The sequence below is a fragment of the Lygodium microphyllum genome, chromosome 8 (genome assembly GCF_053477565.2).
Source record: "Lygodium microphyllum isolate KBCC chromosome 8, Lygodium_microphyllum_v1.1.10, whole genome shotgun sequence".
Classification (NCBI taxonomy): Eukaryota; Viridiplantae; Streptophyta; class Polypodiopsida; order Schizaeales; family Lygodiaceae; genus Lygodium; species Lygodium microphyllum.
The window spans coordinates 63,978,781-64,050,869 of record NC_141142.1 but is presented as its reverse complement, the minus strand read 5'-3'; the positions used below and the strand labels follow the sequence as shown (position 1 = coordinate 64,050,869).

The window sequence follows — 72,089 nt, the reverse complement described above, 5'->3', positions numbered from 1 at the left end:
GCTTAATTTGACTCAGTTAGGATTTAATTGCAAATAAGTCAAATTATCGTTATGATCATATGTTGACTTAGAGTCAAGTAAACATGCTCTTTGGTCTCTATCCTAACAACTAGCTGCGATGAGTCCAAAACACCCTTGGAGATATCATTTTTAAAATATGATAGAACTCAAATACAATACAAGAAAACCCGAATGTCATATCCACAAGGAAGAACGACCATTCGCCACGTGACATTTGATGCTCGCAACTATTTAAGGATTGGAAAAAGGGCTTAGTTTACTCTTGACTTGCGAGAGGGCTTAGTTTACTCTTGACTTGCAAGTGGAATGAACAAAATGTCTTGTTATCTTGAGGGAATCAAACCCTAGGATAAACTTAGAAGCCCCGATAAAGTTCTAAGGTGGGAAAAGGGTTTGATATCCTAGTTTGAGTCATCTAAGACCTGTGACCTTAAGATAAGAACCCGGGACTAAAGGCTAGCAAATTAGGGGAGCTACCATCTAAAAACTATCAGATATAAATCCAATAGCGTAATTTCTTGCTCCTATCACATAGAAATGAGGACAAAACGAGGGTGCTCTCTAATCCTTAGAAGGTCATGGCAATTAACACCAAGGCAAGAAATACCCAAGAAGGGTGATTACTAAGCGTTCAAAAATAGGAACTCCACCTTAGCAGATGTCTTGAGCACTTGCCTCCATTGTTGTTTGTGCTTGTAAATCTAGAATCATTGTCAGGAATGTATGACCCAAGCTCACAAAATAAATTTGAATAATGAATCATGTTGAATTCATGGAGGGTGCACCAAGCCACCCCCAACTGGCTACCAACCCTATCCAAGGGGGTTCTAAATAACTGTGATGGGAACGTGGACCAAACCTACCATGAGAGGTCTCTCCATGGGTTAGTTTGAACATAGGAGGATGCTTGGATGCTAGGGGGGCTCTGGCTATAAATTTCCTACCTCTGGGTCCTAGTTAAACAATCTACGTAACTCGAGATGGATTCTTGAGGCCTTGTTGCTAGTGCAAGGGTGGAAACTTGGAAGAAATAAGACACATCCTCATGGACTGTGGGAATCATCCTTTTTGGACAAGATTTGTATCTCAGTTAAGATGCTAATATAAAGTTACTTCCAAGGAACCTGTCTGAAATGCTTTCTTGTCAATGCCATAAGTTACGTGAACGAATCCTATTCCTTTTATGTGATAGTAACTAATTAGATAACTAAAGAAATGAGAGGTATAATTAGGCTAGAACCCAATTCATGCCATTTTAGGGGACCAAAATGGGTGCCCTACGAGCAGAGAGGTTGAGTGGTGCATCCCTCTCATTTTCTATTCTAATTGAACCAAGTGTGGCATGGGTCTACTTTGACTTGGGTATCTCTGTGTAAAGTAGGATATCCACCCGACACTAGAATGCTTTCAGGAGATCTTGACCATTAGGAACCTAGATTTTAGGTCGATCCTAGTGGATTCGACCGCACTATTGCAAGACAGACTCGAGAAACCCTAGGCTACAAACCCTGTGACATTCCATGGGAGTGCCGGGCAGCATTGCTTAGATTTGTCTCCCGTTGGACCACTAAAAACATGCTTGGGTAGCCTATGGGTGTGTTATATCAAATGATGGTTCAACCATAACAACAATGGCCTCAAACAGTTCCTCCAATGGAGACTCAACAACAGTGGAACCCTATCCACTGGAATCAACAACCCTCGGTCTCAACAGGAGCTCTGAATCAAAACCAGAATAGTAGACCTGTGGATCAACCCAGCTAGTGTATGCAATAATGATAGAAGCTTCCCAAAACCCTACTACAAGTACTCCAAGAGGTGAAAATATGAAGGATTACCTATCCAACTCAGTCATCGCAAGCATCAAGAAAGAGCTTATGGATGTGATTACAGAATGGCTACAAATGTTGAAGGTGAATATCGCCAATATATCCACTCTTGCAGAAGGTTGGAGAGATGTGATGTGTTCTAATACATGGTGTGGAAAGTGACATCAAGTGGGACATTTAGCCATTGAGTGTACCTGAAAACCAACCATTCCAGGAGCTTGATGTTCATACTGTTTGAGGAAGAACCACATACAAGTTATTTGCTCTCTGAAAAGAGATGCATGAACGAAAGAAGAAAGATGAAGACGCAAGATTCAACTTGTTGGAATCCAAAATGACAATGCAAGACATTGGACCAAAGCCTAGATAGTTTGGTCCTAAGTTCAGTCCAAGGAGATTTCCCTCTAAGAGTTACAGAGGACGACAATCTGGCGGGTGGCCAGAGATCAAGGTGGAGTGTTACAGATGTGGAGAAAAGGGTTATATCTCACCAAACTGTCCAAACCCTAGAAGTTCTACGGAACACAAACCCTTATGCAATTGATGCAAATGAGAAGGTCACACTACAAAAGATTGTCCAAGTCCAGCTCTTGTGAAATCTACTCCTGATACCCAAAAAAATACCCAAGAACTTGCTTTCAATTTGGTGGAATTGGAAGTGGCTACAATAACGTGTGAAAAGAAAGGAGAACCCATAGTTCCAAAGGAGAACATTCTCTCTGCCAAAACAGTGAAGCTCAATCTTCCTAAGGAGAAACAGAGTAGTGCAGCGCAAAACAATGTAGTACAAAGCTCTATAGAGCCACAAAGAGCCATAAAGACCGTTATAGAGGCAGGATTAGAGGTCCGGGAGATAGAGGATGATGAAGTACCTCCTCATGGAGAAGAAGCGTAGATGTTGCTGTTCCTAGAAGAAAAACGGAAGATAAAAGTGGGCGTGGCCCCATTTCCTAGCTGATTGGAAAAGCCTGTGGATCCTATCAACAAAGAGTATGATTTGGTCAAAGACCTAGAAACTTTTAAACCAAGCTTAACATTTCGGTAGTTGTTGATGTCATCTCCTAGCTATCGAAAGAAATTCAAAGTCATACTGACAAGAAGAAGAGGCCTAACAATTGCTCCCTCCATGACAACCAAGTCCTACAAAGCCTCAAGACCAGTGAAAGAAGTAGAGGTGGCTAACGCCTTCCTGGATCCAGAAACCCCAAAGATAGGCATATGGATTGAAGGATTTTTTATTTTACACACTTTGATTGATGGTGGCTTATCAGTAAACATAATGATGGATGTGACAATGAAGGATCTAGGCTTGCAAGGAATGCAGCCTATGTAGTGGCTTATTAGATACACATTAACCCTTTATCACTTTTTCTCCCTTCCTTATATAGCATGTTGCTTGCTACGATATTCTCTCTACCCTAGTGCCATGCTAGATAGTCTTCACTACTCTTGTACATGTTGGTAGATCATTAATGCACCACTAATAGCTCCTAGCTTTAAAGGTTGCTGATTCTTGTCGCCGTTAAGAAAGATGTCTCCTATCTGATCTAGTGTGCTCAACTTCATCTCACTTTTGCGAGGAGAGGATATATGCCTAGTTTTGAAGAGTTGATGGCTTTGCTTCTTACATAAGAGATTAAGTTGGGCCTCAATGGACCTATTAATGGAAAAAATATAAATCAAGATAGTGTGTTTTATCATCAACAAGGCCATGCTAGCTCATCTAGAGCTAGCAAATCATCTTATGGTCAAGGAGACACCTTTGCACAAGGTTGTAGTACCTTTGGATGTGGTGATTTTATGTAGTATCTTTGGATCTGGTGATTTTATGCCTAGAGATAGGGGGAGATCCTACTCTAGAGGCACAGAATGCTCTAGTCCATAGAGAGATGGTGCACGTCATTATTATGGGTAGTTTGGTCACTTTGAGAGAGTGCGCTTTCATAAGAAAAATGCTATGTTTAGGGATCAAGGAACGACCCATTTTGGGCACTATGCAAGTGGATATAGAGGTGGTGGCTAGTTCTAGAGGTAAGAGTTTATCTCTTTACCGTGGAGCATGTACTTGGTAGTATGGCACACCCTCCTGGAGAAAATGACTAGTTTTCGGGTTCACATGCTACAAACCATATGACTTACCATGAAAAATGTTTTGATAGAAAGTATAAAATGCAAACTGAGGAGTATATGGCTTTAGGAGATGACACATTACATAAGTTAACTTATATTAGAAGTGTGCCTTTGATGACTAGAGATAGAGCTAAAAACAAGCTTGGGGATGTCTTATATGTGCTTACCATCACTAAACATTTTGGCTTCAATTGGTAAAATGGCTCATCAAAGATTACAAGTGAGGTTTAACAAGTATGGTTGTTTCATCGAGGAGTTTAGGAATGGAAGACCCAGCAAAACTTATTACTCATGATCAAAAGAAAATTAGGTTATTTGTTTTGGATACATGAACTCCCATCATTCAAATCTCTATGTATTCTGAGAGAGGAATGGACAAGATAAAGATGTAGAAAAAAGGCATAGATATATTGGACATGTGAATCTATAAAGTCTTAAATAGATGTACTCTAGACATATGGTTCATGAACTTCCACAGTTTGGGTATGCAAATTATGATAATGTATGTGAGGCTTGTCAATTTAGCAAAGCAATCTAATCTCCCATTTCCAAAGATGGAGAGAGTGAGAAGCTATCCTTTAGAAATGACACATTTTGATATTTGGGGTCCATGTCAGAATGTATTTTTTAGTGGGAAATGCAAGTTCTATATCACTTTCATTGATGAGTTTAGAAGGATGACATGGGCGTATTTTTTACAACATAAAAATGAATCATTTGAAGAGTTTTTGGAGTTTAATACTATGGTAGAAAAGAAATTTGGGGGCTATATAAAATTATTGAGATCAAATAATGGTGGAGAATATATGTCAAATGAGTTCTCTTACTATTTGAGAGACCATGGGATCAAAAGATAGGTCACTTATAGATATACACCACAATAGGATGGTGTGGCAAAAAGGAAGAATATGATTGTTGTGGAAGTAGTAAGATCAATGATGAATTAGATGCACATGCCCTTGACCTATTGGACTAAGGCAATGCATACTGTATTCACTATCATGAATAGGATGCCTACAACTTTGACGCATCGTATGTCTCTATATGAAGATGCATGGCAGGATACCTACAATTGCATATCTCACGGTGTCTGGTTGTGTATGTTATGTACATGCCCGTAATGATTTGAGGAAGAAGAGGGAACCAAAAGCTATTAAATGCATTTTTTTTGGGTATCTAGATGAGAAGAAGGGCTATAATTGTTATGATATTGTCACTAAAGAGGTTCACATAAGTGCAGAGATGTGAGATTCAAAGAGTATGAGTCTTAGTATCGACCAAAAGCTATAGTTGACATGGATGTCTATGAGAGCAGTGATAATGATGGGTCTATAAAGAAAATTGTAGCAAACAATGGTAAAAGAAATCACCATGTTGAGGATATGTCTAGACCTAAGAACTATGAAGAAAGCAATGACAGTTATAGTCCATGGAGTGATAGGTTGAGGAGCGCACAAAAGAGGGTAGAAATTGCACAAGGGAAGAAGCCTATGGGTGAAAGTTTTGAGGATGAGTCTATGGATGATGAGTTTGGCATACCACATGTAAGAATTCGAAGGATAAAGAGTGCAAGAAAGTATTTTTCATCATATGCAAGAATGGTTGAGACAGCATCTAGTACACCACAATTGAGGAGATCTAATAGAGTGAGGAATCTAGTGGATAGATTGGCATATAATGGTTTCATGAGGATGCATTATGCATGCATGGTATTGTATATCCAACATATTGAGCCCACTTGTTTTGAAGAGGTAGTTGTGAACAAAGATTGAAAGAATGCTATGGATGAAGAGATGGATGCACTGATAAAGAATAAAACATGGGACCAAGAGATGGATGCATTGATCAAGAATAAAACATGGGACCTGGTCATGGTTGCCTTATGGCAAGAGGAAAATTGACCGCAAGTGGGTATGAAAAGTCAAGTGTAAATTTGAGTTCATTGGAGAGATATAAGGTAAGGTTAGTTGCAAAATATTATTCTCAAACATATAGTTTGGATTATAAGGAGGCATTTAGTTTAGTGGCTACTATGACTATAGTGAGATTGACTTCTATTTATGGCTAGAAATTATACCAAATCGGATATGAAGAATGCTTTCTTGAATGATACATTGGAAGAAGAGGTATATATGGATCATCCAAACGGGTATGTTTACCATAAATATTTGTATTATGTGTGCAAATTGAGGAAGGCATTGTATGAATTGAAGCAAGCACCAAGAGCTTGGTGTGAGAGGATAAATCAATTCCTATGCAACATGGGATTTCAGCAAAGCACGACTGATTATTCACTTTATGTCAAATATATAGGAGATGAAATGGTTGTTACGGTAATCTGCATTGATGATCTCATGATTACAAGTACTCTAGAGAAAGATATTGTTGAAGTAAAGCATGGGCTACACAAGGACTTTGACATCAAGGACCTTGGCTTATTGAGGTACTTTCTTGTCATTGAGGTGATTGATACTCCACATGGAGTTTGGCTAGTGCATAGGTAATACTCATTAGAGATGCTAGAGAAGTATGAAATGATAGGATATAAGCTAGTGAATACACCTTTGGATCAAAAAATTTGGATGGTGGATGATGGTTAATATGTGGAAGATGTCATTATATTTAGGAAGATGGTTGGTAGCCTAATTTACCCAACCATTACTAGACCTAACTTGAGCTACTCAACGGGAGTCTATAGTCAATTTATGCAAAACCATGCAAGTCACATTTGGATGTAGTGAGGAGAGTGTTGAGATATGTGAAGAAGACAATTAGTTTTGCTTTGTTCTATGAGAAAGGGATCATGTAACATGCCTGCTGCTGTCCAAGCACGTTTTAGTGGTCCATCAAGAAATGAATCTAAGCATCGCTACTCGACACTCCCATGGAATGTTACGAGGTTTATCGCCGCCTAGGGTTTCCCAAGTCCACCTCGCAAATGAAACGTTTGCAGTCAAACCCACTAGGATGACCTGAAATCTGGGTTCCTAGTAATCAAGGTCTCTTGATAGCATTTTAGTGTCGGGTCCTGGACATCCTACTTTACGCAGAGATACCCAAGACAAATCAAATCCATGCCGCACTTGGTTCAAAGAGAATGGAAAACAAGAAGGATGCACTGATCAACCTCTATGCCCATAGGGCATAGTCCCATTCTAGTCCCCTAAAACGGCATGAATTAGGGTTCTAACCTAGCACTGCCTAAAGGTGAATGATGGTAAAACCTTGTTAGAAGCCTCACAGTTCTCTGGGACCACCCTGCCGTAGGACACACCTATCGGGGGTTCCACCCACCCGCTTCCATTGATAGCTTAGTTTTCTAATAAGGTCCTACCACAATTACGTGTAACATTTAAAACCAGCTTCCTTAACTAAGCCTTTAGGGAACAAGGTTCATTTGTGTAATTTACAGCACATACACAAAAACAAAGTAAGCATGACAAACAAGTTCCTTAACTTATCTTCAAGTTAATCTTTGTCTCCTGCCCATACAAGAGAAATTATATATTCCCTTCTTTCCAAAAAATTACATGGTCCAAATCACATGGCACCATAAATTCCATCTAGTATCTAGAATAGGATCTTCCAATGCCCTAAACATTGGGCTCATGGAAGTCTACAACTCCATTTCGGACTAGGCAAGGGGTGTCCAGAGCTCCACGAACCCCAAGCGACCTAGGAGTGAAACACAACTTCCATGGTTGGCCTTTTCACCACTTGACCTTCGGCATGTGAATCGAACAGTGCCCTCTTGGGTTGAAATGCGGTGTGACCTTGGAGATGATCCACCCACGCAAAATATCCTTCCTTTATTAATCCAATTAAGAATCAAGCACAATCTAGGCAATCATCCTAATATCATCTTCCAAGAAAACATTCCTTTAACTCCCCATGGCAACTTGTCATCAGTGACCCCTGCCACAAGCACTTGGAATAATCATCCAAATCACATCCCAACAATTGGTTTAATGCAAAAGCATTTAGGACGTTGTTTGATCAATCAAAAAAAACAAATGTATTCTCTCCCAAACATCGTAGGAATAATTGCGATAACATTTCCATCGCGTATTTGCTCTCCCTCTTGGGATCTAAGTGATTCTGTGCAAAATTTACTTAATGCTTTGGCTAAGACACGTGCCAAGGTCTCATACAACTATGCAAGAATGTGAATTCTATTGAGTACTTATATTGATCGATAACCTAACCTTCTTCTTAGCAAGTATGAAAGCATTGGTCTTTCCTTTGCCTTGGGTTTCCCTAAGCCCTTGAGCTCTCTACTTGCCTTTGAGGCCCGGAGTTGTTTGTATCTAGCCCAATCCCCAAATTTGGATTGATAAACGTAGTGGTTATTATCAGGCAGATCCCAAGGCATCTTATTCTTTAATCCTAATGAGCATTATTTATACTAGTTAAGCACAACATCAAGATTCCCAATCTATCAGCATGAGCTATTACCAAGAGCTTGGGAAAAGGTCTAGAGCCTTGAAAACGATTCTCTTCTAGACTAAGCTACTTGCCATGCAATCCTTCAAGCATGCAAGTTGCAAAATATGCTTTGAAAGTGAGGAAAGTGCACCTACTATTGCAAGGATGGGAAGTCAACAGTGCGTGAAGCTATATATATTGTTTATGAATTCATCGCATAGCATCTAAATACAATTAACTCCTCTCGATACACGTATATGGGGAATTCAATCCTTTGAATACTTGTGATGCAGTTTATCCTTTTTAATGTCCTGTTCTTGTATGGCATAATAAGGACTAATGCATCTCATGCGCAAATCAAAGCAAGCATTTATCAATTTGGAAATACGTAACTTACAACCAGTGATGTCCTTGCTTGAGGCTCTCGTTGTAGGATTTCCATCTACATGTGATATCTTTTGCTTTGGGGCCATTCCCGATCTTCATCTTCCTTGGACAGGAATTGCACAAGCCTTCCGCGCCTTTTTTTATATTAGCGAGCCCAATTTGGGAAGAGAATTAAACTATGGTGGGGAATAATTTCATAGAAAAGGGGAGTAGGTGTGTGTGGCCACCCTCTAAGGAGGGTAAAGGCAAGGAGATCCTTCTCTCGGGTTCTCTCTCTCTCTCTCTCTCTCTCTCTCTCTCTCTCTCTCTCTCTCTCTCTCTCTCTCTCTCTCTCTCTCTCTCTCTCTCTCTCTCTCTCTCTCTCTCTCTCTCTCTCTCTCTCTCTCTCTCTCTCTCTCTCTCTCTCTCTCTCTCTCTCTCTCTCTCTCTCTCTCTCTCTCTCTCTCTCTCTCTCTCTCTCTCTCTCTCTCTCTCTCTCTCTCTCTCTCTCTCTCTCTCTCTCTCTCTCTCTCTCTCTCTCTCTCTCTCTCTCTCTCTCTCTCAGCAGTAGCAAAGGGGGGAAAGGAGGTGGTATCCTTCCTGTTTTTTACGATGGGGGGTTTATAGGGAGGAGCGTGGTGTTATTATCGGGGGGAGGGGGGAAGGTAGCACACATGTGCTCCTCCCCCCATCGGCTTCATCGATGTTGTCCTATCCATTATTAACATCATCCACCTCATCATCTTTGACTACTTCTCCCCGTCATGTTTCCCTTGCGCCACATCGATTGTCGTCTTCTCCTTCCTTTTTGTCATGATCCTCATTCACTTCATTCCCCCCCCCCCCCGACCACCTATTGGCCATGACATGGGGGTTAATAAAAAAATTTTGAATTATCCTAAAAGGGGGGGTAAACAACGAACGGAACGTTATAGATTAAGCATACATTATTTGGTTATATAGATGCAAACTAGGCTAGAAGTATCACGGATAGGAGATCCACTAGTGGCTATGCATTCTCATTTGGTCTAATCATGGTAAGTTGGAGTAGCAAGAAGCAACCTATAGTTGTTCTATCTAGCACAAACGTAGAGTATAGAGGTATTGCATTAGCAGTATGTGAGCAAGTATAGTTAATATTGTTACTATGTGATATGGAGATTGAGATAAATGGTGGAGTTATCATGTATTGTGATACATAAGCAACTTTATATTAGCAAAGAACCTAGTCTACCATGGATGGATGAAGCATATCAAAGTGCACTACCACTTCATCAAAGAGAAGGTTATGGATGGAGAGAGAGACTTAGTACATGTCAAAACCAACCGACCAAGTTGTGGATATCATTAGCAGAGCATCAACTAAGGATAAATTTGAGTTCCTTAAGAGTGCACTTGGAGTATATTATTTGCAAGCTCATTTGAGCTTGAGGGTAAGTGTTGATAAATAAAGCATATAATAAGTCATATCCTATGTATGCACAAATAAAGTAGAGATTGTGTATGAAGAGTCCTAAAAGGTTGAAAGGTATCTATCACCGAGGATACTTGTGTGGTGCATTAGTGGAGAATGAAGAAGGAAGAAGAATGAAGGTGAAGATGAATAAAAACTCTTAAGCCTTCATATCTCATGCCATTTTACTTTCTGTTGCACATCCTTTTTTCTATTCTTGTAAGGTGGCATCAATGTCCCCTCCTATTCCGCAACTATGAAACATGCAAGCAACTTTGTAGTCCATGTATCCTTAGTCTCGAAAATTGAACCAAAATTTTGGGCAACACACACTAAATTTGATGGGATTTTTGGATACATTCCTATTATTTCAAGAGCCTTGATCACTTAATGAGTGACTACTTGTCATATAGTCTCTTGCACACAAATAGATCCATTTGTAGTGAACACAAAAAGTATACCCTCAACAATGAAGGATGCTTATTGTGCATCCACAATCCACAATGCACCTCCTAAATTCTCAAACCCTCTATGGCCTACATCATGCTAGAAAGAACATGATAAGGCATGATAGAGCACGAAAAGAAATGGAGGCTTCACCCTCTTGTCACACTAATTGCATAGTGGGGAGGTTTGCTTGAGATATTGTGTTAAACACACACTATACATAGAAGAGAAAGCTCACTCAAGAATAGAAGAAGAGAAATGGAGGCCAAAAATATTTTCTTGTTATTTCTTTTTCTTCTTTCACACACTTTTTAATGTACACAAAGTAGAGACAAGGTATAATATAAAGGAACATGGCCTACTAAGTCAAACAATGTATAACAGACAGACTATACTAATCGATTGGCGCTATAACTATGCCAGTTGTAGATAGTGTAACAAATCAAATATAATAAGTGATAAGTCAATGGACATATAACAAACATCATAACCATCCACATCTAACCAAGTGTCCATCATCAATGTCTATACATGTTGAGCTTCCATCTCAATACTTCCTCTCAAATTTAACTACATCTTTGCAACTCCAAGTAAGCTTCAATACTTTCAAAGCTTCTCTCCACCAATGCCTTTGTGTGAAGATTATAATCACTACTTCCATAGAATAGAGGGCAATTAGAACTGACACAGGTAGACACTAACATCACACTCGATAATCACGGGGTGTAAAGCTAGACATAGTCATAACAATGAGGTCAAATACCAAGTGTACTCAAAAGATCAACCCAAATTATATTATTGAAATAAGAATAATACATAAATTAGAGAAAAAATGCGGTATCAACACAAGACTTTGGCAACGACTAGTGCAAGATCATAGAATTATAATGAGTATAAGACAATTGCAATTTTTAAGACAATGGCAGTACTACTGCTAGATATGGTGATTGTGGACAATATAAGATTGACTCTACTGATAGAGAGCACTGAGGATGTCAGTTAAGAGAGATTGGCCAAAGGGACTCTTGAAGGGTCTAACAATGGATCATGAGAGCCATTTGATCCTTGAACTCCTAGACTATGCACGGGGCACAATCCTTGATCACTTTTGATCCCTTCCTTATATAGTCCATTTCCTATTGCAACATTCTCTTTGCCCATGTGTTGTGCTAGATAGTCTTTACTACTCCTACACCCATCAGCTCATTAACGAGCCACTGGTGGCTCCTAACTTTTAGGCCATAGACCTGGTGTCATCTCTTAAGGGGGAGTGCTTATTTGAACTAGATTAGGCAGGCCTAGAGTTTGGTGATACTGATTAACTTGATGCTATTGGAGATGGGAGTGGAGGGGTCTTCACAGAGTGGATCAATAGGATTAGAACCTTCACTTACTTGATCCTTGCTTGGGTCATCAGGGTTTGAAGATTCCTCTTCTTGATACAGGGATAGTTCCTTCTTGTCTCTCACTGATGGGGCACTTCAGCAACACTTCAAGATAGGGCATGGGTCTACCTAAGAATGAAAAATGCCTACCTTCTTTATTTCTTGGGCTACTTTTACCCACTGATCCTCTAGGGTGTGTTGCAAAAGAAGGTCGAATTCCATCTTCCAATCCCTATCTAGGTCTAGAATTTCCTATTTAAGCACATGGATCCTCTCCTCTACTTCAACATTCCACTACTCCATGCTCCTGTTGAGATATCGAGCTCCACTCGTGATACGCCAGGGTGACCGTTGTGCATTTATGTCACCGACTTGTCAGTTGTAGATGCGGTTGGTACACCGCCCATGAATAATAGCTACATGATAGCTATCCTTAACTACTCTAGTTCGTGGCTCAGTTAGTATGCCACCTTAGTTAGTTGAGTTTGGTTTGAGACCCATATAGAGGGTTCTTCTATTTTCTTTGTACTAGAGTTCTTTTGGCTTACACAACTAAGAAGAGGAAAACTATTTTCAGCCTCCACCCTTGTGTGTCTTCCCCCATTGTGCAAGCAAGAAAGCTTCAAGTGAGACTCCTTCCTTCTCTCCCACAATCTTGACATGGTATCAGAGCCTTGTTCGTGGTAAGGAGCTCAAGAAAGCAAGCCAAGCTCGCGGTGTTCTGGTAAGAGGAGCAGTGTTGCTTTCATTTTCTGTTTTGGGAGCAGATCTCTGCAGGTAGCACAGCCGGAAAGTGCAGGAGTGCATTGTCTCAGGTTGAGACGCCCTTCGTGGTGAAGCAAGAGGGCACTATATGCTGCGGGAAAGATCTTTAGCTCTTGGCGACCCTATTTTTTTGATTTGAGGCCATTTCGGGGCCTGTTTTGGAGGCGGAAGTTTTCTGCACGCACTCAGGAAAAGGCTCAATTTTATGCTGTGCAGCCACTGTTCTACAGGTCGGTGAAAAATTACTGTAGAAATTGCATCGTATGCTTGTGCGCAGAGACATTGGGAGTTTCAGAATCATCCTTGGTTCCTGTTTATGCAAAATCGTCACTAGGAAGTGACTGTGTGGTCAAATACCACTTTCGCCAGTTTTGCAAATTTGCCCTTTGTGAGGGTGAAGCTGTGTTTTTTGCAGTGACAGAATTTTTTGCAGTATTCTGTAATGGCGTCTGATTCTCTTTCACAGATTGTCACTGAAAAGCTTGACAAGAACAACTTCCAGGCATGGAAGTTTAGAATGACGAATTTCCTTATGGGAAAAGGATATTGGGAATTTATTGCAGGAAATGAAGAAGAACCAGTTCTTCCTGATGTTCCCAATCAACAGCAAATGCAGGCATTCAAGGCATGGCATGAGAGAGCCAGGAAAGTTATGTACTGGCTGTCTATCAGCATTTCAGACTCTATGATTGTGCATATTCAGGATGCAAGTACGCCAAAGGAGGCATGGGATACTCTGTCAAAGATGTATAGCACAAATACGCAAGCCAGGAAAATGCAGCTCAAGCAAGAGTTGCATAATGTGCAAAGAGAAAATATGAGCATCAATGACTACCACATGAAGGTGAAGAAGATTGCAGATGCACTTGCTTCCATTGGGTCGCCAGTGGAAGATGATGATTTAGTTTCTGTGACCTTGAATGGTCTAGGAAAGGATTATGCACAGTTTCGGACATGCATTTCAGTTCGTGAACGATTTTTTGATTTTGAGGAGTTGATTGCTCTTCTAATTTCTGAGGAGCAGAGAAATGGTGGTGCATCTTCTTCAGGAGGAACTTCAAAAGAAGCTGTCTTCTACTCAAATGCTGGAAGAGGTAGATGCAGAGGTAGAGGAGGCCGATTTGGAGGCCGTGGTAGAAATCAGAATATGCAGCAAACTCAAGAAAACCAGTCCTATGGAGGAGGACGTGGTAACTCTAGAGGCAGGGGGAGCCAAAGAGGTCGTGGTGGATGGCAGAGAGGCCAAAATGCAAACAGTAATGTTGAATGCTACTACTGTGGTAAAATGGGTCATATGGCTAAAGACTGCTATAAAAAGCAGAATGACATCATGAATGGAAAACTGCAACAAGGGAATTATGCATCTTCTAGTAGACAGGGTGATGACAGAAATGAGCATTTGTTCATGGTGCAGCACATGAACAATTCTGTGACAAGTGCAGAAGAAAGCAACGATGTATGGTATGTTGACTCAGGTGCATCAAACCACATGACAGGTCATGCAGAATGGATGGAGGATGCAAGGAAAATGGAAAAACCAGGATTTGTGGAGACTGGTGATGATACTGCACATCCTATTGTGCAGATTGGAAAAATTCCCTTGTCTATGCAGGATGGGAAAAAGAAATACCTGTCCGATGTATTTCATGTCCCGAATATCACCAAGAATCTGGTTTCTGTCGGTCAAATGGTTGAGCAGGGCTTGCAGGTCAGATTTAATCCTCATGGATGCTTTGTTGAGGATATGAAAAATAAAGGTCGCTTGATAGCAAAAGGAAAGAAGAAGGGAAGAATGTTTGCGTTGGATGCAGACATGTCTGAATTGAGTGCAGCAATGTTTGCACATGGGACCGGTGTAGTTGCAGATATTGATATCTGGCATAAACGCATTGGTCATGTTAATGTACAGCGACTTAAATCAATGCAGGCCCAAAATATTGTTGCAGGATTGCCAAAATTCAAGGTTGCAGAAATGCATAAGGTATGTGAAGCCTGTCAGTTTGGAAAACAGGCAAGGAAACCATTTCCTAGACATGTTCAAGAGAGTGAGAAGCCATTGGAATTAATCCACTCTGATGTGTGGACTACTAAAGCTGCATCTCTTGGAGGCTGTCATTATTTTGTCAGTTTTATTGATGACTATAGCAGAAAAGTTTGGGTGTATTTTATGAAAAAGAAAAGTGAAGTTTTTGGGCATTTCAAAACTCTTAAAGCTATGGTTGAAAAAGAAACAGGCCTGCAAGTAAAATGCCTAAGGTCAGATGGAGGGGGAGAGTACCTCTCAAATGAGTTTGCAAGGTTCCTGCAGGAGCATGGCATAAAGCAGCAATATTCATGCAGTCATACCCCACAGCAAAATGGAATTGCAGAAAGAATAAACAGACATATTGGAGAGGTGTCTCGTGCCATGCTCAATGAAAAAGACCTGCCAGATTTTTATTGGGCTGAAGCAGTTGCTACAGCAGTCTACATAATGAACAGGACTCCCACTGCAGCAATACATGGAATGACTCCAGAGGAGAGGTATACTGGTAGGAAACCAGATATTTCTCATTTGAAAATTTTTGGTTGCATTGCCTATGTACATGTGCCAGATGAGCTGAGATCCAAGTTGGATCCAAAAGCTGAGAAGTGCATCTTTATTGGTTACTCTCTGCAGCAAAAAGGGTATAGATGCTATAACCCTTCTACTCGTAAGTTTACAGTGAGCAGAGATGTTGTTTTTGATGAGATGAGTAGCTGGTATAAACCGGTAAATGTGATTGATGATGTAGATGCACAAAATGGTAATGCTGCACAAAATTCACAGCAGCAGTCACAAAATATTAGTGGACCTGGAGCATCTTCTAGCAGTGGTTCACATTCTTCGCCATGGACAGGCAGATTGAGATCAGGAGAATCTTCTCAAAGCAGTGCAGATGGTGGTGTGCAGGTATCACGAAAAGGAAAAGAGAAGGTTGATCAGCCCATGTTTGATGTGAATGCAGGTCACTCTTATGTGGATGGTGAATCCAGTGGCTCAGAACAGAGCATTGATGATGAGTTGGGTATTCCTTCTATTGTTACACCTGGAGTAAGGAAGACCAGGGATGTTTTGAGAGCACCTGGGAGTGAACCTACTTTGCGCAGGTCTACGAGAGCTAGGTATCCTGTGGATAGGCTGAAATATGATGGATTTACAGCCATTCACTATGCATATATGGTCAAAGTGATACATGAACCAGAACCCACATCTTTTGAGCAAGCCATGGGAAAAGAAAAATGGGAGAAAGCCATGGATGAATAAATGGATGCCTTGGAAGCAAATGCTACATGGGAATTGGTACCTTTGCCTAAAGGTAAGAATGCAATTGGCTGTAAGTGGGTTTATAAGGTGAAGCACAATGCTGATGGTTCTGTGAACAGATACAAGGCAAGATTAGTAGTCAAGGGGTATGCACAAACATATGGCATTGACTATGAAGAAACATTCAGTCCGGTTGCAAGGATGGCAACCGTAAGAGCAGTCATTGCTATGGCTGCATCAAAGGATGGTCTTTACATCAGATGGATGTAAAGAATGCCTTCTTGCATGGTGATTTGCAAGAAGAGGTCTATATGGAGCAGCCACCAGGTTATGTGCATGATGTTCATCCTCAGTTTGTTTGCAGGTTGAAGAAAGCCTTGTATGGCTTGAAGCAAGCACCTAGAGCATGGTCTGACAAGATAGGACAGTATCTTGTCACTATTGGCTTTTAGATTTCCAAGGCAGATTTCTCACTTTATGTGAGAAAAACAGAGAAAGGTATTATGCTACTTGTCATTTATGTTGATGATTTGATTATGACAGGTGACAGTGATGAAGATATCCTTCATGTGAAAATGCTATTGAAGCAGAAGTTTGAGATGAAGGATTTGGGAGAGCTGCGTTATTTCTTGGGCATTGAGGTGATTAGATCACCAAGTGGGATACAGCTCTTGCAGAGGCAGTATGGATTGGACATGCTGTCCAAATATGGGATGACAGGCTGTAAGCCTATTTCAGTTCCTTTGGAGCAGAATGTGAAGCTGAGCGCAGATGCAGGTGAGCTTCTGGAAGACCCTACTATGTACAGACGCATAGTAGGAAGCTTGATTTATATGACTATTACCAGGCCAGATTTGAGCTATGCTATTGGATTGGTAAGTCAGTTTATGCAGGCTCCAAGGAAATCGCATTTGGATGCGGCTAGACGCATACTCAGGTATGTGAAGTCCACATTGCAGTATGGACTATTTTATGAGACTGGGGTTCAGATACAGTTGCATGGATACACTGATGCTGATTGGGCTGGTAGTATTTCTGATAGACGATCTACCAGTGGATATGTGTTCTCTTTTGGGAGTGCTGCAGTCACTTGGAGCAGTAAGAAACAGCCTACAGTTGCCTTGTCGAGCACAGAGGCTGAGTACAGGGGTGCAGCAATGGCTGCATGTGAGGTAGCTTGGTTGCATAAGCTACTTTATGATATGCATCAGTCTACAGATGGACCAGTTGTCATTTATTGTGACAACATGAGTAGTATACACTTGGCAAATAACCCAGTCTATCATGCTAGAACAAAGCACATTGAGGTGCATTATCACTATGTGCGGGAGAGGGTTTTACTAGGTCTTATTGATCTAGTTTATGTCAGCACAGAGGATCAAGTAGCTGACATATTCACGAAGGCATTGGGCGCAGAGAAGCTGCGCAAGTTCAGAGACCTGCTTGGTGTGCAGGAATTGGGATTGAGCTCGAGGGGGAGTGTTGAGATATCGAGCTCCACTCGTGATACGCCAGGGTGACTGTTGTGCATTTTTGTCACCGACTTGTCAGTTGTAGATGCGGTTGGTACACCGCCCATGAATAATAGCTACATGATAGCTATCCTTAACTACTCTAGTTCGTGGCTCAGTTAGTATGCCACCTTAGTTAGTTGAGTTTGGTTTGAGACCCATATAGAGGGTTCTTCTATTTTCTTTGTACTAGAGTTCTTTTGGCTTACACAACTAAGAAGAGGAAAACTATTTTCAGCCTCCACCCTTGTGTGTCTTCCCCCATTGTGCAAGCAAGAAAGCTTCAAGCGAGACTCCTTCCTTCTCTCCCACAATCTTGACAGCTCCAACATGAGCTACCATTTTAGATCAATGGAACTAGTGCTGGTAGAGAAGTCAAAGAAGTTTGTAGTATCGAGGGATTGTAGTGATGCCTCTTCCATACTCAAGGGTTTTCCCAGCTTCTCCATGGCAGTTGTTTTCCTTTACCACTGGGCAAGGGACACTCAGTCACATTTTCTTATCCCCTAGGAAGTTGGTCTTCAAGGATCTAAGGTGTGGGCAGTCTGGTTCGAGGAAAAGACAACAAGTTTAAACTTGGCCATGGCTTGATACCGGGAATGGGAGGGAGGAGAGATAGCATGTGGAATGTTGACATGATGTGGTGGAAGGGGTAGAGTCATGGTGGGGCTAGGGGATGGTCTCATCATCATAATTTAGCTCATCTTATTTATTGAGGAGAGGTGCAAGCTAGGAGGAGGGGTTGGTCATGGTGGCCTAGAGCTCTCATCAGAGCTTCTCCCATCTATTGAGTCACTTCGCTTCATAGTCATGCTAGAGATCTTGAATTATCTCTAGAGAGAGTGTGGTCATGCCATCAGGGTTCTTTTCTCAGAAATGATATGGCCCAATAAATTTCCACCTCAAACAACAAATACACATTAACCCTTGATCACTTTTTCTCCCTTCCTTATATAGCATGTTTCTTGCTATTATATTCTCTCTGCCACCTAGTGCCATGCTAGATAGTCTTTATTATTGTACCTATTGGTAGCTCATTAATGCACCACTAATATCTCCTAGCTTTAAATTTTGCTAATTGATGTCACCTTTAACAAAGATGTCTCCAATCTGATCTTGTGTGCTCAATTTGATCTCACTTGCAAGTACCTTCTCTCTCAAAAAGTCATATTGCACTTCCATCTATTTTATCATGGCATGGAATATAGGGTTCCTAAAAAATTTTATGCTACTCATGTTGTCATAATAAATAACAATTGGACCATCTACTTTCACATACAAATCATCCAATAACTTTTGCAACCACAACACCTCACATGCTATGATCACAGTACCTCTGTACTTAGCCTCTGTACTCGTTCGATAAAGTAATTGTAGATTGCTTTTTATTGCTCCATATAACTACTACACTACCAAGGGAAAATATGAATGTATTGGTAGATTTTCTATCAAATCTAAACACATATGTATCCTTACTTTCCTTATCAAAAAAACCATAATAATTGCAAGTTATAAGACAATGGCAATACTAATGCCAAATATGGTGATTGTGGACAATACAAGATTGGCTTTGCTGATAGAGAGCACTGAGGATGTCAGTTAAGAGAGATTGGCCAAAGGGATTTGTGAAGGGTCTAACAATGGATCATGAGAGTCGTTTGATCCTTGAACTCCTAGACTATGCATGGGCCACAATACTTGATCACTTTTGCTCCCTTCCTTATATAGCATGTTTCCTATTGCAACATTCTCTTTGCCCGTGTGTTGTGCTAGATAGTCTTCACTACTTCTACACCCATCAACTCATTAATGAACCACTGGAGGCTCCTAACTTTGAGGGCATAGACATGGTGCCATCACTTAAGGGGGAGGGCTTCTTTGAACTAGATTAGGCGGGCATAGAGTTTGGTGATACTCGTTAACTTGATGATACTGGAGTTGGGAGTGGAGGGGTCTTCAGAGAGTGGATCAATAGGATTAGGATCACCAGTTCCTTGATCCTTGCTTGGGTCATTAGGGTTTGAAGATTCCTCTTCTTGATATAGGGATGGTTCCTTCTTGTCTCTCATTGAGGGGGCACTTTAGTGACATGACACTTCAAGATAGGGCATGGGTCTACCTGAGAATGAAAAATTTCTACCTTCTTTATTTCTTGGGCTACTCTTACCCACTAATCCTCTAGGGTGTGTTGTAAAAGAAGGTCAAATTCCATCTTCCAACCCCAATTTAGGTCTAGAATTGCCTATTCAAGCACATGGATCTGCTCCTATACTTCAACATTCCATTGCTCCAGCACTTGGCAATGCTCCAACATGAGATACCATTTCAAATCAATGGAACTAGTGCTGGCAAAGAAGTCAAAGAATTTTATAGTATAGGGGGATTGTGGTGATGCCTCTTCCTTACTCAAGGGTCTTCCCAGCTTCTCCATGGCAACTTGTTTTCCTTTACCAATGGGCAAGGGACACTCAGTCACATTTTCTTATCGCCTAGGAAGTTGGTCTTCAAGGATTTGAGGTGTGGGCATTCTACTTAGAGGCAAAGGCAACAAGTTTGAACTTGGCCATGGCTTGATACCAGGAATGGGAGGGAGGAGAGATAGCATGTGCAATGTCGACATGTTGTGGTGGAAGGGGTAGAGTCGTAGTGGGCTAGGGGATGGTCTCATCATCATAGTTTAGCTCATCTAATTTATCACGGAGAGGCGCAGACTAGGAGGAGGGGTTGGTCATGGTTCCTAGAGCTCTCATCTGAGCTTCTCCCATCTATTGAGCCACTCTACTTCATAGTCATGCTAGAATTCTTAGATGATCTCTAGGGAGAGTGTGGTCCTACCATCAAGGTTCTTTGCTCAGAAATGATATGGCCCAATAAATTGCCACCTCGAACAACAAATACACATTAACCCTTGATCACTTTTTCTCCCTTCCTTATATAGCATGTTTCTTGCTATGATATTCTCTCTACCCTAGTGCCATGCTACATTGTCTTCACTACTATTGTACCTGTTGGTAGCTCATTAATGCACCACTGATAGCTCCTAGCTTTAAAGGTTGTTGATTGATGTCGCCTTTAACAAGGATGTCTCCTATCTGATCTTGTGTGCTCAACTCGATCTCACTTGCAAGTACCTTCTCTCTCAAAAAGTCATATTGCACTTCCATCTATTTTATCATGGCATGGAATATAGAGTTCCTAGCAAATTTTATGCTACTCATGTTGTCATAATAAATGACAATCGGACCGTCTACTTGCACATAGAAATCATCCAATAACTTTTGCAACCACAACATCTCACATGCTATGATCACAGTACTTCTGTACTTAGCCTCTGTATTCGTTTGATAAAGCAATTGTAGATTACTTTTTATTGCTCCATATAACTACTACACTACCAATGGAAAATATAAATGTGTTGGTAGATCTTCTATCAAATCTAAACACATATGTATCCTTACTTGCCTTATAAAAAAGACCATAATACAAATTGGACTTCATATACCTTAATTGTCAAGAATCGCGTGGTGGAGGGGGTTGCTCAAGATGCTGCACCGAACACACACAGAATGCACAAGGAGAAGCTCACTCAAGAGACAAGAAGAGAGATGGAGGCCAAAACGTTTTCTTGCTGGTTTCTTCTTCTTCTTCCACACACTTTACAATGTACACGAAGTATAGATAAGATACAACATAAAAGGAAAGTGGCCTACTAAGTCAAACAATGCATAACCGACTACACTAGTCGATTGGCGCTATAACTATGCCAGATGTAAATAGGTGTAACAACCTGAATATAATAAGTAATGAGTCAGTGGCCATGTGAGAGTCATAATGACCACCGACGTGCTAAGTGTAGATGTGTGGACCCATCTAACCAGGCGGTCCATCATCAATGTCCGCATGTGTTGAGCTTGTCATCTCAACACTCCCCCTCAAGCTCAACTGCATCTCTGCAACTCCAAGTAAGCTTCGAAACTTTTGAAGCTTCTCTGTACCCAATGCCTTTGTGAAGATGTCAGCTATCTGATCCTTTGTGCTGACATACACCAAGTCAATCTCACATGCTAGTACCTTCTCTCTCACAAAGTGATAGTGTACCTCAATATGTTTTGTCCTAGCATGGAACACAGGGTTCCTAGCCAACTGTATACTGCTCATGTTGTCACAATAAATGACAACTGGGCCTTCCACCTGCACATCCAAATCAGCCAATAGTTTTTGCAGCCATACTACCTCACGTGCTACAAGAGCAGCACCTCTATACTCAGCCTCTGTACTCGACAAAGTAACTGTAGATTGCTTTTTGCTGCTCCATGAAACTGCTGCACTACCAAGAGAGAACATGTATCCACTGGTAGATCTTCTATCAGACATACTACCAGCCCAATCTACATCTGTGTATCCAAACACTTGTACATCTGTATCTGCCTCATAGAAAAGTCCATAATGTAATGTGGACTTCACATATCTCAATATGCATCTGACTGCATCCAAGTGTGGCTTTCTAGGTACTTGCATAAACTAACTCACAAGACCAACAGCGTAGCTCAAGTCTGGCCTTGTAATGGTCATGTAGATCAAACTCCCCACTATCCTCCTGAACATAGTACGGTCTTCTATCTCATCCCCAACATCAGCACTCAACTTTACATTCTACTCCAACGGAACTGAAAGTGGTTTGCATGCTGTCATACCATACTTGGACAACATATCCAAGCCATACTGTCTTTGGGACAGCCATATACCATCATCACATCTGATCACCTCAATGCCAAGGAAGCACCTTAGCTCACCTAAATCCTTCATCTCAAACTTATTCTTCAAAAAATCCTCGACTTCTGCAATCCCACTATCACTATCACCTGTAATAATCAAGTCATCCACATAGATGACTATGATGACCAAACCTGCATCTCCCTTTCTCACATAAAGTGAGTGATCAGCATCAGAAACATAAAAACCAATATTGACAAGATACTCTCTAATCTTGTCTGACCATGCTTTAGGTGCTTGCTTGAGCCCATAGAGTGCCTTCTTCAACCTGCACACATACGTGGGATGCTCTAAATCTTCATAGCCTGCTGGCTGATCCATATACACTTCTTCCTGCAAATCACCATGCAGGAAGGCATTCTTTACATCCATTTGCTGCAACCTCCAACCTTTGGCTGCTGCCAAAGCAATCACGCATCTGACAGTTGCCATCCTAGCAACTGGACTGAAGGTTTCATCATAATCTATGCCATATGTTTGGGCATAGCCTTTTGCAACCAGCCTAGCTTTGTACCTGCTAATAGAACCATCTGCATTGTGCTTAATCTTATAAACCCATTTACATCCAATAGCTTTCTTTCCCTTTGGCAATGATACTAGATCCCAAGTCTTATTGGCCTCTAATGCAGCCATCTCCTCATCCATTACTGCATCTCAATGAGCATGACCAACAGCCTCCTCAAAACATGTGGGCTCAACATCCTCAACTAGTTTCACCATATAAGCATAATGGTGAGCTGCATAACCTTCAAAACCAAATCTTTTAACAGGGTATCTCACCCTGCTAGACCTGCGTACCACTGGATCACTCAATGGAGTCTTTGCATTAACACGTGCTCTCTGCACACCTAGAGTCCTCACTGCAGGAATGCCAAGCTCATCATCCAAGCTCTCTGAGCCACTGGAGTCTCCATCAAGAACTGCATCAATGCCTTCTGACACTTTATTCTTTCCTTTGTCTTTACCTGTAGTGCTACTAGATGCACCTGAAGATGTAGAGGTACTCCTTAGTCTCCCAGACCAAGGACTACTAGATGATGTCTCTGGTCCACTAAGAGTCCGTGATTCTTGCTTTTCAGCCTGCACATGAGTATCATGATCATCATCAACATCCAATGCATCACCACTAGATGCATACCAACTGCTCATTTCATCAAAGATGACATCCCTGCTCACTCTGAACTTACATGTGACAGGGTTGTAATAGCGATACCCTTTCTGCTCTAAAGAGTATCCAATAAAGACACACTTTTCAGCCTTTGGATCCAGTTTCTTCCGCAACCCATCTGGCACATGAACATACGTAATGCAGCCAAATACTTTCAAGTGTGAAACATCAGGCTTCTTACATGTAAAACATTCTTCGGGGGTCATACCATGAACTGCAGTTGTGGGAGTTCTGTTCATAATATAAACAGCAGTATGAATAGCCTCAGACCAAAAATGCTTAGGCATATTCTTTTCAGCCATCAAGGCGCGTGCAACTTCTGCAATATGCCTGTTTTTCCTTTCTGCAACCCCATTTTGTTGTGGGGTATACCTGCATGTGAATTGTCTCTTTATCCCATGAGACCTCAGAAAATCACTGAACTCATTGGAGAGGTACTCTCCCCCTCCATCTGACCTCAAGCACTTTACTTTCAAGCATGTTTCTCTTTCAACTGCAGTCTTGAAAGTTCTAAAGTGCTCAAAAGCTTCACTCTTTTCCTTCATAAATTATACCCACAGCTTCCTAGAACAATCATCAATGAATGTGACAAAGTATGAGCTACCTCCAAGAGATACATTTTGTGTAGGCCCCCAAATGTCTGTATGCACAACATCAAGGATATTTTTGCTTACATCTCTGTCATGTGAAAAGGGTTGTCTTGCCTGCTTACCAAACTGACATGCTTCACATACCTTCTGAAATTCTGCAACTTTAAATGTAGGCAAACCTGTAACCAACCCTTTGGACTGCATTAATTTCAGCCTTTGTACATTTGCATGTCCAATGCGTTTGTGCCAAATTTCAATATCTGCAACAACACCTTTTCCTTTGGCATACATAGCAGCATTCATAGTAGGAATTCTAGCATCTAGAGTGAACATACGTCCAACTCTACTTCCCTTTGCTACCAACCTGCACTTGTCATTGAAGTCTTCTACAAAGCAGCCCTTTGCATTAAATCTGACTTTCAGCCCTTGCTCTACCATTTGACCGACTGACACCAAGTTCTTTGTAATAGATGGCATATGTAATACATCTGAAAGACTCTTTGTCTTACCATCATGCAAGGACAAGGGAACTTTTCCAATGTGTGAAATTGGGTGGCATGAGTCATCGCCCGTCTGCACATAACTTGCATTTTGTAAATCCTACATCTCTCCAAACCATTCTGCATGGCTGGTCATATGATTGGATGCACCTGAATCAACATACCAAACATCTTCATGTGTTCCCTTTCCTGTAACAGCATTCAGCATATGCTGCATAACGAACAAACGTTCATTTTTGTCTTCATTCTGTCGTGAAGACGATGCATAGTTTCCTTATTGCAACTTACCACTGCGGATATCATCTTTCTTAGCATAACATTGGGTTGTAATATGACCTGTTTTGCCACAGTAGTGGCACACAATACCAGAGTTGTTAGAACCTCTGTTCTGCCATCCACCTCTTCCTCTAAAGCTCCCCCTACCTCTAAAGTTACCACAACCTCCTGAAACCTGCATATCGCCAAATTGTTGATTCAATCTATTTTGCTGGTTGTCACTACCACGTCCTGTACCACGGCCTCTTGAAGAGAACCTGCCACGTCCCCTTCCTGAACTGGAGTAGAAAGCTTGGACCTGTTCACCACTTCTTTCATATGTCTCACTCTGCATGTTGATCTCTTCAGTGATCATAAGGGAGACCAACTCATCGAAATCTAGAAATGGCTTTCTGACATATACAGAAGTTACAAAAGACTTCTAAGCCTTTTCATTGTTAAGTCCACCCAAGGTAGACGACACCAAATCATCATCATCGGGCATTGCATCAATCGCTGCCAATGCATCTGCAATGCTTCTTACCTTCAGTGCATACTCATTGATAGACATCTTCCCTTTCTTTAATGTATTCAACTCTTGCTTGAGTTGAATCTTTCGTGCCTTTGTATTTACAGAAAACATACTTTCAAGTATGGTCCAAGCTACATATGAATTCTCTGCATTTCTAATGTGTCCCAGCATATTATTGTCAATTACTGTAGACAACCAATACATTACCTTTTTATCCTTTGCATTCCATTCCTTCCGTGCCTTTGTCTCTTCTGCAGTTGGAGGATCACTCATCTCCGGTTCCTTTTCTTCACCTGAAACAAACTCGTAGAGGCCTTTTCCAATAAGGAAGTTCGTGACACGGAACTTCCATGAAGGGTAGTTGTTCTTGTCGAGCTTCTCAATGATAGGGCTTCCACTATTCTCTGCCATTATCACAAAATTAATACCAACAGCAAGTAAATCTTCTGCAACCCTGGACTTGTAGTGCACAGCAATACACCAGACAGCCTTTTTAACTGTCTGCTCAACAATACATACAATCTGCAACCTTTTTGCAGATAAACCTTGTGTTTACTCACTGATAAACACCTTTGAACTTACAAATCTGAAATCTGTAACCTACGCACCCACTTTCGGTCAATACAGTCGAAGTCACAGCGTACCCTGAAACTGCTGTCCACAACCTTGCGGCTCTAAAACGGGCCCTGAAATGGCCTCAGATGCCCAAAATAACTGCGGGAAAGCCCTAAAGGGTTATCTGCAGAATACACAGTGCTCTTCGCGCACACCAAATCTCACTGCAATCTGAGATTTTTGCTTTGCCCTACTTCCAGTGCCTCCACAGGCACTATCCAAGAGAAAGAGTTGAAGGATGGGAGAGCTTCTTACCCGTGGCTTGCTTGCTCGAACCTTGCTTCTTCTCCTTTGCTTCAACCTTTGAAATCAGCCTCTCTCAATGGCGCGGCTCTGATACCATGTCAAGAATCACGTGGTGGAGGGGGTTGCTCAAGATGCTGCACCGAACACACACAGAATGCACAAGGAGAAGCTCACTCAAGAGACAAGAAGAGAGATGGAGGCCAAAACGTTTTCTTGCTGGTTTCTTATTCTTCTTCCACACACTTTACAATGTACACGAAGTATAGATAAGATACAACATAAAAGGAAAGTGGCCTACTAAGTCAAACAATGCATAACCGACTACACTAGTCGACTGGCGCTATAACTATGCCAGCTGTAAATAGGTGTAACAACCTGAATATAATAAGTAATGAGTCAATGGCCATATGAGAGCCATAATGACCACCAACGTGCTAAGTGTAGATGTGTGGACCCATCTAACCAGGCGGTCCATCATCAATGTCCGCATGTGTTGAGCTTGTCATCTCAACATTAATATGCATCTAATTGCATCCAAATGAGGCTTTCTAGAGGCATCTATATAAATTGATTGCTAAGGCCAATAGCATAGCTCAATTTTGTCCTTATGATAGTCATGTAAATCAAACTTCCTACTATTCTATTGAATATAGTAGGTTCTTCTATCTTATTACCAACATCAGCACTCAAATACCACATTTTGTTCCAACAGCACTGAAAGAGGCTTATATATTGTCATATCATACTTAGACAATATATCCAAGCTATATTGCCTTTGGGATAGCCATATACCATCAGCACATTTGATCACCTCAATATCAAGAAAGTACATTAGCTGACCCAAATTGTAATATCTCTGCACAATAAAAGTTAGTTGGTTAGTTTAAAAGTTAGTTAGTCAATTAATAAGTTAGTAAGATTACTAACTAAAGACTAACTAAGGTAAAAACTAACTAACATTAATTATTAATATTTTTTATTTAATTTAAAATATTTTATTTAGAAAAATCAAGAGTCGTAAATTTGATATTTTTCTCGAATTGGCAAGAACCGTAGTCACCCTTCACGTAAATTACAACATGAACGAGACTTATGAGTTATATTAATCACTAGGTTAATGTGTATAGTTTGGATGGTCCAAAAATATTAAAATTTGGGCAAAGCTAGTATATTTTAGATATTTTAGATATTATCCTAAAAAAACGATATGGAACTGGATGTCATTTAAAAGAAAAGACGAGTGATATTTTAGTTAGTTTGAAGATTTTATAAAAAGAAAAATAAAGAAAAGTGACTGGCGAAATCGCGCGCGCCGTGATCGCAGTTTACAGGCAGTAGACAGCACTTCGAACAGAGAAAAGAATAAGGAGTGAAGTAAAAGCTTTCTAAACAAGTGTCTTGGAATTTTACCCCCCTTTCGGAGCCAATGGAACCATTAGATTTATGATCTGAGCATCAGATCACTGATCTTTCCAAGATCCCCCTCCATAAAGAGCTCTACTTCTCAACCACAAGCCCTCTTCTCTAATTCACTATAAATATGAGGCATGGGAGAGGCATATGGTAGCATAAGGAGACCCCGAGAGGCTGTGAGAGAGAGGTAGAGAGGAGGATACTCCTCCAAGAGATTGTGAGGAAGAGCTTGAAAGAGAGCTTGAGAGAGAGAAAGAGAGAGAGAGAGAGAGAGAAGAGTCACCCCGAGAGGCTGCAAGGAAGAGAATTAGCTCAATTCCTTCTATCTCGAGCCTTGACTTAACCATCTTCTCTTACGCTCTCCCATCTTGAATCTACTCCACCTTCTTAATCTCTTGAGTCTACCTGCGGACGATGTCCTCCAAGCAAGGAATGTCGCGTGCGGATGACAATCTTGCAACCAACAACAAGGCTTCGGGCAAAGGCATCACTATCAATCCAACTGCGGTTCTGGTCGTAAGTAATGTATTTTCAAATTGATTGATGCTTGCTTTGATTCTCGTATGAGATACGTTAGGCCCCATACTATTGCACGAGTATAGGTAATGGGAAAGGATAAATTTCATCTCACCTATTCAGAAGATGGAGTTTGCGAAGTGCATATAACAAGGATAGATAATTGCATCCAGTTACATATGACGTATTTGCTAGTAGAGCAATTACAAGGACGAATCAGTCAAGCGTTATGAATGGCATAGTCGTCAAAAGAACGACATTAAAAGATTGGGCATGCAAGTGCTAGATTAAAGTATAGTCAAGGGTTATAACTAGCATGATTGCTAAGAGAATATGACATTAAGAATCATGAATAGAGAAGTACTAGTTTAAAGTTTAGATACTTCAAAAGTACTTAGCTTAAGAGCCCAAATATTAAGAAGAATTATATTCTAGCTCAAGGCAAGGCATGTTAAAGTCTAATTACTTGAGATAATCTCACACTTATCTTATCAAGTATTTATATGTTATGCCTATGACATGTTTGATATATGAGGATAATTTTCTAGTTGCCTCATGACTTGACTCAGAGGTAGTACAAGAAATTGATCATAAGGGTTAAAGCTCGGATGTCTTGAGATCCGTTGGGTAACGATGACTTTTGCCAATCCAAATTCAAGGTTGGGTTATCGATCAAGGTAAGTGACCTATAGAACTTACATCATGAATAGTGTTTGAACCCTTAACATATACCCTAGCCGAAGGAAGAAAGTGTTAAGAATATTTTTGCATAATATTACTCTTAGATCCCAAGGGAAAGAGCAATTATGCAATGGAAAATATTATTTCATTTATTCTTGCATTGTTTGGAAAGAATGCAATTGGTTTTGTTGATTGATCAAACAATATCCTAAATGCTTTTACATTCAACTGGTTGTTAGTTATTGTTTGGATGATTATTCCAAGTGCTTGTGATTTATGGTAAATGCATGGCAAGGGTCTGTGATGACAAGACGCCATGGAAATAAAGGAATGTTTTCTTGAAAAATGATATTAGGCTGAATGCCTTGTTTGTGCTTGATTCTTAAAGGATTTAATTAAGGAAGGATATATTGTACGGGTGGATCACCTCCATGGTCGCACCGCATAGTAACCCGAGAGGGCACTGCTCGATTCATGGGCCGAAGGTCGAGTGGTGAAAAGGCCAACCACGGGAATGATGTTTCGCTCCTAGACAGCTTATGGGTCAGTTGGAGCTCTGGACACCCCTTGCTAGGTCAAGAATGGAGTTGAAGACCTCCGTGGCCCCCAACATCTGGGCATGTTGGGAGATCCTATTCTAGATAAAGGATTGAGTTTTGGTGCCATGTGAATTGGACCAGTTACTTCTGCAGGGCAGAAGGGATACTTCTGTTGGACAAAAGCGAAACATAATTTCTCCTGTATGGGCGGGAGACAAAGATTAACTTGAAGATAAGTTAAGGAACTTGTTTGATCTTGTTTGTCAATAGATTGCTTTGCTCTGTTTTCGTGTCTGTGCTATAATTTACGCGAACGAATCTTATTCCCTAAAAGGCTTAATTAATGAAGCTGATTTTAAGTGTCACATATAAATGTGGTAGGACCTAATTAGAAAACTAAAGCTATTAAGGGAAGCGGGTGGGCGGAACCCCCGACGGGTCCGTCCTATGGCAAGGTGGTCCCAGAGAATTGGGAGGCTTTTCACAAGTTTTTATCATCATTCGACCTTAGATATTGATAGGTTAGAACCCGATTCATGCTGTTTTAGGGGACCGGAATGGGACTATGCCTTATGGGCAGAGAGGTTGAGCAACACATCCCTCTCGTTTCCCATTCTCTTTGAACCAAGTGCGGCATAGATCTGCTTCGGGTTGGGTATCTCTGCGTAAAGTAGGATGTCCAAAATCCGATGCTAGAATGTTAATAGGAGACCTTGACAACTAGGAACCCGAATTTCACGTCGATCCTAGTGGGTTCGGTCGTGAACGTTCTGTTGCGAGGCGGATTCGGAAAACCCTAGGTGACAAAACTCGAAACATTCCTTGGGAGTGCCGGGCAGCGACGCTTAGATTTGTTTCTCGATAGACCGCTAAAAGAGTGCCTAGAACGCCAATGGGCAGGCACCTCACACAAATCCATCATCTCAAACTTCTTCTTCAAAAGGTCATTGACTTCAACAATCCAACTATCACTATCATGTGTAATAATCAAGCGATCCACATGGATGACAACAAACCTACATCTCCCTTTCTCACATAAAGCGAGCAATCAATATAAGAAATATAAAAGCTAATATTGACAAGAAACTCTCCAATCTTGTCAAACCATACTCTAGGTGCTTTCTTCAATCCATAGAGTACCTTCTTTAACCTGCACACATATGTGGGATGCTCCAAATCCTCATAGCCTACTGGTTGCTCCATAGACATCTCTTCTTGCAATTCAGTATGCAAGAAGTTATTCTTTACATCTATTTGCTACTACAAACTCCAACCTTTGGCTATTGCCAAAGTAACCACATATCTAATAATTTACATCCTAACAATTGGACCAAATGTTTCTTCATAATCTATGCCATTTATTTAAGCATAGCCTTTTGCAACCAACATAAAACCCCTTGCATTATGCTTAATTTTGTAGACTCACTAATGTCCAATAGCTTTCTTGACCTTAGGCAATGGTACTAGATCCCAAGTCTTATTGGCCTTTAATGTAGCCATCTCCTCGTCCATTGTTGCATCCTAATAAGCATGACTAATAACATCCATTAAACAAGTGGCTCAACATTCTCCATATAAGCATAATGGTGAGTTGTATGACCTTCAAAACCAAATCTCTTAATAAGGTACCTAATGCTTTCTTCTTCCCTTTATCTTTACTTTCAACATTAACATATGCACCTGAAGATGTGGGACTACTTCTTAGTCTCCCAAATAGATGTAGTACTATATGATGTTGCTAGTCCACTAAGGCTCCATGATTCTTTCCTTTTTTGCCACATATAACTATCACGATCATCATCATCATCCAATACATTACCAGATGCATATCAATTGCTCATCTCATCAGAAATAACATCCTACTCACTCTAAACTCACCTAAGACAAGACTATAACATCACTACTCTTTTTGCTCTAAAGAGTATCCAATGAAAATTCATTTTTACTATTTAGATCAAGATTTACATCTCATTTGGCACATGAACATATACAATACAACCAAATACTTTCGAATGTGACACACCAAACTTCTTTCCTATAAAATATTCTTCATGGGTGATTCCATAAACTGTAGATGTGGGAGTTCTATTCAAAATATTCTTTGCAACCACCATCAATGCCCATGCAACTTCTAGAATATACCTATTTTTTCTTTTTGCAACCCCATTTGGCTGTGGGGTATATCTACAAATAAACTCTCTTTATCCCATGAGACTTCAAGAAGTCACTAAACTCTTCAGAGAATTACTCTCCCCTTTCATCTAACCTCAAGAACTTAACTTTCAAGGCTAGTTCTATTCCAATAATAGCTTTGAAAGTTTTGAAGGGCTCCAACACATGGCTCTTTTCATTCATGAAATATAACCATAGCTTTCTTGAACAATCATCAATAAACATGATAAAATATTTGATATCACTAAGAGCTATATTCTATGTAGGCCCCAAACATCTATATGCACAAGATCAAGTATATTCCAACTCACATCTCTATCATGCAATAAATGTTGTCTTGCCTCCTTACCAAACTGAAATGCTTCACACACTTTATGAATTTTGCAACTCTAAAAGTAGGCAATCATGTAACCAACCCTTTGCACTACATTAAATTTAGCATTTTTGTATTTGCATATCCAATACATTGGTGCCATATTTCAATGTTTACAACCACTCCTTTGCCTTTAGCATACATAGTAGTATTCATAGTAGAAATTCAACCATCTAGAGTAAAGATGCAGCCAACTCTACTTCCTTTTGCAACCCACCTGCACTTATAATTAAAATCTTCCACAAAATGACGTTTTATACTAAATCAAACTTGTACTCTTGCTCTATTATCTAACCAACAAATGCTAAATTCTTTGTGATAGATGATACATGTAATGCATTTGATAGACTCCTTGTCTAACCATCATGTAAGGATAAGGAAACTTTTCCAATGTGTGAAATTGAGTGGCATAAATAATCACCTGTCTCTACACATAATCTAGATTTTATAAATCCTACATCTCTCCAAGCCATTCAAAATAGCTCGTTATATGATTAGATATACTTGAATTAGCATACTATACATAATCATGTATTGCCTCCTTTGTAACAACATTCACCGCATACTACATAACAAATAGATGCTCATTTTTTTCTTCATTTTGTTGTGAAGATGATAGACAATCTTCTTGCTGCAATTTACTACTACAAATATAATCCTTCTTAGCATAAAAAATGGTCGTCATATAATTTGCTTTGCCACAATAATGACAAGCAATACCAAAATTTCTAGAACCTCTGTTCTACTATCCATCTCTTTCTCTAGAGCTCCCCTTGCTTCTAAAGTTGCCACAGCCTCCTGAGACCTATATATCACCAAAATGTTCATTTAACCTATTTTGCTAGTTATCACCAGCATGTCATATACCATGACCTCTTAAAGAGAACATACCACATTCCCTTCCTGAATTGGAGTGGAATGCTTGGACCTATTTACCACTTTTTAAAAATGATTCACCCTGCATGTTGATATTTTTAGTGATCATGAGAGAGACCAACTCATCAAAATTTAGAAATGGATTCCATACATACACAAAAGTAATAAATATTTTTCCAAGTCTTTTCATTATTTTGACCACCCAAAGTAGATAATACCAAATTATCTTCAAATACAGCATCAATCATTGCCAAAGCATCTACAATGCTCCTTACTTTCAAAACATACCCATTGACAAACAATTTTCCTTTCTTCAAAGTATTCATCTCTTTCTTAAGTTGAATCTTCTATACCTTTTTATTCACAAAAAATATATTTTCAAATGTGGTCCATGTTGCATGCAAACTTTATGTATTTTTTATATGTCCCAACATAGTATTATCAAATGACTGTAGACAGGAAATACATCACCTTTTTTTATTTTGCATTCCATTCTTTCCACTCCTTTAATTTATTTACAGTCATAGGGTCACTCAGCTCTAGCTTATTTTTGTCACCTGAAACAAACTTGAAGAGGAATTTTCTAATAAGGAAGTTTGACATATGAAACTTATATTGATGGGTAGTTATTCTTGTCCAACTTCTCATGATGGAGTTTCCACTATTCTCTACCATCATTACAAAATTGATACAAAACAACAACCAAGTCTTTTGAAACCTTTCACAACAAGTATACAACAATACACTAAGAAGTCTTTTTCATTGATTACCCAATAATATATATAATATGTAATCTATTTGCAAATAAAAATTGTGTGTGCTTTCTGAGAAACACCTCAAAACATACAAATTCAAAGTCTATAACAACTTGTATATCCACTTTCAGTCGGCACAACTAAAATTGAAGTATATTCTAAAACTATTATCTACAACCTTGTGGGTCTAAAATAGAACCCGATACAATCCCAAATGGCTAAAAAAGTAGTGGTAAAGCCCTTAAGCACTTATTTGCAGAATATTTTATGCTCTAGTCACACGCCAATTCTCACAGCAATCTAAGATTTTTGCTTGGCCCTACTTTTGGTGCCTCCATAGACACTATCCAAGACAAAGAGTGGGAGAATGGGAGCGCTTCTTATCGGTCGCTTCTTTGCACGAATCTTTAATTTTCTTCTTCACCTTAGCCTCCAAAACTAGCCTCTATAAAAAATGTAGCTCTAATCCCATGTCACTAATCCTATGATAGGGGAATTCGCTTTATCTTTTGCACCAAACACATACCATACATACGAGGAAGCTCATCAAAGACAAAAGAAGAGAGGTGAAGGCCAAAAATATTTTCTTTTTGATATTTTTTTCTTCTTTCACACACTTTTCAATGTGTACAAAGTATAGATAAGATATAACTTAAAGAAAAGTGGCCTATTAAGTCAAACAATGCATAATGGACTAAACTAATCGACTGGTGCTATGACTATGCTAACTATAGATAGATATAACAAACCAATATAATAAGTGATAAGTTAGTAACTATGTAAAAGCCATATTAACTACGATGTGTTTAGTGTAGACATGTGGATCCATTTAACCAATCGGTCCATCATCAATGTCCACACATGTTGAACTTGTCATCTCAACACCTATTGGTCCCTCACCCTCACTCTCACTCTCTTGCTCTCAAACTCACTCACTCACTGTGTGTGTGTGTGTGTGTGTGTGTGTGTGTGTGTGTGTGTGTGTGTGTGTGTGTGTGTGTGTGTGTGTGTGTGTGTGTGTGTGTGTGTGTGTGTGTGTGTGTGTGTGAAGTTAAGAAGATAAGAACCAAAAGTTTGCACACACAAGAATAGCCTTTTTCTTTCTTTTTCAACCCTTTTATACAAAAAGTAGGGCTAGGGTTTCCCTAATACCCTTGGATATCTTGATTCTCTTTTGGAACAAAGACCAATCTTCTCCCCTTGCATGTATTTATATCCATATTTCTATGCAAAGTGCTACTAATTTTAATAACAACTTGCATAGGTGGGAGCTCCATTCTCATTTACAACAAAGGATTTCTTTTTCCAAAGCATAATAATTTTAAAAATTTTGAGGCTTCCATGATTTTATCTTTCCTCATGTCTTTATATCTTCAAATTGGTTAATAACAAATGTAAATTGATAGTCACCATTGAGACTAAGAGCATTCCACTTCTCTTCTATGTTCTCTTGAACTCTAAAGAGAGTGGCATTGAGATTCTTTTGGAATAAACACTCAAGTTTTAACCATTTGCAATGTTGTCTAAATTGATAAGTGAATCCATCTACATTTAGCAAATGCATGCATAATGATGATTTTCATTTCTAGAGAGGTGTGACATGAGCCTACTTAGATCATCCCTACGTCTCAATCTGACTCAAACCTAAAACAACAATGTTGTTGGCTGCTACTATGAAATAACTAATCTTGCAAGAAGTCACCTATTAGCTTCACCATTTAGTGGAAGTAGAAACCCAAAATCTCCTCCCAACCCTCTTCATAGTGCAAGCTAAGGAAATAGAATTGAAGACATGCTCATTGATGGCAGTAGTCCTATTGTAACCCATGCACAATAGCTCAATGGATTCTAAAGGGTCTTCTCAAAGTGCAAGGGTATTATGGTAGCTGTGGTATGCTCTAGCTATGAAAATCATACACGGATGTACATATGTCTTGTAACATGCCTGCCTATCAGCTGTCCAAGCATGTTTTAGTGGTCCATCAAGAAACGAATCTAAGTGTCACTGCTCGACACTCCCATGGAATGTTATGTGATTTGTCACATAGGGTTTCCCAAGTCTGCCTCGCAATGGATTGTTTGCGGCCAAACCCACTAGGATCGACCTGAAATTTGGGTTTCTTATGGTCAAGGTCTCCTGACAGTATTCTAGCATCGGGTCTTGGACATCCTACTTTATGCAAAGATACCCAAGCCAAAGCAGTTCCAAGCCGCACTTGGTTCAAAGAGAATGGGAAACGAGACGAATGTGCCGCTCAACCTCTTTGACCTTAGGGCATAGTCCCATTCCAGTCCCCTAAAATGGCATGAATCAGGTTCTAACTTAACAATACTTAAAGTCAAATGGCAATAAAACCTTGTGAGAAACCTCACAGTTCTATGGGACCACCCTGCCGTAGGATAGACCTATGGGGGGTTTCACCTACCCGCTTCCCTCAATAGGCGTTCTTTAGCTATTTAATTAGGTCCTATCAAATTTATGTGTGACATTCAAAATCAACTTCCTTAATTAAGCCTTTAGGAAATAGGGTTCATTTGCGTAATTTACAGCATAGACACTAAAACTGAGCAAGCAATCTTTTTGACAAACAAGTTCCTTAACTTATCTTCAAGTTAATCTTTGTCTCCTGCTCATATAGGAGAAATTATGTATCCCTTCTGTCCAGTAGAAGTACCCGATCTACATCACATGGCACCATAATTTCCATCCTTTATCTAAAATAGGATCTTCCAACACCCTAGACGTTGGGCTCACCACAGTCTACAACTCCGTTCCGGACTCGGTAAGGGGTATCCAGAGCTCCACTGGCCCCATGTGACCTAGGAGTGAGACACAACTTCCATGGTTGGCCTTTTCACCATTCGACCTTCGACCTATGAATCGAGCAGTGCCTACTTGGGGTAATCCGCAGTGCGATCTTGGAGATGATCCACCCATGCAAATATCCTTCCTTAATTATCTAATTAAGAATCAAGCATAATCAAGGCAATCAACTGAATATCATCTTCCAAGGAAACATTCCTTTATTTCCCATGGCAATTTGTTATCATAGACCCCTACCATACATTTACCATCAAACACAAGCACTTGGAATAAACATCCAAAACACACCCCACAATCAGTTTAATGCAAAAGCATTTAGGACGTTATTTGATCAATCCACAAAACAATGGTATCCTTTTTCCAAACGTTGCAAGAATAGTCGTGATAACCTTCCATCGCATGTTTACACTCCCCCTTGGGATCAGGAGTGGTTTTACATAAAATTTACTTAACACACCCTTCTTCCAACTAAGGCATATGTTAAGGTTTCAAACACTGAGTGTGACGTGAATTCTATTATTCACTTTTATTGATCGATAACCCAGCCTTCTTCCCAACAAATATAAAACATTGGTCTTCCCTTCGACTTAGGGTTTCCTAATCCCTAGAGTTCTTGCCTGGACATGTTGCTAGCCCAATTCCTAAATACATGGTCATTATCGGATGGCTCTCAAGGCATCGTAATTTTAATCTTAATTGATTGTTGTTTGTACTAGTTACCCACAACTTCAAGATCCCAATGAATTTATTGTTCATGGCATTAGCGAGACTTTAATGCAAGCTCAATTTGTGTATCACCAATGCATGTTTCATACAGTCTTTCCTGTGCATGCATCATCTATGTGCATAATCCTTAAGTAACCTTATATGTTCTTTATGCCACGTATAACTTTGTCTCATAGTTCTGGGATACAATATATTTTGAGTACATGTGTTTGTGCGAACCTCAATGTGCCATATGCATAAATCTATACGAGGTTATCTAAGGTTGTGGAAAGAATTAACATATGATCAACTATGAGTTCCTTAACCATCGAAAAATAAATTCAAGCTACTTGTTGAAATGAATTTATATGCATACCTATGCCTCAATGAATAGCAGAGATGGCAATTTGTACTTGGATTTTTGGATATGAATTATCCATACCTGACATTGTATTTGTATTTGTAGAAACGCCTTGGCCGGTGGCTCCATTGTTGGATGCGAGATTACTGCTGATGCATGCCTCTCTTCGTTTGGGGGCCATTCTTTCGGCTTATAAATCACTCTTTTCTCTCGTCGGGGAGATGGTGTGCCGAGGTGATTTTCCTTGAAAGGATTAGACTCACTGGGAGACGGTTTTAAACTTGTAGGAAAACGAAGAGAAAAACAACACATGCGGTCACTCTCTAAGGAGGGGAAGAGGGGAAAATCTCCAAGAACCTTCCCCCCCCCCCCCTCTCTCTCTCTCTCTCTCTCTCTCTCTCTCTCTCTCTCTCTCTCTCTCTCTCTCTCTCTCTCTCTCTCTCTCTCTCTCTCTCTCCCCCTCCTTCTTCTCTTCTTCTTCTCCTCTTTCTTTCCCTCTCTCTTCTTCTCCCTCTCTCTCTCCCTCTTCTTCTTCTTCTCTTCTCTCCCTCCCTCTTTCTTATTCTCCCTCTTCTCTTCTTCTTCTCCTCTCTCTCTCCCTCTCTCCTCTTATCCCTCTTCTCTTCTTCTTCTTCTCTCTCTTCCCCTCTCTCTCAATGGTAGCAAGGGGGTAAGGAGATGGTATCTTCTTCCTTTGCTTAAGGGGGGGTGTTTTATAGGGGGAAGAGGTAATTATTGGGGGTAGAAAAAATGATAGTTGGGGTCCTGGAAGAGATGTGGTGGTGGTGGCTTTTCCTACCCACCACGTGTCACTTTGCATGGCAGTAGGCTGCAAACTCATCGAGGAGGTTAAGGAGGTGTGGTAGGCCTGCGGCCTCCCTGTCAAGAATCGCATGGTGGGGGGACTTGCTTGAGCTGCTGCACCAAACACACACTGTATACACGAGAGGAAGCTCACTCAAGAACACAAGAAGAGAGATGGAGGCCAAAACGTTTTCTTGCTGGTTTTTTCTTCTTCTTTCACACACTATACAATGTACACAAAGTATAGATAAGATACAACATAAAGGAAAGTGGCCTTCTAAGTCAAACAGTGCATAACCGACTACACTAATCGACTGGCACTATGTCTTTGCCAGCTGTAGGTAGGTGTAACAAACTAAATATAATAAGTGATAAGTCAGTGGCCATGTGAGTATCATAATGACCACCAATGTGCTAAGTGTAGACATGCGGACCCATCTAGCCTGGTGGTCCATCATGAATGTCCGCACGTGTTGAGCTTGCCATCTCAACACTCCCCCTCAAGCTCAACTCTATCTCTGCAACTCCAAGTAAGCTTTGAAACTTTTGAAGCTTCTCTACAACCAATGCCTTTGTTAAAATGTCAGCTATCTGATCCTGTGTGCTCACATATACCAAGTCAATCTCTCCTGCAAGTACCTTCTCTCTCACAAAGTGGTAGTGCACCTCAATGTGTTTTGTCCTAACATGGAACACTAGATTCCTAGCTAGCTGTATGTTGCTCATGTTGTCATAATGAATGACAACTGGACCATATCCTTGCACGTCCAAATCACCTAATAACTTATGTAGCCATACCACCTCACATGCTGCCATAGCAGCACCTCTATACTCAGCCTCTGTACTTGATAAACCAACTGTAGGTTGCTTTTTGCAGCTCCATGTAACTGCTGCACTACCAAGGAAAAACATGAATCCACTCGTAGATCTTCTGTTCGACATGCTACCAGCCCAATCTACATCTATGTATCCAAAGACTTGCATGTCCTTACCTACCTCATAAAAAAGTCCATAATGTAAAGTGGACTTCACATACCTCAATATACATCTAACTGCATCCAAATGAGGCTTTCTAGGCATCTACATAAACTGACTGACAAGGCCAACAACATAGCTCAAGTATGGCCTTGTGATAGTCATGTAAATCAAACTCCCTACTATCCTCCTAAATATAGTAGGGTCTTTTATCTCATCCCCAACGTCAGCACTCAACTTCACATTTTGCTCTAATGGTACTGAAAGAGGTTTACATGCTGTCATACCATACTTGGATAACATATTCAAGCCATACTGCCTTTGGGATATCCATATGCCATCATCACATCTGATCACCTCAATACCAAGAAAGTATCCCAGCTCACCCAAATCTTTCATCTCAAACTTCTTCTTCAAGAAGTCCTTAACTTCAGCAATCCCAGTGTCACTGTCACCTGTAATAATCAAGTCATCCACATAGATGACTATGATGACCAAACCTGCATCTCCCTTTCTCACATAAAGTGAGTGATCAGCATCAGAAATACAAAATCCAATACAAGATATTCTCCAATCTTGTCAGACCATGCTCTAGGTGTTTGCTTCAGCCCATAGAGTGCCTTCTTTAACCTGCACACATATGTGGGATGCTCTAAATCCTCATAACCTATTGGCTGCTCTATATACACTTCTTCTTGCAATTCACCATGCAAGAAGGCATTCTTAACATCCATTTGCTACAAACTCCAACCTTTGGCTGCTGCCAAGGCAATCACACGCCTAACAGTTGCCATCCTAGAAACTAGATTGAATGTCTCTTCATAATCTATACCATATGTTTGAGCATAGCCTTTTGCAACCAGCCTAGCCTTATACTTGCTAAAACTGAACCGTCTGCATTATGCTTGATTTTGTAAACCCACTTACAACCAATAGCTTTCTTACCCTTAGGTAAGGGTACTAAATCCCAAGTCTTATTGACTTCTAATGTAGCCATCTCCTCATCCATTGCCGCATCCCAATCAGCATGACCAACAACATCCTCAAAAAAAGTGGGCTCAACATCCTCAACTAGTTTCACCATATAAGCATAATGGTGAGCTGCATAACCTTCAAAACCAAATCTTTTAATAGGGTATCTGACCCTACTAGATCTGCGTACCACCGGATCACTCAATGGAGCCTTTACATTACTATGAGCTCTCTGTACACCTAGTGTCCTGGACTGAAGGAATGCCAAGCTCATCATCCAAACTCTCCGAACCACTAGAATCTCCATTAAATCCCAAATGACTGGTAGATGCATCATTACCATCCATCGCTTTCTTCTTTCCTTTGTCCTTCCTTGCAACACTTATAGATCCACCTGAAGATGTGGGGCTACTCCTTAGTCTCCCAGACCAAGGGCTCACTGTAGGTGTAGTACCAGATGATGTTTCTAGTCCATAAGACTCCGTGATTCTTGTTTATCTTTCTGCACATAGATGTCCTGAACATTATCATCATCCAATACATCACCAACAGGTGTATACCAACTTCCCATCTCATCAAAGATAACATCCCTGCTCACTCTGAACCCACCTGTGAGACAGGGTTATAACAACAATACCCTTTTTGCTCTAAAGAGTATCCAATAAAAACACATTTTTCTGCCTTTGGATCAATCTTCTTCCGTAGCTTATTTGGCACATGAACATATGAAACACAGCCAAATATCTTCAAGTGCGATACATCAGGCTTCTTGCCAGTAAAGCATTCTTCAGGAGTCATCCCATGAATTACAGCTGGGAGTTCTGCTCATAATGTAAACAACAGTATGGACGACCTTAGACCAAAAATGTTTGGGCATATTCTTTTCAGCCATTAATGCCCGTGCAACTTCTGCAATATGACTGTTTTTTCTTTCTGCAACACAATTTTGCTGTGGGTATACCTGCAAGTAAATTGCCTCTTTATCCCATGAGTCCTCAAGAAGCCACTAAACTCATTAGAGAGGTACTCTCCCCCTCCATCTGATCTCAAGCATTTTACTTTTAAGCATGTTTCTGTTTCAATAGCTTCCTTAAAAGATTTAAAGTGCTCAAACACATCACTTTTTTCCTTCATGAAGTATACCCATAACTTCCTTGAATAGTCATCAATAAATGTGACAAAGTATTTGCTGCCACCAAGAGATACATTCTGTGTAGGCCCCCAAACATCTGTATGCACTACATCAAGTATTTTTCTACTCACTTCTCTGTCATGTGAGAAGGGTTGTCTTGCCTGCTTACCAAACTGGCATGCTTCACAGACTTTATGCAATTCTACAACTCTAAAAGAAGGCAACCCTATAACCAATCCTCTGGACTGCATTAATTTCAGCCTTTGCACATTTGCATGTCCAATACGTTTATGCCATATTTCAATATCTGCAACTACTGCTTTTTCTTTAGCATATATAGCAACATCCATTGCAGGAATTCCAGCATCTAAGGTGAACATTCGGCCAACTCTACTTCCTTTTGCGACCAATCTGCACTTATCATTAAAGTCTTCTACAAAACAACCTTTTGCATTGAATCAGACCTGCAACCCCTGCTCTACCATTTGGCCAACAAACACTAGATTCTTTGTAATTGAAGGCACATGTAATACATCTGTCACACTCTTTGTCTGGCCATCATACAAGGACAAGAGAACCTTTCCAATGTGTAAAATTGGGTGGCATGAATCATCACCCGTCTGCACATAACTTAGATTTTGTAAGTCATGCATCTCTCCAAACTATTCAACATGACTAGTCATATGATTAGATGCACTTGAATTGATATACCATACATCATCATGTGTCCCCTTTCTTGTAACTGCATTCATCATATGCTGCATAACAAACAGACGCTCATTTTTTTCTTCATTCTATCGTGAAGGCAATGCATAGTTTCCTTGCTACAATTTACCACTACGAATATCATCCTTCTTAGCATAGGAATTAGCTACAATGTGTCTTGTTTTGCCACAATAATGGAAAATAATAGCAGAATTTCTAGAGCCTCTGTTCTGCCATCCACCTCTTTCTCTAGAGCTCCCCCTGCCTCTAAAGTTTCCTCTGCCTCCAAAAACCTGTATTTCACCAAAATGTTGATTGAACTTTGTTTTGCTAGTTATCGCCAGCACGTCCCATACCACGGCCTCTCGAAGAGGATCTACCATGTCCCCTTCCAAAACTCGAGTAAAATGTGTGGACCTGTTCACCATTTCTTTCAGACGAATCAGCCTGCATATTGATCTCTTGAGTAATCATGAGAGAGATCAGCTCATCAAAATCTGGAAATGGCTTCCATATATATACTGAAGTAGCAAATGATTTCCATGCCTTCTCATTGTTAAGGCCACTCAGAGTGGATGAAACCAAACCATCATCATCCGGCATTTCATCAATCACTGCTAAAGCATCTGCAATGCTCCTTACCTTCAACACGTACTCATTGATAGACATTTTTCCTTTCTTCAAGGCATTCAACTCTTGCTTGAGTTAAATCTTTCGTGCCTTTGTATTTACTAAAAACATGCTCTCAAAAATTGTCCAAGCTGCATGTGAAGTTTCTACATTCCTGATACGTCCCAACATAGTATTATCAATGACTGTAGATAGCCAGTACATCACCTTTTTGTCTTTTGCATTCCACTCTTTCCATGCTTTTAACTCATCTACAGTCAGGGATACCCAGCTCTAGCTCCTTTTCTTCACCTGAAACAAACTCATAAAGGCCCTTTCCAATGAGGAAGTTCATCACACAAAACTTCCATGAAGGGTAGTTGTTTTTATCGAGCTTCTCAATAATGGGATTTCCACTGTTCTCTATCATTATCACAAACAAGGGTACAACACAACAAGCTAGTCTTCTGCAATCTTTCATAACACGTGCACAGCAATATACCAAGCAACCTTTTTCACCGATTGCTCATAGTACATGTAATTTGCAACCTATTTGTAGATAAACCTTATGTTTGCTTCCTGCAAACACCTCAAAAATTACAGATTCGCAATCTGTAACCTGTGCACCCACTTTCGGTCAATACAGCCGAAATCACAGTGTAACCTGAAACTGTTGTCCACAACCTTGCGGCTCTAAAATAGGAACTGAAACGGCCTTAGACGCCCTAAATAACTGCGGCAAAGCCCTAAAGGGCTATTTACAAAATATACAGTGATCTTCTCGCACACCAAATCGCACAGTAATCTGAGATTTTTGCTCTACCCTGCTTCCGGTGCCTCCACAGGCACTATCCAAGAGAGAGAGTGGAAGAATGGGAGAGCTTCTTACCCCTTGCTTGCTTGCTCGAACTTTGCTTCTTCTCCTTCACTTTAGCCTTCAAAATTAGCCTCTCTCAGTGGTGCGGCTCTAATACCATGTCAAGATTTGCGTGGTGGGGGGACTTACTTGAGTTGCATCAAGCACACACTGTATACACGAGAGGAAGCTCACTAAAGAACACAAGAAGAGAGATGGAGGCCAAAACGTTTTCTTGCTAGTTTTTTCTTCTTCTTCCACACACTATACAATGTACACAAAGTATAGATAAGATACAACATAAAGGAAAGTGGCCTTCTAAGTCAAAGAGTGCATAAACAACTACACTAATCGACTAGCGCTGTCTTTGCCAGCTGTAGATAGGTGTAACAAACTAAATATATTCAATGGCCATGTAAGTATCATAATGACCTCCAACGTGCTAAGTGTAGACATGTGGACCCATCTAGCTCTCTCTCTCTCTCTCTCTCTCTCTCTCTCTCTCTCTCTCTCTCTCTCTCTCTCTCTCTCTCTCTCTCTCTCTCATTCTTCTTCTCCTCCTTTTTCTCTCTTCTTCTTTTTCTTCTTCTTCTTCTCTTCTTCTCCTCTCTCTCTCTTCTTCTTCTTCTTCTTCTTCTTCTCCTATTCTCCTCTCTCTCTCTCTCTCCCTCTTCTTCTTCTTCTCTTCTTCTCCTTCTCTCTCTCCTCTTCTTCTTCTTTTTCTTTTCTTCGTCGTCTTCTCTCTTCTTCTTCTTCTTCTCTCCTTCCCTTCTTCTCCTAGTCTCTCTCCCTCTTCTTCTTCTTCTCCTCTTCTCCTCTCTCTCTCTCTCTTTCCCTCTTTATCTTCTTCTCCTTCTCTCTCTCCCTCTTCTTCTTCTTCTTCTTCTTCTTCTTCTTCTTCTTCTTCTTCTTCTTCTTCACTGAGCACCTGGGGGGAGGGAGGGGGTTGGGGCAGTGTGGGGGCAGGGGGGTTTTTCTGATCATGGCCACGGGGGGGCGGCGCCTGTTGAAACTAGGTGGGGGTGGGTCTTGTGACGATGGGGGGGGCGCTTCCTATCAGCTGCTGAGGGAGGGGGGGACTGCCCTTTTAAAGAGGGGGAGGAGGTCTTCCACATGGCAACTCAAGGTCCCCTTCCTAGTCAAATGTGTCCTAGAAATATTGATGTGTATGTAAAATATTACACGGCGCAGTGAACAGAATCTGAGAAAGAGATAGAGAGTACACAACAGATAAGAGGAGAATCAGTAAATTCTTTAGCTCCAAACAACTGGTCTATCCACCCGTGCACTTTGAGTGTGTGAAGCTTAGATGGCGATCTAGACAGAAGATAGGTGAAGAGCTTAAGGCTAGCTGGAACAACAACTCTGACTAGGTGAAAGATGAGCCATCGATGGATGTGAAGGGGTTTAGCTTTTATAGCTTGCAAAGGCCGTGAGGTTGGCTTGACTGACCTACCATATAAGCCTCCACTAGTCGGCCAAGGAATATTCCAAGGAATATTTCCTTTACCATCAGGCCGGGGAAGCTGCCCCCAGACCCCCGCCAGGGGGGCCACTCGCCCCCCTGGGACCCCCCAGCCAGGGGCCGCTTCTACGGCCCTCGGACCCCACAATAGGGGCCCCTTTTAACTCCCTTACCCTGCAACTCGATGCAATGCGCCTCGAGTTGCTACCAGCTTAACCACTCCATCTAACCCAAAGATTAGACCCACAACGGTCATCTTTTTGCCATCCAGTCACATAGACCTCATCTAATATACAAGTCAGGACTCAACCAATGTATGGGCTCACATTTGGCTTCTCCTCATAATGGGGGCCTTACAACTTTGAGCACCATGGATCATTGGTAGCACCTAATGAGGGTGGGGCATTGATCATATCTAACACCCCCCCTCAATGTCCACCCATAGATGGAACTATCTCCTCGGCCCAATGTCGAGTCTCTGAAGATGAACTTGAAGCAGATCCTTTGTAAGTGCTTTGGCGAAGATATCTGCTCCATTCTCCTCTGTTGGACAGTAGACCAGTTCCACTATCCCATCCTCCATCAAATCACGCACATAGTGATACTGGATCTCTATATGTTTGGTGTGTATATGAAACACTGGATTTTTGGCAATGGTGATGCAACTCTGATTGTCACATCTCAGCACAGTTGGTTCTTCATCCTGCACTCCCATATGCCATAGAATCCTTCTCAACCATATTGCTTCACATGCAGCAAAACAAGCTGCCTTGTACTCTGCTTCAGTAGAAGACAATGCCACTATTGGCTGCTTCTTATTAATCCAAGAGAAAATCCCTGAACCCAAAGAGAAACAATAACCAGAAACTGACTTCCTAGAATCACTGTCTCCTACCCAATCTGAGTCATAGTTCCCCACAAGAGAAGTTCTGAAACTATATGTGATACCATAGTCAAGAGTTTTCTTCAAGTATCTGAGCACCCGCGTCCCAGCCTTCCAATGACTCTCATGAGGTTTGTTTGAGAACCTGCTCAAAACACCAACAGCAAAACTGATATCTGGTCTGATGTTACACAAGTAGATTAGAGACTGCCGACCAACCTCCTATACCTCCCAATGTCTGCTAGTGCTGATGTATCCTCGACGGATAACTTTGCATTCACCTCCATAGGTGTAGCTATCTCCTTGCACTCGGTCATGCCAAATGCCTTCAAGATCTCCCATGCATACTTCTTCTGAGAGATGAAGATCTTTCCTGGCTCTTGCCAGACTTCAATCCCCAAACAATAGTGCAGCAAGCCCAAGTCTGTCATTTCAAAATCAAAACTCAAAGCCTTTCGAGTTTGATTGATCATATCTTCATAGTCACCTATAATAAGAAGGTCATCCACATATAGGACAATCACTACAGACTTTTTACCATCCCTGTAAACATTCAAGTTAGCATCTAAGGCACATCTTTTGAAGTTTAGGTTTAAAAAGAACTTATCTATCCAGTACCATGCTCTGGGGGCTTGTTTCAGCCCATACAATGCCTTCTTCAGCTTACACACTTTGTTCTCAAAGTGGGGGGCCTCAAACCCTGGTGGCTGAGCCACGTACACCTCCTCCTTGAGGTTACCATTTAAGAACGTTGACTTAACATCCATTTGGTACACTGGCCACTTCTTGTGGGCAGCCACTGCAAGTACCATGCAAATAGTGGTCATTCTGGCAGTTGGGGCAAATGACTCTTGAAAATCAAACCCTTCAACTTGTGAAAATCCTTGGGCAACCAGTCTAGCTTTGTACTTTTCTAAGGTACCATCAGCCTTGTACTTTACCTTCCAGATCCACTTGGTGCCAATAACCTTTCACTTTGTTGTTCGATCCACTAGCTCCCAAGTGTCATTCTTCATTATGATGTCATACTCAGCCTGCATAGCAGCCTTCCATGATGGATCTGCAAGTGCTTCTTCTAAGTCAGTTGGCTCCTTTACTTCTCTCATAATCTCAACCATCAAGGCCATATTGACTATGTGAGCAGAAGCCCTCCTTTGCTCCTCTATTCTCTAAGACCTTCTTGGTCCGTCTGCCTTCTCCTCAACAAATGCAGGCATAGGATTATTGTGGTCATAGAGCTGCTTCACCCATCACGGCAATGGCTTTTCCAGTGGGGTGATGTCAGGTTGGTGAACTTTCTCCTCATCATCTGAAGATGATGCTTCCTCCTCCTTAAGGATAGGGATAGCTCTCGGGACAGGTTCATAGTGGACTACTTCTTCGCTTGATGATAAAGTGGAAGAACTTGCCTTCTCCTCCTCGACTGTATGCGGCTCCTCCTTGAACACCACATCACGGCTTGCAATGATCTTCTTTGCCTCTTGGTCATATAATTTGTAAGCCTTCTGCTCATCACTATAACCCAAGAAGATACATTTTCTACTTTTTGGTTTTAACTTGTTTCTCTTCTCATCTAGAACATGTGCATAACATTCACATCCAAAAATTCTGAAATGTGAGACAGATGGTTTCTTACCAGTGTAAGCCTCATGAGGTGTTTTTCCCTTGAGAGCCTTTCTGTAGCTCCGATTTAGAATGTAGACTGCAGTATTAACAGCTTCAACCCAAAAATGGTTAGGCAATCCCTTGCCCTTTAGCATGCATCTTGCCATCTCCACAATGGTGCGATTCATGCGTTCCACAACACCGTTCTGCTGAGGTGTGTGAGGCGTCGTCAATTGATGCTTGATCCCTTTACTCTTGCAAAAGCCTTCAAACTCCTTTGAGTTGAACTCACCACCACCATCTGTTCTAAATTTCTTCACACTTTTCCATGTTTCATTCTCAAGAAGTTTTAGCCATTCTTTAAACTTACCAAAAGCTTGAGCCTATCACAAAGGAAGTACACCCACATCTTCCTACTGTAGTCGTCGACAATCAATATAAAATAAGAAGATCCCCCCAAGGAATGTGTAGGCATCTTACCACACAAGTCAGCATGCACCAACTCTAGAGGAGCCTGTGCTCTATTCTTGCTTTCTTGTGGAAATGCCTTTCTCTGTTGCTTGCCCATCATACAAGCTTCACATGGTTCCTTCAATTAAGTTATTGTAGGTAGGTGAGCAACCATACCTTGCTTTTGCATCTCCTTCAACACTGCAAATCCGATGTGTCCAAACCTTTCATGCCAAAGCTTACTTGTGCCCACTCCAGCGGTGGCTGTAAGAGCACTTAGCTCATACAAGTTGTTCCTTCTTTCTCCTTTGCCAACAATTGTGCCAGCACTATCAAGAATTTCTGCACCTGTCTTGTTGAACCTCACTTCATGACCAAGATCAGTTATGGCAGCAACAACTGATAGCAAATTTCTCCTGATTTCGGGAACATACAACACATTTGAAAGCTTTTTGACTTCACCATTTGTAGCAACAAAAGAAATAGTACCTGTGCCTGCAGCAGGGCATTTAGCATCATTTCCAACCATCACAATGATGGATTCTTGTAGAGGTTGCATAGAACTGTATAGACTTTTCTTGTTGGTCATGTGACGGGAGGCCCCACTATCCAACACCCATGAGTCAGTGGTAGATTCTTCTTGCGCCGAGGAGCATACTTCCTCAATGGTCGCCATGAATAATTCCAACCCTGCTTCAGCCGTATTGGCTGTCTCTTTCCCTTTACTTTTAAGGGTACCATTCTTTTCATCTGCCTTCTTGACATGACAATCTGCAATTGCATGTCCTTTCTTCTTGCAGTAGAAGCACTCTCCTTGAAACTTCTTCTTGCCACCCTTCTTCTTTTTGTCACCATCATTTTTGGTGGAGGAACCACCTTTGCCTTTTGCATTGGCAGAGAATGCAGCATCTCCATTGTTGCTTCCTTCTCGGGCTTTCAGCCTCAACTCCTCCTCCATTAATAATGCACAAAACTCCTCAAAAGTCAAAGCTTGAGGTCTCACCTGAGTATTAAGGGCAATTACTAGTCCATCAAACTTTTGTGGACAAATCCGAAGACACCTCCAAGCTAGCTCTTCGCTAGTCTTTTGTATCCCAGCGCCAGCCATCTGATCACACAGATTCTTAATCCGAGTGATGAATTCTTCAACCATCTCTCCTTCAGCAAACTTCTCCGTTGCTAGTTGATTCTCCAGACTATATTAAAGGCTATATAAATAGAGACTATACAAAGTTTTATAGATTAAAAAGCTCTTTATAGAAAGATTATGCATTCAAATTATTCAAATACCAATTTGGAAACAATTATGCTTCTACCAAGTTACTATAATACATAGTACTCAATCCAAATTACCAAGCCAAAAAAGATCGATAAATTGTCACAAGCTAATTGAGAAAAGTTCATTGAACTAAAATCCATAGAAAAGATACATAGCAATAGAGTATCTTTCTCACAAAAGAATAGTAGATGGACATGTATGTGATAGAGTGTCCATATATCTTTCAAAAAGGCCTAGCTATGAGATCTACCGTTGAGATTGATGAAAGAATTCATGCCATAGTTTGTCTAGATTAGAAAGAGCACATGCTATTGCTCACCATACCACACTACTTAACATGAAATTTTAAGTTAAATAATATTCATGTTCGTATAATCAAATGCTCTCACCACAATAGCTGGTGCTTTTGACCAGAGGCTACTAGCATGCATTTGTCCATAGGATTGCAACCAAGCTAGAGCAGGCCTGGATGGCAAAGGGGTGGCGAGCTAGAGTACCATTGGATGATAACCAAGTGTTCTACAAAGCGATGTAAGTCATATAGTGTTAAATGGCAGAGGGGTGGTGGGTTGGAGCGACGATCGATAATGTAGGGGTGGCAAGGCCAGAGGAGCATTAGAGCAAGGCTAGAGTAGTGCATGGAGCAAGGCAATAGATTTTGGCCATAGCAAGGGTGGCAAACTGTTAGAGCATGCCAGTTGGGTTTCAAAGTTTTTTTGAAGCTAGAGCATGCAATGAAAGGGCCAAAAAAAAAAAACAATACCATTGTACCACATAGTCACCATATAAGATTTTGTTTAGGTTAAAGTACAAGATAGTATAGAAGTATAGATTTAAATGATGCTTATAGCAACACCCAAATTGTCATGTGTGCAATGCTAAATCTAAAATCTAAAAAGTGTCACATAACTAACATTTTATTAACAATAAATGTGGAAGGGTACAACTAAAGTCAAAGTCAAGGAAAGTCAAACAGAGTCAAAGCACCAATGCTAGAATTCTTTTTGGAAACATAATGTTTTTGGAGCTTCAACATCTTATTTCCGAGCACTTGTATTATTTATTTACTTCATGGATATCAAACTATCATGGAAGTATTATTTTGTGAGTCAGGCTCACTTTTGTACATATTGTATTATAACTCACAATTGTATTTGTCGCACCCAAAACTGTCATGTGTATTGCACACATGTATTTGTAATCAAAATAGTGTAAGATAGGTCTAATTAGACTCCATAAAGTGGGTAGAATGCACAAAAAAGGGTATACACATGCTTCAGCCTAGATCCCATAAAGTGGGTAGAATGCACAAAAAAGGGTGCAGACCCTAATTCACAATTGTGAAAAACCTAAAACACAAAGTGGGGTACACATTCTAAAATACAAACAGAGCGCTACCCTAGAGAAGGGATCTAACCCTAACTCTAATCTTGGCGTATATAAGGATGGGAGGTCTCGGTTGTATTTACCTTTTTGTGCATCAATGCTAGGAAAGATTTGTCAATGCAACTATTGAAGCTTTCTATTTTTTTATTATCTATCAACTTGTCTCCATTATTGAAAGTAAAAGTGAGAGAGTGAGGAAAAGTTGTATTGAGTGAGAGACTAAAAAAAAGTGAAGCTCTACATCTTCTTTCTTTCCTTCTTCCCATCCATAGTTAGAGATTTAGGTTTGAATTTGAATTGCAAGAGAGAGTGAGGGATTCAACGTGGTGAAGCTCTTCTCCATCTTCTTTTTCTTCTCAATATTTTTCTCTCAATGTTGGCACTTGGTGGTGGATGCAAAGGAACGATGGCATTGGATTGTGTTGATTGGCTTGCAGAACCATCTTCCAGCCTTCAAGCTTTCAGAATACAATATGGGTAGGTAAGTTGGTGAGTACTATACCTCAAAGCTAGCCTTGTGTTCTTTCTTTCTTGGGTGAGTGAGTTTGAGCAGTGTGTTAAGAAAACAAGGTTAGAGATTATCGCCAAAGTGAGTTGCAGCTTCTAAAAGAGTACAAATCCATCCAATTTCTCGATTGTTGTGTGTTTAACCCAACACATTTGTAGTTGCATATGAAATGCCTAGTATTTTCCTCATAGTTTACCCCATCACAAGGAGGGAAGGATTCTAATAGCATGAGTTCTTCAATGCATAGTCAACAAAGGGGAGACTTGAAGTTATTATTTGGATTATCAAAAGCACTCTTTCTTTCTAAGTCTAGGTAAGGTTTATCTAAAAGAAGTTCTCATTTCTACTCAAATCCTCTTTTCTCTTCCTATTTATGTTTCTAATATATACAAAAGTGCTGAACAAATTTGTGCGTGAACATTATATGCCTTTCTAAAAGACAGTATTTCTATTCAAAACACATTTTCTCTTCCCATTGGTATTTCTAATATATACGAAAGTGCTAAACAAATTTGTGCATGAATATTGTACACTTTCTCTTCTCACATGCATAAACAGCTTGAAGGCATGGATGAAGCCCTAACAAAGGAAGACTCCTATTCACATCATGATGGAAATGTCATTTCCAACATGGAGAGGAAGGAAAGGTTCTTACTAAAGTTTTAGCCAAAGGTTAAGAGATGAAGGAAAAAAGCACATTAATATGTCAATGGTGATGGAGGGTCATATCCAACAAATCTATCATGTGAAGCACCAAAATTTTGCACCCTTCGTGAGTATAAACTTGTAGAGAATCTTAAATAGGAAAACAAGAAACCAAACAATCATATGGCTACATTGAGAGCTTCAATGACTTGTGCCAAATTAAGATGAGACAGAAGCCTAAGCATATGGCATGAAGGGAGGTGATTTGAAGAAGCTAAACAAAGATAAAAAGGAATCAACTTTTAAAATATACATTTTAGGAGGAAAATAGCACACCAAAAAATAGGAAAATGCATTATTACTCTATTCAAGGTTCCAAATGCAAGCTCAATCCATTGGAATAAGTAGAACAAGATAAGTGGAGATTTTCATAATCAAGTGCAACCAAATCAAGTTGTGGAAATAAATATCAATGCTACAATTATTGGAAAGAGATAGTGGTATTAATTATCGGCAAGTAGTTGTTAGCAACATTATTCACATGCTTTTGTTCTTCCTAAACTAGAGGATCATTGCAAAGGAGAGACCTCAAAAATCAATCACGAAACTTTGGGTTGGCCAAAAGCACATCACAATTTCTTGAAAAGCCAAAGAAAATCAATGGGCATATTTGTCAATATAATCACTAGTGTTTGGTTTGGCAAGGTACAATGAAAATCATGCATACTTCTCAATCCTCCCATGAGCTCAAGCTTAGCTCATGATTTAGCTTTGGTGATGATGCCACAACTGCTGAGAAAGTCTTTGGGTTCATCTCGATATTAGGACCATGATTTGGCTTGGGCGATGATGCCACGACTGCTAAGAAAGTCTTTGGGTTCATCTCAATATTATTGGAAAGATAATGTAGTTGGTGCTTGGGTTGGTCCAAAAGCACATCACAAATTCTTGAAAAGCCAAAGAAAATCAATGGGCATACTTGTCAATATAATTGCTAGTATTTGGTTTGGCAAGGTACAATGAAAATCATGCATACTTCTCGATCCTCCCATGAGTTGGTGCTTGGGTTGGCCAAAAGCACATCACAAATTCTTGAAAAGCCAAAGAAAATCAATGGGCATACTTGTCAATATAATTACTAGTATTTGGTTTGGCAAGGTACAATGAAAATCATGCATACTTCTCAATCCTCCCATGAGCTCAAGCTCAGCCCATGATTTGACTTGGGTGATGATGCCACAACTGCTGAGAAAGTCATTGGGTTCATCTCGATATTAGGACCATGATTTGGCTTGGGTGATGATGCCACAACTACTGTAAAGTCTGTGGGTTCATCTCAATATTCCTGGAAAGATAATGTATTTGGTGCAAAAGACGGTATGAGAACTATGGTTTAGCACTAGAAAGACATATACAATGAATTACTTGAAACATGGCGGCTGAAGAGATCGAGGCGGTGCGGTGGTGCAAGGGGAGAGATGTTGCCAAGAAAACGGCATGAGTCAAAAGATAGTGGGAGAAAACGAGAACCTACAGTTTATCATTGAAGAATGTATACAACTGAATGATTGGACACTCTTATGGGACAATCCCACAAGTCTGAAGCTTCAACATATTTTTCGAATTGTACATTAATGGTGTGCATAGTTCCCCATAGCATCAATTTCAGCAAACCGTTTTATTCACATGTTTGTATGCATCAGCGAACTATTTTATCCACATGTTTGTATGCATCCATGCCTGCGTGAAATTCTTCTGTGCATGTGCTTGTATGCACGCATGGATGCATGGATGCACACAGTTTTCAATGAACAAATTTCAGCAAATCATTGCGCCCATTGCAAGAAATTTATTTTTACAACAATGGAACACCACTGAAACAGTATACATAAATATGTATACAACTGAATGATTGTCTCGTGGTTTATTGCACACAGTTTTCATTGAACAAATTTCAGTAAATCAACGCGCCCATTGCAAGAAAATTATTTTTACAACAATGGAACATGACCACCGAAACAGTATACATAAATATGTACACAACTGAATGACTGTCTCATGGTTTATTTTCTCTGATATCTCATTGAAAGAATGTATACAACTATGGGCTGTTATCTCTCATATCTCATTGAAAGAATGTATACAACTGAATGATTGGTCACAGAGTATTCAAGAATCTTCGTGTGTTGAAATTGCAAGCCTCGTGTGTTGAAATTGCAAGCCTAATTTATGTCCTAGAAAGAATGTATCCATGTCTAGCAGTTCACTTGCTGGACAGTTTTGTCTTAGAAAGAATGTATCCATGTCTGTCAGTCCAAATGTTGGACAGTTTGTCTTAGAAAGAATGTATGTCTGGCACTCAACTTCTTGGACACGTTATTGCCACCACCCCTCCCAATGAAGAGGGAAAAAATAATGTATCTCTGCTATGCTAAGCTGGCACAGATATCAACCTGTGGCAATAAATTCCATGATGTGAAAAGAATAATGTGTGATTTTACAAGGAAAAGAGTGACATGTACTGTAAATAAGTCCACAAGTACAAGCTCCCTTGCAGCATCAAAGAGCTAAGATTGTTTGTGGTTGTTCCCTGCAACACAGTAAAAAGTAACTCATGAAAGAGTGTGAGCCAGTTTCACTCAATTTAGGCATGTGACATCCTTAAACGCACCTATTTCAGACACTATATAGGAAATGAATTTGAATTCCCATAACAGCAACTTCACATGTCCCCATAATGCACTGCAGATTTGGGATCAATTCGAAGTATTCTACTTGTGCCCAATAAGTACTCGGGCAGTTCATTGTCTTCCTTAGCCTGAATAAACAAGCAAGCACGAAACCGTGACCACCTTGACTGCATTTTCTCAAATCTCCCACACACACTATCTTGCAGATATACATGTAAACAAACTCTCAAATTTCCTACCTGCTAAAATCTGAATGAGATGAATTGCATACCTCTATCAATATGGCAAAATCAATCACAACACTTGTAGCATACCCCAAAACAAGACCACACACACTGCGTGCTACAGAAGACGAGCCCACATCCACATCTATCTGCGCAAACAAAGAGAGATATTTGAGCTTTTCTGAATTAAAAGTGAATAAAAATTATGCTCAAAACAGAGATGTTAAACCTCTAGAAAGTTGTCTTCACTGAAATATCTGCATGATAATGCTCTGCCGAGCAAGCAAGCCTTGGTTCCAACAGCACGCTTCACCACCCAGTACCCCTGCAGCACGTTGAAACTGGCAGCTAAGAACTCGCCACATACTGATTTATCAAAAATTACTCAATGCATCCATCTGCTCAAGACACCATAGTTGTCATTCACATTAATTGAACTTTTACTTCACACACTATACACTTACCTCAACTATTCTGGGAATGAGTTTGAGGCGTGAGTTTCGAAATGTATCGTCTCCAGTGACAAACTTATGGAGCAAAGAGCCTGGCCTGATAGGCCGATCAGCTCCATAGTAAAACACTAGACTATAGTTTGGCTTGGCAGGTATCTACAGAATATATACAAAAGCCAGTCATCTGCGTCAACACTGAACTATAGTTTGGCACGTAGGCCTCTACAAAATATCACAGCAGTTAGGATTACCTGAAGATTTACAGCCAGCACAAAGGGTAATCTCTTCACTTCTGACATCTGTAGGAGAAACAAATTAACAATCCCATGTCTGTCTTCAAATTTTATGCTTAACTTTTGCATTCTAGTAGATCAATCCTCAACTTCAAATAATCAGACCAAGTTTTGCATTCTAGTAGATCAATCCTTAATTGTATACTTAACTGTCTGTCTTCAAATTTTATGCTGAACTTCAAATAATCAGACCAAGTTTACCAACCTTCACCAAAGAGCGTGGGTGCTGGGTCACTAGATCAATCCTTTTCTCATGTTTCAACCAATCAACTCCAAGAAGTTTTAGAAGGGGATCACCACCTGGCACCTATCAAAAACAAGATGCACAGTGACAAATGCATGATTTAGAAAGTAGTGCCCAAGGGCAATGCCTGACTACAAAATAAAGCTTAGAAAATTGTTTAACCACTTGAGAGCACAAACCTTGATAGAGTCGTTAATATATGTTCGTCCACGAACCATAAAGCCTTGTCCTCCAGGATCACTCCAGCAGTCTGAATCGGCATCAGAAGTTCCAGGTCGTAAAGAGCATTTGCAGAGTTTTGTGTCAATATCTACGGGTTCTGCGCTCAACAACAGCTCCTCATTTTCCTGTCGACCTGTAAGGTTGAATACACAAACATGAGACAGGGCCTAGCAACCTACTCAACTCAAGCTTCACCTTTCTCTTATTAGACATGCCACAATTGAAGGCTTTTGCAGAGATCACTTACTTGGTGGCCTCTTACTTGGCAGCCCTAGCCTCAAACTCCAAGATGAACTTCTGGCTGAAGCTACAACCTGATGTCAGCACACGATGTCAATTTTCTTTTTTGGTCTTCTTTTTTCTTCTTTATCAGGCACGATACTTTTTCCATCTCATAGGTCAGCCCAATGAGATACAAGTTCATGGCAGTTGATTTCTTGGGGTATATCAGTAAAGAAAATAAACTGTGATAAGGTGGACTGCTGATAACCAGCTAGTCAGTCACACTAGTAAAATTTTGCAGCTACTCCAAGCTCAAACGCTCAGCCATGCCATATACGATGATGATCCACTAATCCCACAAGTTTATGTCCTATTACAGTGAAATTAAGATTTCCCGCCCCCCGCCCTGTGCAGTTATAAATAAGTAAAGCATTATCAAAAACCGAACCTTGCTGTTTCTTTTCAGTTGCTCTTCTAATTCTCCCTCCTCCCCAGACGGTTCGTCTACAGCAATGGCATCATAAAATTGCTCATTTATGTCGAGAGTCTCTGCTTCTTCTTGCATGGATTCATCAATGGCAACTGATGCAACTGCACGTGGCTGCCCTTGACCTCCATCTTCAGCTTCATTGCTTGCAGCAAAAAATTCTCTCAAACCTGAACCATATCCTTTATGCAAATACTTAGAAAAGTTACCTGACAGGAAGATCTTACTACAGAATCAATTAGGAATACCAGACCTCACCTGCTGTGCGACAAAGCAAAAAAAATGGTATGGTTTTCTGGAAATCCAAAGGAAACAATTTCTCCCACAGTGGACAACCCAGAGATTTGACCTCCATTATCTGGGTGACCAGAGACCTTGAAGTGCCAAATCTTGAAGGCAGAGGACTAATTTCCCAAACAGTTGCTGCAATCATGTGCAAAATATGACATTGACTAATATGAATCATATACTGCCATCAGGATATATGCAATGAAAAAGACATACGGTTTAGCTTGACACGTCGATGACCAAATCGGCGAGGGCACTTCTTATGAACAGCTGAATCTTCAGTAATGGCTGAACATCAATAGCAATGTAATAATAAGAGTGAGTAGTATGCACTGCTGAACATCAGTACCAATGAAATACCAAAAGCAAGCAGTAGGAATTAAAGTAACCCTGAACTCTGCAATTGCTATCCTGTAATATACAAAGGTTTTGCACTTACAAAATGATCCATCTTGGTCGTGACGCCATCGCCGCAAAAAAATGAAATCTTGTTTGAAACAACATCTACAATGAAAAATGAACCGTGCTTGTAAATAGAAGCCTGGACAAAAAGGATGCTAACTAGGCTGCATCACTAATTATTTATGCGATCACAAGGTAGCAAGACTTTTTCTTTTGTATGCCATCCCCATCTCCATGGCACAAACACAGAATCTTTTAAGAACAGCAGGCCATCGCTTTCTAATTGAAGCAAGATTCCATAAACATAATCATTTATTCTTGCAACCTTGCTAGAATCAAGAAACGGAAGGACCAATGCATCTGAAACTCTATTTCTGGAATAACTCATTTGACAACATGACTGTATTCCAAATGACAAAAACCTTCCGTGGAACCTTGGGATCCTTGAGACCTTACTAAAATCCACAATAGGAACAATGCATTCTGAAACTCTATTTGTGGAATAACTCATTTGACAACATGAATGCAGTCCAAACAACCACAAACCTTCTGTGGAACCTTGGGTCATAAACTCCATGTGCAATGTCAGAGTGGCCATCAATATCCTCCACTAACTCTAAATCACCAGTCAATGTGTCCCACCTGACAAAGCCACACAGACATAACACTTTAAATATGACCATGCCTGATTGTTGACTGAAAACCACAGGCATTTGTCAGACAAAAAGAAACACATACTGGTGACGTTGGTTCTTGTCTAGCGTCATGATCATGTCAAAAATCTGATCTGGTGTGGCATTAACTACACCAACAGACTTCATGAACCTGGAGCCTTTATTTCCCTGTAAACAAAACATTACTAATTTTGTTTACAATCAGGACATACCTCCGGCAGCAAGTCAGTGTGTGAAACAACCCTTTAGATCCTCTGAGATCAAAAGATAACTTCTTGAAAGTTCCAAATTCACATGCCATAATATAAATCAATAAAAACATAACTCATTCAAAGTTCCAAATTTACATGCCACAATTAAAAAAGCAAGACTGATCCTTCACAAAATGCTTTAAAAGTTGTCAACAAAGCTAACTCATGCTTCACTACATGCTAATGACAATGTCGTATGCCTGTACGTCCATACTACAATCATGTGGTACAAAGCTTTTCTGTCAATGATGTTTCAAAGCCAAGAAGTAGTACCTTCCTTTTGAGACAGCAAAACTATTTGTATTTGAATTGTCATTGTCTCTGAATTAATTGTGAAAACAACTTCTTATTTGGGTTCAAGGCAATGCAGTAAAATATTCAATCCTCATACTGTAATATTGGAATGGGATGATTCATGTTCGGTCTCTGAAACTCCAATCAGTTCCCTTGTACAACCCCAACTAGGACATGTATTTTAACTAGCAGATCAGTACAAACCACACTGGATCCTCTGACTAACACCATGATGATGGATGTCCAGGCTTATCAATTTTTGTCCATCCATATGAAAGTTGTGTAGTGGATTGAGTTGGAGGCCAATTTAATTGTTCTTCCATGGATGGTTGGAAATACTCCATTTTCATTTTTGGGCTTCGCCAAACAACAAACATGTAAAGCCTCAAATTAAATTCTCCAGCTAAGAACGTCCCACTTCATGGAGAGGAAGCTGGAAACCAAGCTCTAAAGTGCATCCTGGTCCTTTATCCTAACGCTCTTACGAAATTGCATAGTTCTGTGGAAAAAGTCTGTTTTTCTCCAAACTCCCATGCTCACCTTGCTGCTTTCATGGATGATTGTAGTAAATCATCCATTTTCACATATTGACTTCAGTGAACAATAAACCTTTATTTAAGCTTCACATTCTTAAAAGGGTGTGCTGATTCTTAGCTCGCTTTCCTGCATTATCGCTTTTGAGCTTCACTAGACAATAAATTTGCACTTTCACAAATTGAACTTCACTGGACAATAAACCTTTTTAAGCTTCACATTCTTAAACAGGTGTGCTGATTCTTAGCTCACTTTCTTGTGCTTTTGAGCTTCACTACACAATAAATTTGTATTTTCACAAATTGACCTTCACTGGACAATAAACCTTTAAGCTTCATATTCTTAAACAGGTGTGCTAAATCTAAGCTCACTTTTCAAAATCAAATCCTGCATTTTTGTCTCTCAGAAAGGGAGCTAGAAACCGACCTCCTCCATTTTCACAAATTGAACTTCACTGAATAGCTCACTTTTCAAAACCAATGGACTGTTTGGAGAAAAGCAACTAAATCTGAAAACCTACATCAACTTTTCTCCAACTATCGACATCCTCCCTCTTGGAAAGGAAGCCATAAATAGAGCTCTAAAATGCATTCTGATGCTCCATCCTCACCTGCTTGTGCGACTGTTCCCAATCACTTTGCTGCTTATGACAGTTGCAAAACCTCCAAATGAGTTTCGCAGAACAATAAGCCTCACATTCTTAAAAGAGCATTCTGATATGATTCTTAGCTCACAACATCTAGCCTTTAGGAAACGCACCAGAAATCGACACCTAAAGTGCATGCTGAAGCTCTATCCTAAACAGTTTGTGGAATCATACAATTCTATGAACAGGTCAGTTTTTTTCCCAACTCACAAATATGCCTTTGTGAAGTTAGTGAGCAATGCAACAAGTCACAAAGTCTGATAAAATGTATCAAACAAACCAAAAGACGCCTTATTTGGAACCAAATATCCAACCTTCATAGAGATATCCTCAAAGATCCTCAAACCTGTAACAATGTTCGACTATCAGCACAATTCAAAGCTTACAAAACAGTGTAAAAGACTCTAGCTGGAAGATTTAATACCATTGACTGTCAAAATACACCTCCAATTCTCTTGCTCAATAGCATCAGTTTCTTGGTGTTTGAAGTAATCATCCACATCATCTGGATCTTGTGCCACCATTGATGGTCGCCATAGCAATGAGTCAGGACCTGGTCCAAATGCAAATGAGTCAGACCTTAGATGTCTAGGGCCAACATGATATATCCTGCATGTTGCAGGAAACATAGTATTTCCAACAAGCTTATTATGTCTATCAATCAACCTTTTCAATTTAGACCTACTACCAATCACTACATTCATAGCCAAGACATTACCAGTAACACCCTCTAAAGTCCTCCACAAATGGTACTAGATACTGTTTTGCCCAAGTTCATCATCATTGTGTGTGATGCACGGGACGCAGAAAGGGGTTTTTTTTTGGGGGGGGTTGTGGCGCGGGGCGGGGCAGGGGGGGGGGGGGGGGGGGTGCGTGTGCGGGGCACGTTGTTTTGATTGATTGTGGGCAATTTGGGGGTTTGGGGAGGATGAGAAAGAGGCAAGGAGGACAGCAAAACTGGCAGCAGTAAATGAGCATTAGCAAACAGCTTGACAGGAACTACATGCAAGCAACGGCTGGGCATTGACAGCCAAGAGACCGCCACGACAACAAGACAACAGAGCTCAGTGAATGAGCAATCGCTAGAAGAAACAATAACAAGGGAACAAGAAGAGAAACGATAACAAGGGAAGAGGAACTAATGCAGTGGCAAAAAATGAACATGTGCACCAATGGGTCATGAGGAGGCACCTATGGACGTAGTGCCAATATGATTGGCCAAAGAAGTTCATTGAATAGAAAGATCTTGAAACTAGACCAAAAGACACATGTGCACCTCGTAAAGAAAGGCATCTTCAGACTCTGCAGTAGTAATAAGGAACCAAGGGAAGTACAAAAGCTGACAAAAGAGTATTCCACATTTCACAAGAAAAAAGCAGGGGTAAACCATGTTAATCAATTGGAAACACAACTAGCATGATATTGACCTATCAATCGCTTTAAAAACTCCACATTAAGAAGTCTGGGCTACAATCAATATTTTCATGCATTGCAATATTAGCAGCAAAATAAACCTTGTTTGAAAAGGTCAAATGCCACAGACCTTTGCCGATTAGAACTGAATGACGAGGCAGTTTTATGTAAGATCGTGCATGGTAGCGTGAACCACTTAATTTGAACCTGTACATAGAGAGTGCACACAAATTGGAGTGGAAGAGCATATAGAGATGCATCAAATGTCAAGCCAAGTTAACTAAGTGCAAGCACCCTACTCTTCCTCATTGCTGATTAACTTCCGACCGCTTCCCTTTTCTATCTCACATTCAGCCTGCAAGAGTGAGTATACCAGACCATAACTATCCATTTACAAGAAAGAGCAACGCATTCTTTGCTCAAAAGTCATCTCTGCACATTAACTTCAAAACACATTCAATTAGGAAGCTGACTGCACAATATGTGATACCTCTTCTTTGGCATGTTGAAATGCAGCAATCCATTTGTCAACCTCCCCAGCAGTGCAGCAAGCAAGCTAGTCACCATCTAGAAGACGTGAGCTTTACATTCCTCAAAGCCTACATGTAAATTTTCCAGATAATGTAAAACCATACCTTCCCCTGCTTGCTACGGTCAACAAGGCTATAAATTCTCAGTACATACAAGGCCTGCATCCCAATAGGACAAATACAAGGAAAATGTAGTAGCTTAGAAAACCATAATGTTTGTATTAACTTTGAGGAACCAAAAGCTAGCTTCACAACAGGAAAGAAACATCCTTCAGTAAATGCTTTGAGGTTTACCCTCCCATGAAAAATCTGGCGCCCAAGCTCCTCAACCATAAAGTTCTTACCAACAATGCCCCTCCGCACTGGCTGCATCAAAACAACACAAACTGATGTTAAGATTTAGCAGAAGGTCTACCCATAGAGAATCATCGGCTGCCCACAAACTTTCATTTCATGTCCATTTTGCAAGACCTAACTCATAGACTGCATAGGCTGAGACACCTCAGACAGGATGAGTTTTGCATAACAAAAGGTATACCCCAAGGGCCTTTGCAATATGAATAGCTATAGGGATGAGTAATCACTCCTTACCAACTGCATGCAATTTCGTAACGTGTGTCGGATTGCCCAATATTCACTCCATTATACACACACTCTCTCTTTTTTTTTTTTTCGTAAATACACACACACACTCTCTCTCTCTCTCTCTCTCTCTCTCTCTCTCTCTCTCTCTCTCTCTCTCTCTCTCTCTGTGCGTGTCGTACATTGACTGTCGTACAGTGATTTCAGAAATCATATGTGCACATGCGTGCGCGCCTGTCTGCTCATGTGTGTATACGCTAATGAACTGCAGTTTCATGCAAAGAACAAGAAAAATCAAGTGAGTCGGCTTCTGTCTGTGCGTGCGTACACACCTTTCTCGGTCGTTCGTGAGGGTTGCACGTGTACATTTCAACGTATTTCCCTTTGATGAGGAGGTAACGGGAGTGGCAGAATTGATAACCAAGGGAATTCACGCCGACGTGGTAGAGCCATCCCTCGTAAGCAGCAGCTCCGCTGTTGCGCCTCTCCGTCAACATTTGCCTTCTGTGAGAGGGAGAGATTTTATTTGTTACAAGATGCTTGTTTAGGCTTCAGGTAGTCAAGAGCAATACGATGAGACGAAGGCCATTTCCATAATAGCAGCCATAGCCATAGCCAATAGCTTTGCAACGGCAGAGAATTATTCTTTCGTATCCATCCGGTCCACTGCCTCCTCGTGACAAAGGTTAGAGTGGCGGGCGGAGCGGCGAAACTGTGTCTTCCGCTAGAAGAACTACCTGTGAGAGAGAGAGAGAGAGAGAGAGAGAGAGCTGCCTGATTCGGCTTTTGTTTGGAATAGATCGAGAGACAAGGGAGGGGCCTGGGGGAGATGCAGTTGCCTGCGCAACCGGCTACTTCCGGTTGCACGCGTGTCGTGCACCGCGTCGCTGCCGGTTTCGCAGGTCTCTTTTTTTGCCTCCTGAATCCTGACGTGTTACCGTTGTTCAGGGCCCGGGCCGTCCCGAATCCCTGGCCAATGCTTTTTCTAATGTCTCTCGCATTTATTGTCGACTTTGTGAACGTTCACACACTCTCACTCGTATGTTACTGTTGTAGCCACTGTGACATCACCATTATCCAACGGCCCCCCAAATATGATTTCGTGGATTTTTTTTTTGCTAGGCAACAATAGATCGTAGTAGTCTACATAAGTTTGTTTTTTTTTAATAATGCACAGTTGTGAGACTCACACCATGTCAACCAATGCAACATAACATCATTTTGGAACAAAAAACGAGACATGGAAGGGCCAAGGAGTTGGGCTTGGCAAAGGTGGAACACATGAGAAAGTAATGCGCACTTGGTGCTAATTAAACTTGATCGATGTGTCATTAAGCCAATTCAAACCCTCTAACGTGTGGCACCTCCCTCCTCCCTTGCATACATACAAGGTGCTAGAGTAGACAAGTGCTTGGGTGAAGTTGACAAAGATAAGAGAGCTAAGGAGAATAGATGCATACATGCGTGAATTGGACAGGAATGGAGCTAGGTTACATTGATGTGGCTCATATTGATGACACCTCCCTCCTCCCTTGCATACATGCAACATGCTTGGGTAGGCAAGTGCTTGCATGAAGTTCATGAATATGAGAGCTAAGGAAGCAAAAGCATGCATGCATGAATGGGATAGGAATGGAGCTAGGTGCATTGATGTGGCTCCTATTTGTAGTCTTGATATGGTGGATATGAAACACTTGGTCCAGAAAGAATATCCCTTATTAATGAGAAGAAGCATGTGGAAGTAGCTGTTGTTGGTAAGGTTTGCTTCAAAGCCCTTGTTGCATTGTCCCTCCAACACAACTAATAACAATGTGTCGATTATGCTTCCTCAAGAGTTTTCTTTTATTTCATGCGTAGATCTCTGTCGAAAGAGGAACTTAACTGCTAGTTTATTGCCACCTTTCAAGGCAAGGTTTTCATACTACAATTTAGGTCTATGGGGCATGGTTTCTTTATGGCATTATTGAAATCTCCTACTAAAAAAGATTGGGTTATGGGCTATGTTAGATATGTTCAATGCCCCACTCTCATAAGGTACCACTAATGTTCCATGGTGCTCTAAATTGTAAGGCCCTCATTATGAGGAGAAACCATGTGTGAGCACGGTGTTGGGTCCTGACTTGTATACCAAATGGCAAAAAGGTGACCTTTGTGGATCTAGCCTTTGGTTAGACATAGTAGTTACACTAGTAGCAACTTGAGACATAATACATCACCTTGAAGGCACGAATAAATTTTCTACCACACTAGTTCATGCTAAGCCAAGACCTCCTTGCAAAGATAAACAGGATACTAAACCCAACAAGGAGGAGACAAAGAATAAATTAATGGCACTCAATTTCATGGGAGTCATCATAGTTGGTAAAAAAGAGGGAGGGTTGTGTATAGATTCCCTCAAAGACAAGACATCTAAAATGGTGCTGCAACTACTTAAGATGGTCAGAGCCCATCAACCATAACCAAGCATTAGATGAAGAAAAGCAAATGGCCCATAGACTCTTAGGTAGAAATCAATTGGGAGGACTTCATCTACTCGAGGGCCTCAAAATTAGAGTGGCATGTTGCAAAGTCATTCAAAAGCTGGTAAGATGTTGAAAAGGAATAGGTAAGGACTCAAATTGGGTAGGAATTACAAATGGAAGGGGTGGCCCCAACCTTCTCGAATTAGTTTGGTTCATCGATAATACCTACCAATTTGGGTTTTTACCAATCTTGAAGCTTGCCAAATGTACGCACGATAAAGGATTTAAAAGATTGATTGATGTTTGGGAGCCAAATTAAATTGGATTGGCTCATGATTGCAAAATCCAATTGTAAGTTGGGTCTTTCTAAGGTGGAAGCTAATTAGTTGCAAGTTGTTTTCTCACACAAATGTGAAGATTGGCTGACATCCTACAAGGTCTAGCCATTTAGCCTATTGAAATGCTACAATACTAATAGAAAGAAGTTGTTGGCTAATGCTTCAAGACTTATGACTATTGGAAGAGAAGTATCCAAGGACAAAGCAAAGAACTTGGAAAAGGAGAGTAACCAGTATTTGGTCTAGTACCCCCCTCTAAAAGGCTAAATGTAGTACTTTGGAAAAGTGTTAATGAACAAATTCCATCCTTGTGAGAGACTTGCTAAGAGTGGTAAGACCTCTCCCTAGTGTGCTCTATGTGGAAGACATGAAGAAACTTTATTGCATCTCTTCTAGGCATGTGGAAGCTAAGGAAATAAGGAGAGTGTTATCCAGTTGGATTGAGGTTATTGGTTTGTGATCAAAGATAAATGCAAGGTGTGTGGTATTTAGAGATTTTGGGCAACTTTAGAAGGCTAAAGCTCCTTCTATGGAGTGTAATTAGAGTGGTTTCCATTAGCACAATCTAGACTTGTATGAATGCAAAGGCCTTTGGAAAATGTTTGCAATATGCAATGATAAGCCATCTTGAATGTAAGATCAATGTCTTGACATCATTAAAAGGGTTGGATAAAAGAGCCTCTAGTTATAGGGTCTTTTACATATCTATTTTGAAAGTTGATTGAGTATCTTAGTTAAGTCCCATCTCCCTCCTTTGGGCTGATGCAAATATTTTGTTAATACACATCTACATTACAATAATAATATTAATAACAATGGATAGTTGTTTGTATTATTTGATGAAACATTTACATCATCATTGATAAAGATTACAAAACGAAGCATTTTTCTCATCAACCTAGTGACCACCTTGATATCTCGTGCACATGACTACTTCAATAGGTCCAAAGCTACCTACTAGTAATCTAACCTTGAATATTGAAAAATCACACAACCTAACCATAATTTGATGTGAGACACAAGAGCAATGATTTGATTTCCCAAAAATTGTAGTTTTGGTATACCATCTTCCAAAAACAAGCAGTTTAAAGTGGTGGAGATAAAACATGAACACCAATGCCTCCTCTCTATACATCCTCAACTAGTGTCTCCTCTTCTCCTTGCCTTGCCTCTTCCTCTCTCTTGTTTGCATTTCCCATTCCCATGTCTCATTTCTCCTCTCCAATCTTCGACCACTCCTCTCTCCTTTATTGTTTGTCTCTACTCCTCCTAAGTTGCTCAAAAGCCTCTCTCTATGTGTGCACGCGTGTGCATGTGTGTGTTTGTGTGTGTGTGTGTGATCTCTCCATTTCCTTACCTTAATCCTTTCACTCTCATCCTTTCAATGTGCCATGATTTGTTTAGTATCATCCTTTCAATGTCTCTATTTTTCCAAAGATTTAAGTACCTCCATATACACAATTTGAAATGTCGAACATCGTCATTGACCAAAGGACCACATGGACCATCCCTTGGAAATGCTACCTAACACTAGTGCCAACAATGGTTTGTGCAAGTAATGGTTTCTTCAAGTTCTTATTTCACAACTAGTCAATTTTACCAAGGCAACACACATTTTTGATGGGTGTCCAACAATTTGTATGGATTCATGAGCTTGATGCATGATGACTTCTTTCCCAAAAGATTCAAATTTGACTACATTACCTTCTTGCACCTTCCACAACAATTGCAACCTCATTGGCCTAGATTAGGTGACAAGGATTTTGTTTGTGGATTGAGTCCAAGAGAGCACTGAGTTGTGCACTCATTTAACTTGCTCACCATGACTCCACCCACCACATTGCCAATACATTTGATGTTTGGAATCCATTGTCTACAAAGATTGTCACATTTTTGTTAATATTTTGGCCACAAAGCTCATATCAACCCAAACTTGGTATTAACAAAATGCACAATATTGTACATACCAAGTTTGAGCATATCAAGGGTCAAGCACTTCAATAAGATGTCTTTGAGAAATGGTCTCAACTTATCCATATTTCCTTATATATGTTGATTTGTATCTCTTTTGAGTTTCTTTTGACCTAAGTTCTATTCAAATCACTCACCACTATTTATTATTCACTTGATCAATTTTAGTACTTATAATTTATTTTATTTCATCAACAAATTTACTTAAAACAATTAAGAACTTGCATACATATCAAACTCTAGCCAAATAATCGTTAATTGTATGTATGTATTGACTTGCTTATTACCTACAATATTCAACAATAAAGTGGAGTTGTGTTCTTGGGTTCACATATTATCAAAGTGTGTTTTTAAACTTTGTGACTTGTTTTTAAAATGAAATATTCCACTGAGCTATGGTACGAAGTGGAACACATGGCAAATCTAGCAAATCAAATCTCAATCATAAACAACTTTATGACACGCATAATAGAACTTAGTGGAAAAATCTAACAAATTAAACATCTCAACTATTAAATACAAACAACATTATAATACATCAGAGGATTTGAATAACTCAATAGATTGAGAAAGACAAGAGAAAAAAACGCACGATTGGGCCCAACCTCCCCCATAGCAAAAGCCATGGTTTGCCATCCTTAATTATATATTATAGTTTTACATGGATATTTGCATTCATATCTTACATATAATTACAAAGAAAGTATAAATATCAATTGAAATACAGAGTTTTAAGAGTCAAGAGGTATATTGTAACATGCTGCAGTTGCTGCAAAAAATTATGTGCTCTGAATCTTGACGTTTTGACATCACCATCGCGTCTAAAGCATGCCAAAACCCTCAAAACGACTCTTGAATATCTGAATTTCGATTTCGGATGAGGGACAAATGAAAAAAACTCAATTTTCACCCTATTCTCCTGTTTTGCACGCGATCTTGTTGCTTTTTATAAAGAAAGCGAGAAAACCCTTCTAAAGCTTAACCACATTAAGAAAATAGCAAGGTATTTCATAAAGAAAGCTTATTTCAATAAAAACATATCTTAAATCTCATATTCTAAAATAATCTATATTAAAAATAAATAAATTAATAGTACTAATGACAATGATCTAATTATTACTAAAGAAATTTCAACTTATAACTTACAAATAGAGTAATAATTTTAATAATATAATATCATATAAATATATTATATTATATATTATACTTAAGATAACTAATCATAATTATGAAATTTACGCTTGGACTTATGCTAATGCCCAGTGCTACCCAAAGCCACCTCTACCTGTTTTACACATCAACTGAAGCATTCACAATTGTTTATAAATAAAATAAACAAACAATAGTGAATACATAACAGTCTTCAGCTACAAATAATTAAAATAGGTTGGAACACTGTCCTAACCTTAATTTAATTCGAGTGCGCACTCTAAACTCGTAATAGCATAATTAATTAATATGAATTTTGTGGAATCACCCGCTTTGGAATCACCCACGTGTACATTAATTAATAAAACACTCGAGAAGGATAGGTGTCCCCATCAATTTCTCACACAAGGAATCCACCTTATGTAGGAGCCCCGATCAACAAATAAATTTTACAAAATCCACCGTGACTATGCCTTCTAGCATCAAGTAATGTATGTTACTTAGAGTGTGCATGAAACCAAAACAATATGAAAGTAAACATTTGTGTATCCAAAACTACACCAAATCTCACAACATGATAACAATTGAATCTAAAGGTAGCTCAAGGGACATTGACACTTAAACTTGGGAAGCCTTAAGCCCTACATTGTGAGACCCAAAGCAAAACAACATGATACAACTAATCCATAGGCATTTGAAGGTACATCAAATCATGCTAATCCTTGTAAGTATCTCAACAAAGCCACTTTTTAACCATCCTACATGAACAAAATGAGATGTATCCTATGGCCATTCAATCAATGAAGGGAGGTCTACCAACCATGGTCACTCAACTCACGACCATTGTTGTGGTCATGTGCATGAGGTATGAAAGTGGGATTCTTTCTAGCAAGTCTTACCATAATACAACCTCTTGTAGTATCTTGCAAGCTAGATCAAGTGGGGAAAACCTAAACCTTAGCATTTAGCAAAAAAAAGTCATATAAACAACTAGATTCTTCTTTATAAGTCATTTATAAACAACTAGATTCTTCTTTATCACAATAGCCCTAGCAAAATCCCACACCTTCTTTGACTCGTCATTCATATTACCTTCATCTCAAGAAGAGCTTATTTCCATCTCATGCAATCCAATCGCCTTCACGATAAGGGTTTCACTTTTTTGCGGCTCCATAATGCATGCTAAATATACTCCTTTTCCCTTTTGCAAAAGAGACAAAGGGGAGGTACCTCCCAAAACTTACTTAGAATCTCTCTTTGTTACAAGTTTCTTGGCTACCACATGGCAAGTCAATACATTAAGTTTGAAGGAGGAAATAACACTCCACATGCATTCAAGTCTCCTTTTTCAAGGTTTTTAGATTGCCTCTAGGTTTGAGAGGTCTCTTGAAGCTCCAAATTCATGGATATCCTTGAACTTTTTAGTAACATTGCCCCATACATCAACCCATCTTAGCAACCCTTTCCTATAAAGTAAAGAAGGGAGCTTGGGTTCAACATAAGATGGATAAACCCATCATAGCTCAAGTCTATAAAGAATCTTTCACTTTGAGTTCTTATCTTTGCTTCATAGCTATGTTAAGACCAAGTGGACATGCTAGATATCCATGTATCAAATATCACTTTTCTCGATTTCCTTGAAATTGTAAGGTTGGATCCAATAAGGAGGCTCATCCAAGGCAATACATGACATTTGAGTTTTGTTGGTATTTATCACAAATCCATAGAGATAAGCAAAATAATCAAACATCTCAAGAAGCCCTTACATAGAAGTTAGGTCCACTTTGATGATGCTAGAATTATCATCAATAAACATCTGGGCACAAAAAGAACTGCCATCTAGGAGGGCTAGAACTTTGATGGCATCTTTCCTAGACTTTCCTATCTCTTTGATTAAGAAGTTGCTTAATAAGTAAAGCAAACAAGAGGGGGGCAATGTTGAAATATCAAAGTGGAAGCATGAGAGTGTGCACAAGAGGGAGAGAGAGAGCTCAAGTACAAGAAGAAGATATTGCTTAGTGAGTTGTTCAAAAGTACAACTAGTACACTCTCCTCAACTATGAGAGTGAACTTTAGGCTGTTTATATAGCCTTTGGATGGCTAGGGTTAGGGTTTCCCCCTACCCTCTAGTTCATTTACAACTAGCTACCCTTATCCACCCTTGCATACATAGGGTTCACATGCCTATCTCTCAATACCCCCCCTCAATGCTAGAGTGGCATTGGACCACAAGGCATGTTAAGGTCCCCTCTCGAACAAGATGGGATGCCTTTATAAATTAGGCTACAAGAGTGCTTATAAGTAAAGGATTTATAGTGTTTAGAAAAGTCAAAATTTAGATGATTTGGAGACAAAGTTGGCCTCCAAATCTTTTGGTACTTTAGGGGTGGTAGGACATTTACATGTAATATGCCCTATCTTCGTACATTTGTTGCACTTCATTTTGTTGGGATATTTTTTCCAACAATTATTGACAAGATGTTCCTTCTTATTGCAAAAGGAGCATTTGGTGGAGACAGTATGAACGAGGAGTTGCTCACGGGTTGTTGAAGTAGATTCTTGGCTTCTCTTCTCCTCATCTAAGCAAGACTAGATGGTGCTTTCCAAAGTTGGATTAGAGATACCAGTAAGAGTAGTTACAATGGTTGAAAAAACCTTCTTTGTAGCCTTCAAGAGGATTGTAATGGAATCTTCATCATGAATTGGAGCTTGCACTAAGGCTAGCTATGCCATGAGCCCCTTCATGTGAGAAATGAATTTTGGAGTTCTTCCCTATAGCACCATAAAGCTTTTCAAGCTCATCCCATTTCTCCTTGGCAGTGGAGAGTTGATCAATATGATGATTTAGGGACTCATCTAGATGAAGCACGATGATGGCTTGGGCTCTTTCATCATCTTCTACATCAAGTGGGTTTGATGGATCAATAACCTTGGTCCCTTTGATGAAGGGCCAGTAGCCCCATTCCATTATTTTATACTTCACTAAGACCTGCAATGGATGAAAGTCTTTTCCATCAAACTTATGGATTTGAGGCCTAACATTAGCATAAGCCATAGCCATAACAGGAAGGTCTTACTAATTGCCCTAGGCAATGGCAGTGTCTAGTCCTTTACATAATGGCCAATAAGTACAAACCAACTGACATAAATGATCTATGTGTTTATAAATGCCACATAGCCTTACAACTGTCTAGACTTAAAACTACAAGGATGAAAAGGGATGAAAATCATACATGTGTAGTCCTGCTGCATGGCCAATGTCTGCGTTTTTTGCACCGTACTGGAGCACCCTGAGCTGGGGAGAAACTCTCTAAAAGAAAGTATGGAAAAATATGCTCTCTTTTGTTCACTCCATGTCCTCCAGTGATAGGTGGTCAAGGCTGGCTATGGTGGAGAAGGAGGTAATGAAAGATATCTTCTTGTGCACTTAGGTTAGGATGTAGCTAAAGGAAGCTTGTTGGATCAGAGATAGCTCTGATATCATGTTGAAATATCAGAGTGGAAGCATGAGAGTGTGCACAAGAGGGAGAGAGAGAGCTCAAGTACAAGAATAAAATCTTGCTTAGTGAGTTGTTCAGAAGTACAACTAGTACACTCTCCTCAACTGTGAGAGTGACCTTTAGGCTATTTATATAGCCTCTAGATGGCTAGGGTTAGGGCTTGCCCCTGCTCTCCAATTCATTTACACCCAGCTACCCTTACCCACCATTGCATACATAGGGTTCACATGCCTATCTCTCAACAGGAAAGAGGGTGGCCAACTTACCTAGCCTCCTGGAATCAAAAACTTGTGTATGAAATCCATTTAAAGAAATGCATCATTGAAGCATTGCTAGATAGAGCTAGATCATCTTACATACATCCTTACTAGAGCTAGAGTGCCATAATTTCAAGTTGAATTTCTGACTTATCGTATCATAAGACATTGCCTACAA

General features: G+C 40.2%; 1 protein-coding gene across 2 annotated transcripts; it reads right to left on the bottom strand.

Annotated features, from left to right (window-relative positions):
* Positions 1-53,703: 53,703 nt before the first annotated feature.
* On the bottom strand, positions 53,704-63,171 carry LOC148032390 (protein ENHANCED DISEASE RESISTANCE 2-like). 2 transcript variants are annotated; one of them, XM_087683040.1, is made up of 23 exons: positions 62,567-63,171; positions 61,947-62,018; positions 61,758-61,811; positions 61,613-61,678; positions 61,422-61,477; positions 61,253-61,329; positions 60,134-60,262; positions 60,024-60,055; positions 58,049-58,152; positions 57,857-57,952; positions 57,348-57,412; positions 57,125-57,196; positions 56,879-57,043; positions 56,571-56,790; positions 56,159-56,226; positions 55,869-56,044; positions 55,651-55,752; positions 55,404-55,451; positions 55,165-55,308; positions 54,930-55,025; positions 54,748-54,849; positions 54,458-54,604; positions 53,704-54,376 (listed from the first exon to the last, which is right to left on the bottom strand). In XM_087683040.1, the coding sequence occupies exons 1-22, from the start codon at positions 62,729-62,731 to the stop codon at positions 54,509-54,511; spliced, it is 2,205 nt and encodes a 734-aa protein (XP_087539166.1). In that variant the 5' UTR covers positions 62,732-63,171; the 3' UTR covers positions 53,704-54,376; positions 54,458-54,508. The 2 variants fall into 2 exon arrangements, with proteins under 2 accessions (XP_087539166.1, XP_087539167.1); XM_087683041.1 differs by having other exon boundaries at positions 53,706-54,376; positions 56,159-56,225; positions 56,582-56,790; positions 62,567-63,168.
* Between the last annotated feature and the right edge of the window lie 8,918 nt (positions 63,172-72,089).

What these genes read in the sequence shown, in the direction of transcription:
- LOC148032390 (XM_087683040.1), bottom strand. Translation starts at nt 62,731, where the DNA reads ATGTTGACGGAGAGGCGCAACAGCGGAGCTGCTGCTTACGAGGGATGG. An exon ending in TTTGCTTTGTCGCACAGCAG is followed by an intron (nt 56,791 to 56,878) that starts GTGAGGTCTGGT and finishes GATATGGTTCAG; the next exon opens with GTTTGAGAGAATTTTTTGCT. An exon ending in GTGAAGACAACTTTCTAGAG is followed by an intron (nt 54,850 to 54,929) that starts GTTTAACATCTC and finishes TTGTTTGCGCAG; the next exon opens with ATAGATGTGGATGTGGGCTC.